This window comes from Bombus vancouverensis, chromosome 5, assembly GCF_051014615.1.
Source record: "Bombus vancouverensis nearcticus chromosome 5, iyBomVanc1_principal, whole genome shotgun sequence".
NCBI lineage: Eukaryota > Metazoa > Arthropoda > Insecta > Hymenoptera > Apidae > Bombus > Bombus vancouverensis.
Genome location: NC_134915.1, coordinates 4567595 through 4639683, shown reverse-complemented (window position 1 = coordinate 4639683; position 72089 = coordinate 4567595). Strand labels below are relative to the sequence as shown.

The 72089-nt window shown below is 37.3% G+C and overlaps 3 protein-coding genes and 1 pseudogene across 3 annotated transcripts; all 4 read right to left on the bottom strand.

Moving 5' to 3' along the window:
• Positions 1–34583: 34583 nt before the first annotated feature.
• On the bottom strand, positions 34584–35283 carry LOC117159885 (uncharacterized). The gene is made up of 3 exons (XM_033340072.2): positions 35254–35283; positions 35040–35176; positions 34584–34734 (listed from the first exon to the last, which is right to left on the bottom strand). The coding sequence occupies exons 1-3, from the start codon at positions 35281–35283 to the stop codon at positions 34584–34586; spliced, it is 318 nt and encodes a 105-aa protein (XP_033195963.2).
• A 3742-nt stretch (positions 35284–39025) lies between these two features.
• On the bottom strand, positions 39026–46825 carry LOC117159884 (uncharacterized). The gene is made up of 9 exons (XM_076618705.1): positions 46679–46825; positions 46012–46128; positions 45834–45951; positions 45021–45285; positions 44838–44957; positions 39856–39946; positions 39651–39784; positions 39138–39270; positions 39026–39073 (listed from the first exon to the last, which is right to left on the bottom strand). The coding sequence occupies exons 1-9, from the start codon at positions 46823–46825 to the stop codon at positions 39026–39028; spliced, it is 1173 nt and encodes a 390-aa protein (XP_076474820.1).
• A 9686-nt stretch (positions 46826–56511) lies between these two features.
• LOC117159914 (5S ribosomal RNA) lies at positions 56512–56630 on the bottom strand (annotated as a pseudogene).
• A 929-nt stretch (positions 56631–57559) lies between these two features.
• Positions 57560–66436, bottom strand: LOC117159875 (phospholipase B1, membrane-associated-like). The gene is made up of 7 exons (XM_033340055.2): positions 66036–66436; positions 64612–64701; positions 63025–63236; positions 62721–62897; positions 62343–62641; positions 61183–61361; positions 57560–61102 (listed from the first exon to the last, which is right to left on the bottom strand). The coding sequence occupies exons 1-7, from the start codon at positions 66163–66165 to the stop codon at positions 60936–60938; spliced, it is 1254 nt and encodes a 417-aa protein (XP_033195946.1). The 5' UTR covers positions 66166–66436; the 3' UTR covers positions 57560–60935.
• Positions 66437–72089: the final 5653 nt, after the last annotated feature.

Sequence of the window (72089 nt, the reverse complement as noted above, 5' to 3'; positions counted from 1 at the left end):
AGGCGTTGAGAATGGCCCTCTGAAAAACGGATGGTGCATTTTTCAATCCGAAAGGCATAGTTACGTACTCGTATTGCCCGTCGGGTGTAACGAACGCCGTATATTCCGTCGAATTGGGATGAATGGGGATTTGGTGGAACCTGCTGGCCATGTCTAGGCTAATGAAGTATCTCGCCTTCTGCAATCTCGCGATTTGATCCGCGATAAGGGGTAGGGAATACCGGTCCGCGACCGTATTTTTGTTCAATGCTCGAAAGTCTACACACAGTCTATCCGAACCGTCCTTTTTCTTCACGAGTAGTATAGGGCTCGCGAACGGTGAGTTACTAGGCCTTACAATCTTCGCTTTGATTAACTCGTCTATTCTCTCACGCACTATCCTCCGCTCTTCTTCGCTAAGTCTGTAAGGACTTCTTTGTTCGGTGACATTAGGATCGATTAACCGTATTTCTAACTGCCCCGTGCTTACGCGGGCACGTGGGAAGCCCGTAATGAATGAATCTTTGAATTTCTCGAGAACAGAAATTAATCGACTTTTATCGTTACCGAACACGTCAGTATCGGCCGCGTTAATATCGATCTCGTCTTCGGGGGTTTTACTACAGGTGTTGACCACCTTTGTTCTACAAATATCGACGCTATTTCGTGTAATGTATACGTCGAAACCCTGGCTTAAAATCTCGCGACCAACCATGATATCGTAATTCAGATAAGTATCGGCAAGAACATGGAAGGTTATCTCCAATGTAAGACCGTTTATGCATACCGTGGACAAGATCTGGGACGTACTCTTAACACGGGTGTTTCCTATTCCTCGCATTACTACTAGCTCAGTCGTCCTCTTACCGGAGAATTTCGAGGCAGCCGACTCTCTAATTAATGAGCACTCGGCTCCGGAATCGAAGTAAAATGGGAACGACTCACCCAGATGACTTAGGGTACCAGCTGGGGACTCCACCGCGCAGCAGTTGACTACACGTTCATTCTTGGTACTGGCCTTTTTGTCCCGTCGTAGCGGGCAGTCAGGTGCGATATGGCCCTCCGCCTGACACTTAAAGCAAACCACCTGAGGCGATGCGTCCGGTCGCCTTCCTCCCTGGCGTTGTGTACTCCTCTGCTGTTGCTCACGCTTCCTCGTCCTACAATCCGCGAGCTTATGTCCTGGTTTGCCACAGTGAAGGCATCTCGGAAGGCGGGCCGACGAGTGGCGTCGCTTTGCTTCAGGCTCCGCCGATGGATTATTTGGCGAAGGTACTGGCCTCTTCTTCGCGTGAGAGAAGATTCTCATTTCCCTCTGGAATTGCTCGAGGGTCCGAATATCGTCCCCGAATGCTATTCTTTCGAAACGCTGGTCGTACCAGATCAGTCGCAGAAGGATAACGGCGTTGATCAGCTCGACATCGGATAGACCTCCCCACTTCGCCGACAGAAGGGAGTGGAGGCGATTTCCGAAAGTCCCAGCGGTTTCGTCCTCCAGTGGTGATTCGTCGAGCACCCTGATTAGCGCCGAGGTTGCCGTCTCCGTGCCTCCGTAGCGAGCAAGAAAAAGTTCCCTAAACTTTGTCCAAGTAAGACCGTTGACCGGGACATGCGTAAGCCACTCTGCCGCGGTACCCTCTAAAGCACGACTTATAGCAATATATAACTCGTAGTCTCGTAGGGACACTTTGTCCATAACCGCACTAACAGCCGCGCACCACGAAGCTGGGCTGGTGCCCGCGTTCCCGGGGTTGAAACGTGGTAGCGCTACACTCATCGTCTCCGTACTCGGCCTTTGCGTCAGTGTCCGAATTAGCTCTTCCATGGCGTTGATCCGCCCTTGCATCTCTTGAATCCGTGCGGATCCCACTTCTGATGTCGGAGAAGCAGGGGGGATAGGGTTGTCGGTGTTTGAGGAGTCTTCATTGAAGGTAGCCATCGTTGCGGTGTAACGAAGATACGATTTATTGACACAGGTATGAATAACACAGGTTTGACAATCTATCACGGCGGTGAGACGTTCGCGACACTAGTGACAGTGATCTCAGGTTCCATAACGAATCCGCGGTCAACGGGATGACAGATAGGCGTTCTCGCTGAATCTAAGTCTGACTCGTAAACGATAATTGCTGAGCGTAAAGACGTTACTCTTTAGTCGACGGGAGCGCGTCAAAGAATGCGCGTCCCGTCCCGATGATTCCACAGAGGAAAACTATACTGGGGTGTGTCTAAGGACACGAGATCATCGGATTCGTCGAGGAAAGCCTTCGTTTAGGAAGTAAGGGAAATTGACGTTGCTGCTAATTGGTCAATCTCCATATCGGTGGTTAGAAAAAGATGCTAGCCGCCCTCGAGGGAAAGTTGCTAGTGGGAGACGCCGTTCGTTAAAAAATATGTCTCCCCTATCTTCCCGTAGCTGTTCCCGTAGACAAAGACTGTTTGTCTGTTTGAAGGACTTTAGTTAACTAAACCTTAAGATTTATTACGGGCCCTCGGGCTAGCCGAACATGTACTGCGGAGACGCATCGACATCTGGCAATCATCTTACTCGAAGAATAGGGTCTGCGTGTGGCGAGCCACGGGACAGAAACCGTTGGAATGTTTACTGTCGCGTGTCGCCACGAATATCTCTTTTAAGGAGAGCTATAGAATTATTCCATATGTTTGTTGGGCAAAGCGTTCATCCCTTGACCGCGGCTACGTTGGGCGACAGACTGTCGCCTCGAGCCAAAGCTCACCGTCACTAATCTTGAACAATTACGATCGGATTGAATAACTACAATAGTTTAGTTACAGTTATAGTAGACTTTAGATTGCAATGTTGCGGGGCTATCCGAAGGTTCCGGTGTCCTTTCATCTCCGACATATATATATATGTCGGGTTTACATTAGAATTAGGGTTAGGGGCGTGAAACGAATCTTCGTTTGGATTACACGTCGTCGTTATGCAATAGAAAAGACATTGGCTAGTACAAATACGATTATCACAGAACCGGACAAGTAATCGTGGTAATTAGATACCCGAGAAACTAATGACAATGATCCTAGGTTCAATAACGAATCCGCGGTCGACGGGATGACAGATAAACGTGCTCACAAAATCCAAGTCGGATACGTAATAGTCACTGGTCGTAAAGGGGTACTCCTCTCATCGATGAGATCGCGAGAGAGAATGACTTTCCCGTCCCGATGATGCCACAGAGGAAAACTATATTGGGGTGTGTCTAAGGATACGAGATCATCGGATTCGTCGAGAAAAGCCTTCGTTCAGAAAGTAAGGGAAATTGGCGTTGCCGCTAATTGGTCAATCTCCATACCGGTGGTTAGAGAAAGATGCTAGCCGCCCTCGAGGGAAAGTTGCTAGTGGGAGACGCCGCTCGTTAAAAAATAGGTCTCCCCTATTTTCCCGTAGTTGGGAAAAGACCGTTTGTCTGTTTGAAGGACTTTAGTTGACTAAATCTTAAGATTTATAACGGGCCCTCGAGCTAGCCGAACATGTACTACGGAGACGCATCGACATCTGGCAATCATCTTACTCGAAGAATAGGGTCTGCGTGTAGCGAGCCACGGGACAGAAACCGTTCGAATGTTTACTGTCGCGTGTCGCCACGAATATTTCTTTTAAGGAGAGCTGTAGGATTACTCCATACCTTTGTTAGACAAAGCGTTCGTCCCTTGGCCGCGGCTATGTTGGGCGACAGACTGTCGCCTCGAGCCCAAGCTCATTATCACAACTCTCGAACAATTACAATCGGATTGAATAACTACAATTGTTTAATTACAGCTATAGTAGACTCTAGGTTACAATGTTGCGGGATTAATCATAATTCCAAAGACTCCGGTGTTCTTTCATCTCTGACATATATATTGAACATAAAAACAAAAATTCATCTAAAAAAAATAATAAGGAACCCACGATTATCAAACAACGAACCAACGAAATTAAAGCAGCTACACCAAATCAAAATCGAAGCAAGGAGCTCCAGGACAAAGTTCGCTGAACTCACGCATACACCAATAACGCACAACAGGGGAAATTCCCTTTCTGCCAGAAGCATGGTGACGAAGATGTGCCTCCAAAACCTCTCCGGGAATTTCATTTGCAAAACGGACTTTTACACAACGATCGGTATCAACGACTTCAACCAGAGGGGGTTCCCACTCCAATACGACGGTCTCTGCATCGAAGAAACTCTCATCGACAGTAACAAGATTGTCAAAGCTCAATTCCGACGGGAAATCTACGGCCTCGGCATCAATGTCGAATAGTTCCTCCGACCACTCTGGTACTTGTGGTTCATCACAGCGCCGCATGCGTTTGGTGGGTCTCCTCGAGTCGCCCATGGGTTCTTCGGAATCCCTCTTTCTTTTGCGCTGAAACAACACAATATAGTTTAAATAGAACGAAACAGGACGAATCACGCGGACTAAAAACAAGACAAAATACGCACCAGAGAAGTCTGCATAGGAACCTCTGATGGAAATGCCTCCACAAACATTGTTCAAACGTCGATCACCGAAGCCTAGGGAAACAACAAAAAAGGGAAAAGGATCAAAATCACGAAAACAACCATAATATGCAAATATCCATCTAAACCAAACTTACGCAAAATAACTCGAAGGAGGAGGTCCTTGTTGTGGGAGAGCAGCGGATTGCACGTGTTGCCCGAGCAAACATCGAAATGATAATGATACTGCGGTAGCCAGCCCTTGCACGCGCCGAAGAAACACAGATAATTCCCACGGTACAAACGTGGATGTTTCTTGCGAAAAGACTAGATCAGCATGGAATGCTTCAAGCCTCCTAGACGCTAGCTCAGCAGAAACACAGGACCGTTGGGAACTAAGTCGAAATATGGAATTTACATTCTCTCACGTACGATTTCAAGAAACCCAAACTGCAACATCCCGATTCCCACGGAAGCGTACCCCCAGTGGACCACCACCCCGTGGGGGATGGCATTATAAATAAGCGTAGCAACATAGAGCAGCGCTCATTATTACGTTCGTTATTGCGCTCATTATTACGCTCATTCTTACGTTTAGAAATTTTGTGTAGCATTTTGCGTTTCGGCGGGCTTTAGTTGTTCAGGCAAGAAAAGAGAGTCGCGACTAAGTTAAAAAATTTATCTTTGAAGTCCTCATTTCATGGCTTAGACAAAAGACAGCATATTGCGGTATTAGTCCGGATAGTAAATTGTAAATTCTGTTCAGCGTGTATCGAAATAGATAAATAAAGTAAAAGTTGATAATAAACTATATTCGAGTTCAAGTAATAAACCCAACAAAAAACACCGACGACCACCGGAGCAGCTGAAGTAATGGCGCCAGACAGCACCTACTCCTCAAGGTATGAAAATTAATTTTAAAAAATTTCCTTCTTCTCTGACAATTTCGTTCCCCTCGAGAATCGAATTAGAACTTCCTATCATCGATCTCGTTTTATTTCCGTGAACAGTTTTGAAGACAGAATCATTGTTTTAAACTTCAAACAAAGGGGTTGTCCGCTGTGTTGGCTTGTGCAAACGGTGTTTACAGCTACTGAAACACCCACTGATCTTCGCATTCCTCCTCCCATTGTTGGCAAAATATTGCCCGTCTTTGGGCAAGGCTTGCGAAATTACACGAACCCCACATAGAGAGGATCGTTAGAATCATCCTCGATTATTAACCTCGGAAGGCAAGAAAATCGTGGCAATAGAATCCATCGTAGCAAATGAACTGAGCTTTGGTTCTAACGACAAACTACTATAGCGAAATTAAAAGAGAAGAAGAAGGCAAACGTAAAAATAAATTTATATCAAACAGTGAAAAATTTCACATTCTTATCCAATCCATCAACGCGAAAATTCTTGCTCTACCTCCTCTAACACTAATATATACATATACATATATATATATATATATATATATATATACATATATATATATATATATATATATATATATATATATATATATATATATATATGTATATATATGTCGGAGCGGACATTAGAATTAGGGTTAGGGGCGTGAAACGAATCTTCGTTTGGGTTACACGTTGTCGTTATGCAATAGAGAAGACATTGACTAGTGCAAATACGATTGTTATAGAGCCGGACAAGTAACCGTGGTAGTTAGGCACTCGAGGAACTAATGACAATGATCCTAGGTTCAATAACGAATCCGCGGTCGACGGGATGATAGATGAACGTACTCACAAAATCTAAGTCGGATGCGTGATATTCACTGGTCGTAAAGGGTTACTCCTTTCATCAATGAGATCGCGAACGAGAATACCTTTCCCGTCCCGATGATGCCACAGAGGAAAACTATAATGGGGTGTGTCTAAGGATACGAGATCATCGGATTCGTCGAGAAAAGCCTTCGTTCAGAAAGTAAGGGAAATTGACGTTGTTGCTAATTGGTCAATCTCCATATCGGTGGTTAGAAAAAGATGCTAGCCGCCCTCGAGGGAAAGTTGCTAGTGGGAGACCGCGCTCGTTGAAAAATATGTCTCCCCTATCTTCCCGTAGTTGGGACAAAGACTGTTTGTCTGTTTGAAGGACTTTAGTTAACTAAACCTTAAGATTTATAACGGGCCCTCGGGCTAGCCGAACATGTACTGCGGAGACGCATCGACATCTGGCAATCATCTTACTCGAAGAATAGGGTCTGCGTGTGGCGAGCCACGGGACAGAAACCGTTGGAATGTTTACTGTCGCGTGTCGCCACGAATATTTCCTTTAAGGAGAGCTATAGAATTACTCCATACCTTTGCTAGGCAAAGCGTTCATCCCGTGACCGCGGCTACGTTCGGCGACTGACTGTCGCCTCGAGCCCAAGCTCATTATCACAACTCTCGAACAATTACAATCGGATTGAATAACTACAATTGTTCAATTACAGACTCCGGTGTTCTTTCATCTCCGACATATATATATATGTGTGTTTATATATATATATGTCGGAGATGAAATGAAAACCGGAGCCTTCCCTATGCAATTTTGAGGAAGCCTTTTAATGCTTTAGCCTAGATTTTATCATAACTGTAATTAAGTAATTGTTATCTGTAATTGTTTGACATTTGTGAAAAGCGAAAGTGGGTTCGAGGTGACAACTGGTCGCTGAACGTAGCCACGGTCACGGGATAAACGTTTTGCCTGACGAAGGTGTGGATCGGTTGTATTGTTCTCCCTAGAAATCACATAGAATTGTACTTTAGAGATGTCGATATAATGGGACACACGTTGTATTAGGAATCAATCTCCAGACAGAAACTGCCTAGCAACGGCGTTTGGATCTTTCTCGATGTTTCCAAAGAGTATACAACAAACTTTTGACAGAAATTGCCTAGCAACAACGATTGGAACCTTCTCGATGTCTCCAGCGAGCATATAACAAACAAATGCAGTCGCATAGCGAAAAAGATTTTCATCAGATGCATTCGTGTGATCGCCTTGGAAAGTGATACATCGAGTAATTTTTTTTCGAGTGATTCAGCAAACGTATTTTTTGTGTTATAAAATTGTTTAAAGTTTTCCCGTTGACCGTGGATTCGTTTGAACCCCGGATCATTGTTTATAGCGTAAATTAAATTCAATATTTGTAAATTTATCAATCGTTAATTTTCATTATTCGTTAAATTAGTAAATCGTAAGATATATTATTCGTTTCTTTTATTGTTCGATAAAACTTATTATTCTTTAATCTAATTAATAATTTAATTTATCATTTGTTAATCAATCATATCATTTACAAAATTCATTATTCATAATATTTGTAAAACCTTGTTTATTCGTGTAAATATATTCTCTGTTTTGTAAAACAATGGCTAATTCAAATGAAGAAACATTACGTGATTCAAATCTTAATAATAACCCGACATACATATATATATATGTCGGATCACGATTCGAATTTTGGGCGCGCGACGACTCTTCGTGTGGACTAGCCATCGTTTCACAAAGCCGAGATTTTATTTACACGTATATACAGGTCTATCACTAAGCTTAACAAATAGTAAGTACAACTAATAATAAGTCTAACAAAAACTAAGCCTAATGAATAATACGATCTACGAATAATTAAATTAAATAATACTATTAGCAATGTTTGAGTTCAAACGAATCCACGGTCACCGGGATAACTCCTTACTAAGCGAAACTAACTTAGACGCAAATGCGATCGTCGAAAATGCTCGATGCATCACTCTCCAAGGCAATCGCAAGAATGCCAGCCTCGTGGAGATTTTTTCTCCCTGTACGATTGCATTTTGTTTTCTATACCCGTTTGGAAGCATCGAGAAGGTTCCAAACGCCGTTGCTAGGCACACTCGTTGGAAGCATCGAGAAAGTTCCAAACGCCGTTGCTAGGCAGTTTCTGCCTGGAGTTTTGATTACTAATGCAATGTATGTCCCATTGCATCGGCACCTCCGAGGCAACATCACACGTGGCTAGGCCTGCTCTCGAGGCCGCATGCCGCCACAACCACATTTCTCGGAAAACACATACAACCACTCCAGACCTCCGTTAGATAAAACATCCATCCCGTGACCGTGGCTACGTTCAGCGACCGATTGTCACCTCGAACCCAATCTCGCTTATTACAAATCTTAAGCAATTACAACTATAATAAAATCTAGGCTAAGGTACTAGAGGATGTTCCCAAAATTTCCAAGGAAAGGCTTCGGCTTTCCTTTCATCTCCGACATATATATATATATATATACGTAACAATCTAAGCAATTCGACATTCAAATAAAAATCCGTTCAACGCGGACAGATATTTATTGTACCCAGCTTTAATCCTCTCCCGTGCCAGTACTCCTGCGCATAGCAGGTTAGCCGAAAAGTGGAATTAATTTGCCAGTTGCATTAAACATTCGTTAACGCTACCCATTAAACGTAAACTATTGCATAAGCACTTACGAAGTAACAAAAACCCCGACAGATAAGGTACAAAGATTTGTTTTCCTACAGCCAGGAAGGTGCTTACAGAGGCACTTCCAGACTGGGAATTCAATCTAATAGTTACCGAAAATACACGACAGACGAAGGTACAAAGATTTGTCTTCCTACAGCCAAGAACGTGCTACAGATGCACTTACAGACTGGGAATTCAATCTAGTTACCAAAGACACTATAGACGAACAATACCCATCACATACTAATACTCTTAACTTGGAGAGAAACAGTAATAATAGTAATAATGAAAAAAAATTTTTTTGAAATAGTCCTTAGATTATTTCTGGTGGCAGCAACTACCATATTAATCAGAAATCTAAATCAATATTTCATACACAATAATATCATTTCAATATCTTCTCCCATGATGGAAGCCTATCCGTGTCAAGCTAACTTGGACGTTAGGAGAAACCATTACTCCTAGTGCCACCACTCCCTGGATCATCGTTTCAACTTCACGGAGGCCCCAATGCCTCCCAGGTATGATGACCCTTTTATGTCATCGTGTATGTGAGAGGGAGTCCATCACGGTTCCTCCAAACCTTCCAACTTGGGAGGACCGCTTCACCTGCTCGATGCCCACTTTCTTTCTCGACCAGCCGGAACTGCCACCGGTCCCACGCCTCTGCTTCCGCCACCCTCCGAACGTCTCGAGCCGTCTGTTCGGCAGCATCGTTCCCCGAGCCAGTGCTTTTATGCGCTTAATAGATATAAAACTGCACAATTATCTGTGCCTCTTGAGAATATCGTATTCCTCATAACTTCTAACGTAATGACAAATAGGACAATTGCAGTACTAGCTGGAAAATTAGAGTTCCGGAAATTAAGGAATTTCCTTCAAGAAAATCCTTTAAGGATTAAAGGAATTAAATACCTACCTGAAACTATCCGATCCGGCGCTTCTTTGTCTTATAAATAACGGTCGGCTAAGTAAGATCGGCTTCTGATGTTTAAGGCACTGTTTATTGCTATGTAAAAAGTCATTCTCTCGCGCCCAAATAACAGCCATTTCCTAAAGGATGACCTACTATCCTCCTCTAAGCTAAACAACACATTCATCAGTATTCAATGTAATCTCGGAATGTTGTGTCCGAGTGCACCGTGCAGTTAATCGAACCATCCACATTTCGAAAATATAATTCGATATCATTTTGTTCGGAGGAATCTCAAAAATCCAGCGAAAACAATCTTATTACAATGAAATAAAAAATATAAAAAGTTTATTTTTCTTATTTCAACAACTTATCAATTGCGTTATGGCCGAAACAGATTATGAGGAACAGTGGAAACTATTTTAAGCGATCACTTCTATAGAGAGGTTGGGATAGTTCACATTCATTTGAGGTTTAAGGGCATTCGTGTTTGCATTGTGTTTACATTCTCACTGGAATTCAGTTTTTTTGGCATTTAATGATAGGATCGAAACTTCCCCCTTCAAAGTTTGATGGCTCTAAAAAGGACCGATTATTTCATTCGATTGTCAAAACAGATAAGGACCGATAACTTACGACTAATCCATATTTTGCAAGAAATAATTATAAATATTGTTGAATATACCATCCTTGAATTTGAATACATTTATTAATTTTTTTATCGTATTTTTAGAGGCGCTCACTAACATCTCTTCATTTACCTTTTACACTCCTTCGATGTTCCTCTTCAGGCTTGTCGATAGTCCGCGGTTTTGTTTTAGACACATCTCGCGCTTTAACATCTCTGATGGCATCAAAACTGCATGCCACAGTCCTCTTGACATGATTTTATTTTCAAAAAATTCCAGCATCTTCCTCATCGACCACGCTGTATGCGCTGGTATTTCTGTTGTATCCAGCAAGACTTTTTGTGCTCTCCAAGCAACGAAATTAATTACTAGATAATGTTTTGGGAAACTCCTGGCATTGCGGTATTTCTAAGGAAACTTTTCTAAGGAAAACCGTTGTATGTCTTCGCTATATTGTGCACCATACACATATCTTAACTGAATATAATGACTTGCCTCAAATTTTTCGAGAATTGAATGTGGCCATGTTCGATAATTCTGAGAGTTAAGATGCCCGTGTAAACGAAATCACGTCTAAACTGGTTCTTTTCCTCTAAATACTTGAGATTCATTGACAATGCCACTCTTTTGTTCTATGGTTCGGCTCTTGAAACTAATGTAATAACTTGTGGAACAATATGGGTGCATGTATTGCAGCTTCTGCGATGTCCTCAGTTCCTCCTGCAATATCTTCAGAACTTCTTCTACTCGTTCTTGTGAGTACAATTCCAGTTTTCCTAAATCTTCATATGGTTCTAAAAATCGTATTTTTACTCAATTGAGTTATTGTTACAATGCTCAGTAACAATGAAAATAACGCGAATGCGGTAGAAGTAGAAAGTAAAAGTTATGTAGTGGCTAAACGCCGAAAAATCGCAACGAAAGTTTTGTGTGCTTGCTGCTTGAACAAGTAGATCAGAATACATCAAAGTGTCTCAGGAGGAAAAATAGATTCTCATAGAGGAATCAAGTTCACCATTTGCAGCACCAGTGACACTGGCTTTTAAAAAAGAATCGAATCAGAGAGGTAGACTGTATATCGATTTCCGGGAGATAAACAAAATTGTAGTTCCGGAACCACAACCATTCCCAAGAATAGAAGACATCATAGTCAAAGCGGAAAATTGCCATTTCTTCTCAACATTTGACATAAATTTAGCATTCTGGTCAATTCCAATAAAAAAAGAGGACCGAGAGAAGACAGCCTTCATAACACAAAACGGACACTGGCAATGGAAATGTTTACCGTTTGGACTGAAAATCTCTCCCGCTATTTTTTAGTGCTTGCAAATATTCTTAGAAGAAATGGACTAACAGGATTCTGCATAAATTATATAGACGACATCCTAGTATTTTTCCGAAACATTCAATCAACACACCAGACACATAGAACAGTTGATGAAGGTTATGGAAAAGACAGGTTTCCGATTAAAACTGGCCAAATGTAAGCTAGCAGAAAAGTCAGTAACATATCTGGGTCACATCATCGAAGAAAACGGTGCGAGACCAGGGAGAGATAACCTCAAAGCGATACGAGAATTTAAACGCCCAAGAAACAATAAAAACGTGTGACAACTATTGGGAAAAATTAATTTTTATTAGAAATTTATAGAAGACGCGTGCAAACTCTTGGAACCACTCCACAATTTATTAAGGAAAAATGTAGAATTTATTTGGAACGAAGAATGTGAAAAATCATTTCAAAAGATTAAAGAATACCTCTGTTCAAGCCCAATCCTTTCAATATACGATCAGAAGAAAGAAATATTTATTTATATGGATGCAAATGGAAACGGTTTACGAGCTGTCTTAAAGCAACCTCGAGAAAACGGAATGTTACATCCGGTTGCGTACTTTTCGAGAAAATTGAGACCAACAGAGGCAAAGAAGAAAGCAATCCACCTCGAATATCTGGCTATTAAAGAGGCGATTCAGTACTGGCAATAGTGGTTAATCGGTAGATATTTCACTGTTCTTTCAGACCATAAGCCGTTAGAATCAATGAGAATCAAAAGCAGAGACCCGATGAAACTTTAGGAGACCTAATGCACTACCTATCGCAGTATGATTTCAAGATCATCTACTCGCCGGGACAGGACAACGTAGAAGCAAATGCACTATTCAGGAATCCCGTCTTAGAAAGTTTTGAAAATGAAGAAGACGTTCTGAGAGTGGTGAATATTATTACAAAGAAGGACATAATTCAAGATCAGAAAGAAAACGAAAAAATATTAAAAATACAAAAAACCTCACAAAAAAATCAGAGATATTTTTCAAAAATATTAAAGGACGTCAACGTATATTCGTCTCACGAAAATTTGGAGAACACATCACAAAAACGGTTCATGAATTCTTCGGTCACGTTGGAAGGAACCATATACTAAAGAAAATCCGACCTTTTTACTACTTCAAAAATATGGATCAGATAGTCGACAAATTCTGCAAACAATGCGAAATCTGCATCAAGAATAAAAGCAGAACGAGAAGACCGATTGGATTTATGTCGAAACTAGGACCAGCTAAAAAACCGTTTGAAATAATGTCATTCGAGACGGTCGGAGGTTTTTCTAATAACAACTCACTGAAGAAATTTATGCATATTCTTATTGACCATTTTTCAAGGGCTTTTTTGTGTCTACATCAAAAACACAACGCTCAGACGATATCATAGAAGTTATAGATTCGACGGGAGAAACCGATTCTATAAGAATGATTCTCGCAGACAAATATCCAGTACTGACATCCAAAGAAATCCAAGAATACGCAAGGAAAAAGAACATCAAACTAATTTTCATTTCGACAGACTGTCCATCCTCGAACGGATTAAACGAAAGGGTAAACCAAACACTAATAAACAGAATCAGATGCAAAATTAATGCAAACAAAAAAAAGAAAAACTGGACAAAAATCGCAAAGAAAGTGTGGAAGAATACAATAACACCAGACAGTGTCACAGGATTTGCTCCGAATTACTTACTGCACGGAAAAAGAATTGAGATCGCTCCTAAAGGAACAATTGAAAATAAGATAGACTTAGAAAGAGACAGAGAAGAAGCATTTAAAAACTCAATGAGAAACTTCGAAATTAACAAACAGAAATACGATAAAAAAAAGAGAGCATGAATTTAAAATTGGCGATTTGATCTTCACTCACAGTGGGAACAAATTAAATAGAAATAAATTGGAGGAAATCCGGAAAGGGCCTTTCAAAATTCTAAAAAGGATCTCAAATTCTATGTACGAAGTGGATAACGATAATCGTAGACCTGGAGGAAATTTCTTCCACGCGTGTAAACTAATTCTTTATGAAAAGGACAATTAGCGATGCAATTGTCAACACGAGGAGGTGAGGTGTAAACTCCCTAAGAGTTCAAACGCGGATAAACAAAGGGACTTTCTCTGTTTAACGGAAAGTGTGGCCTTATTTGTTGTTACGGACAACCGATTTGCCGAACAGTCATTTCACAGACGGGCGGTTAGAGAAGAAGAAGGATTTTGAGCGTTATAAATAGACACGATCATAAGAGAGAAATTATTATTTAGAGTATTGAAGATTGACAGAGGAAAAGTGGTAGTTTAGGACGTGGAAAATCGATTCTCGGTTTTCAGGTAGATCTTGTACAAAGCTTTGTTATTTATTATTATTTATTGTTATTAATTATCATTCATTGTTATTTACCTCTGTATTTTATTTAAGTATTGTTACAATAAACTCGATTTTTAGATTTTCAGAATCGATCCCTGAATTATCCTAGAATTGAACATTATATATGTCGGGTTATTATTAGAATTTAAGGCGCGTAACGATTCTTCGTTTGAATTAGCCATCGTTTTACGAAACAGAGATTACATTTACGCGAATATACAAGATTTTACAAAATATTATGAATAATGAGTTTAATGAATGATAAGATTAACAAACGATAAGTTTAACTAATGATTAGATTAAAGAATAATAAGTTTAACGAATAATAAGGGAAACGAATAATATGTCTTACGAATAATAAATTTAACGAATAATGAGATTAACGATTAATAGGTTTTACGAATAATAAATGTAATTAACGCTATTAACAATGTTCCTGGGTTCAAACGAATGCACGGTCAACGGGATAACTCTTTACTATGCGTAGAATAATTTTAAACACAAAAAAATACGATTGCTGAGACACTCGGTATATTGCTCGATGTGTAACTTTCCAAGGCGATCGTACGAATAACAGACTGATGAAAATTTTCCACTCTTTACAATTGCGTTCGTTTATTGTATACGCGTTAGAAGCATCGAAAAAGCTCCAATCCCCGTTGCTAGGCAGTTTCTGCCTGGAATTTGATTCCTAATACAACGTGTGTCCCATTATATCGACATCTCCAAAGTACAATTCTATGTGATTTCTAGGGAGAACAATACAACCGATCCACACCTTCGTCAGGCAAAATGTTTATCCCGTGACCGTGGCTACGTTCGGCGACCAGTTGTCACCTCGAACCCACTTTCGCTATCACAAATATCAAACAATTACAAATGACAACAATTGCTTAATTACAGCTATGATAATATCTAGGCTAAAGCATTAGAAGACTTTCCCAAAATTGCAAAGGGAAGGCTCCGGTTTTCCTTTCATCTCCGACATATATATATGACAGAAGGCAGAAACAACCACGTCCGGGTTTTTTTTTACACAATGCCGTTAAACAACGAACCTTAAATTCCCAATTGAAGCACCTTGCCTTGAACAAATTGAGCCTCGTCTGCTTATTGAGAACGTTAGTTTCGCCACGATGGTTTTTAGACCAGCTATTACGACCGTGATTATGGTTTCGAAAAACCGACAGAACGCATATGCGTGTTATTGCCTTGTGGCGGCACTTAACAGCAAATACCACCACTCGACACTAACTAGAGTCGGATGACGGCAGCGCAGTGGTTAGCGCCTTAGGTTACGAACGTTCGGGGCCCGGGCTCAAATCCCGGCGACCAGAGTCCGATTTTTCTTCCACGCATCTAAATTAGAAGAAAAATAGCAGTACCCCATCAGTGACATCTTACAGCCAGCATCTACAATCATTACGGACAACACATACGCCTCAGCCTTACCAGTCTCTCAAAGAAGAAAAAGAGAAGGTACAAGCTCCTTCAATGACGTGTCTAAGTGCCCGTTACGTATTTGTCCAGATCGGTGCACGGACACAAAGTTTTTAATATTTAGCGTAATTTGTAATGTATTTGAAATATTCTCTGTGCCACGTCTCGCGCCCCGCACGATCCGTAGCGCGAAAGTAAAATTGGTAATTTCTTTCAAATCAAGGTAATTTAAAACGTTTATTTGAAACCGTGTTTACAGTATTTGAAGTGAAAGGCAGTTAAAGCCGCTAAAAGCTATATCTTGCGATAAATTTATCAAACTATGCTTTTATAATTACCTAATTATGTTATCATAACGATATTAAGATAGTTTAAAACTGTAAACAAAGTCAGCAGTTTCAACAAACGTTGGAATCTTCCCAAACATTTTCAAAAGAAAGACCCCGACGTTTTTTCATCTCCGACGGATATAAATAAATGTAGCGACTCAGAAAAGTCAGTAATAATAATTACCATTCGTCTATCGAATAATTAATTACCGTTCGCCAACCAAATAATTACCATTTTCTATCGAAGAGTTAGTTATCATTTTGTCAACCGAAGAATTTTATATTTGCCAGTCTGTCAGTCAATTGCTGAGTAACATTTGAATAAATCATAACATATTTGTTACGTCAGTTCGCTGTGGAGTGCCGAAGCGTGCAGACGTGTCTCTAGTGCCCAGTGTAGTCCGAAAACAACACGTGTCGCCCAACCGTCGAAAGTGAACACAGCCAAGTGTTTCCTACCCTTTAGGGAGAAGAAAATTCCACGCACCTAACCCCAACCCGAATGCTAGCCTCATAGCCTCACGACTAGTTATTCATTTCGAATTAACTAGCTCGATGATGGCCCAGCAATCGCGACCAGGCTCTCCGGAGCAGACTCGCAACTACCCCGCGCTACCTCCCCCGTGGCAGAAGTGTAGCAGAACTCTCCGCACCAACGAAGCTAATATTACAAAGAAACGGAAAATAGAAACAGCAAAACTATACACAATCGACACCCGGAACGAACAATCAACGATACAAATAAACACCCACAACAGGTTCGCCGTACTGCAATCCACTAACGACGCCATGGAAATCGCAGACCCGCCGCCAAACCAACAATCACAGAGAATCCCCCCTCCCCCACCAATATTTGTGGATGACGTCATCGACATACAGACAATGATCAAGTCCTTAGAGAGAGATATCTTCAAGGAGGACTACAACTTAAAGATAAATAACAATAAAGTAAAAATACTGCCGAGAAACCCAGATGTTACGCCCTGCGGCTTGCCATAGATCATATTCTTAACTGTCGGTCGCGGCACTATAATGTCGCGGACGGATCGTCGCGGCTGCCCGACAAACAAACATTGTAGTGGCAAGCGCATGGTTCATTAAGCAGAGCGACCTCCAGAAACGTCGATTCGTGGCCGTTATTTTATCTGGCGTAAACGAACGTGGCGTGATCCGAACGTAGTGGGGGTTGCCTTCCAGAAAAAACTAACAAATCGAAGGGCGGGCAGAACGTTTCGAGAAGCCAAACAGTCAATACATATCTTATATCGCGCATTACGTAGTTACATTTCTTTTGTTGTTCCATTTATATCTTTCTAATTAATAAGTTGTTGAAATAAACGTTAATTTATTAGTGTTAACACAGTGCTATATTCATTAAACCACCTCTGTTATCCTAAACGAAACAGGGGAACGACTATTTCGCGGCGTCGATTAACATGATCGTAGCGAGAATTTACAACTCTCGTTGACGTGCTATCTCGCGATCACGTCTCTCCGCGAACGGTCGTAACACCAGAAGCTTACAGAAAACTCACCAAGATACTTAGGACCCTGAACGCCAACTTCCACACCTACCAACTCAAACAGGAAAGGCCTTTCCGGGTGGTCCTACGAAACATCCAGCACTCAGCAGACATAGACGAACTCAAATACGAACTCTCAAAATCGCCCACGAAGTCATCAACGTAAGTAATATAAGGCATAGAGTCTCGAAAGACCCGTTATCCTTATTTTTCATAGATATAAAACAAAAGCCCAACAATAAGGAAATCTACAATATCAGTCGCCTAATGAACGCGATAGTAAAATTCGAACCACCGCTTGTGAAAAAAGAAATAGTGCAATGCAAAAGGTGCCAAAGGTACGGTCATACGCAGAAATACTGCAACCATACTTTCCGCTGCGTTAAATGTGCAGGCACTCACTCCACTGACCAGTGCGCCAAATCACCGGAAACCCCAGCGAAATGCATCCACTGTCAAGTTGACCATCCTGCCAACTACAAAGGCAGCTCAGCCAATAAAACTCTATACACAAACAGGTACCCTAAACTCAGAGCAAAAGAGGTAACCAACCAAACACCCAGCCCGCCGAAATTCACGACTACCCCAATCCCCTCAACCAACCAAACACCCAGTCCTACCAAATTCATTACCACCTCAACCTCCTATGGCCAAGCAGTACAAGGCATCCAAAATAACCCGAATAGCCAAAGGGATCTTCCCCAAAATAGTGTCCCCAACCCACCTAACACAGACAACTTCTCTAGGCTTGAAAAACTAATAGAGAAACAATCAGAGCAAATAAATAATTTGCTATCGCTACTAACACTCATCATGGATAAATTAATACGCCCCGACGCAAAATAAAACCAAGGCGCATAGCTCTTTGGAACGCCAACGGACTAGCGCAACACAAACTTGAACTAGAACTCTTCCTAAAACACCAGCAAATCGACGTAATGCTCGTATCGGAAACCCACTTCACCGACAAAAACTACCTGAAAACAAATGGTTACAAATTCTACCATACCCAACACCCCAGCGGAAAGACCCACGGTGGCATCGGAATAATCATCAAGGCAAGTATTAAGCACTACGAACTTCCATCATTCCAGAAAGACTACCTCCAAGCAACAAACGTAGCAATAGAAGACTGTCATGGCACAATCACCACTTCAGCAGTATACTGCCCTCCCAGACACGCCATCGCCAAAGAAGACTTTGATAACTTCCTGGACACCCTGGGCAATAGATTCATAGCTGGAGGAGACTATAACGCCAAGCACATCCAATGGGGCAGCAGACTGGTTACAGTAAGAGGCAAAAACCTCTTAAACAGCCTAATAAACAACAACCTCAACTACCTCACCACATACGAACCCACATACTGGCCCACTGACACTAACAAAATACCCGACCTTTTCGACTTCTTCGTAACTAAAAATATCTCATCAAGACACGTCCAGATCAACTCCTCGGCTGATCTCTCCTCCGATCATTCCCCCGTGATAGCAACAGTCAGTTCAACATTCATCGAGAATACACCTAATGGCTCCATTCACAACCAACACACCAACTGGCAGCTCTTTAGAGAAGTCTTTACACACTCAACTTCAGCCTTAACTCCACTAAAAACTAAGGAAGAAATCGAAGCAGCCACGGAATACTTAAACACGAGCATAATAAACGCAATCCGCCTCTCCACACCGACAAAGACGTCTATCAGCAAACAAGAATATCCCCAATACATACTAAAAAAAATAGCAGAAAAACGTAGACTAAGGAGAGTATGGCAGACCCATAGAACACTGGATGACAAACGCAAACTAAATAACGCAACTAGAAAGCTATCCAAAACCATAAAAAATTATAAAGACGACTGTTTCCAAAAATACCTCGCCAGCTTATCCCCCACAGCCGACTCCAACTACTCACTGTGGAAGGCCTCCAGGAAACTCACACGCCCCCCACAAATAATCCCACCTATCCGCCGTCCGCAAGGTGGATGGGCGCGAAGCCCTATAGAAAAAGCCGACCTGTTTGCTAAATACTTGTCTAAAGTATTCAAACTCCATTCCCCCAAAGCTGCCGCGGACGTTACTGAATACTTGCACACCCCCTTCTAAATGTCCCCTCTTATCGAACCCTTCACTTCTGCAGAGACTATAGAAACAATCAGTCGCCTAAACCCCAACAAAGCAGCAGGGCACGACCTAATGGGCAATAAAGCAATCAAGGAACTTCCCATAAAAGGGATTGCACTCATCACATCGATTTTTAACGCTATCCTTCGCCTTGAACACTTTCCTAAGGCCTGGAAAATTTCATTGATTACCCTCATCCCTAAACCCGGTAAACCGATATACGAAACCAGCTCCTATCGCCCAATCAGTCTTTTACCTACCCTGTCTAAACTATTCGAGAAGATGCTCACGAATCGACTCCTTCCACTCCTAGAGGACTTGAAAACACTCCCAGATCACCAATTCGGCTTCCGAAAACAACATTCAACAATAGAGCAAATCCACCGCATAACTCATACGATCAGCCAAACACTCGAAAAGAAAAAATATTGCTCAGCGGTTTTCCTAGACATCCAACAGGCATTCGACAAAGTATGGCATGAAGGGCTACTATACAAGCTTAAAAAGATCCTACCTCACCCCTTCTACTCCATCCTAAAATCCTACCTAACCAATAGACAATTCATGATTAAATACTTAGACGCTATAACCGCAACATTCCCAATAGAATCCGGCATACCCCAAGGTAGTGTCCTCGGACCCCTACTGTACTCCATCTACGCTGCCGACCTACCTATATCAAACGAGATAACAATAGCGACATTTGCAGACGACACAGCGCTATTAGCTACCCACGCAGACCCGGTAATAGCCTCATCCACTCTCCAGCAAAGTCTCGACTCCATGGAAAAGTGGTTTCATAAATGGGGCTTTAAAATTAACGAAAAGAAATCCTCACATGTAACCTTGTTAAGGAAATTCGAGGATTTGGGAATACAAATTATTGACTATATTTCACGCACTACAGTTATACATCTATATTACACTCTGAAGAACGTCTTGCACTCACGCTTGTCGCCAACCGACTATCCTAGATTCTTCTAACATCTGGCAACAGTCTTTTGTCTCCACTAAGACCTTGACGCCCTCTGACCCTTACACACATACTCTCATGTACAGTGTAAATGAATCACTTCCCTAACACGCCTCCTTACATTTATACTGTACACTTAATTTTATTTACATACTTGTCGAATTAACAAAATATTTAACATTTATCGCTTTATTTATATTTCTCTTATTTTACATTCATCCATGACCTAAACATTTCAAATTTCTCTCTACACAGTATATAGGCACAGCTCTATATTGTTCTTCTTAAAACCTAATCTCGTCACATACTTATCAAAATACTCATACCAGTCCCTCGGACTTTCTTTTAACCCATAAAGCGCTTTCGATAATTTACAAACTCTATTCGTTCCGTCCGCATATCCCTTTGGTTGATTTACATATACCTCCGAGGTTACTTCACCATTTAAAAAGGCAGTTTCTACATCCATTTGCTCAATTATTAATCCATTTTGACAACAATATGATAGCAATATCTTAAAGGTCTGATTACTCGCCACTGGAGAATATATGTCATCGGCTACGTTTCTTTGTTGAAATCCCCTTACCACTAATCTAGCCTTATACCTGTCCTCTGATTTTTTCGTGTAAACCCATTTTACATCTAATACTTCTTTGCCTTTTACCCTTTCTACCAATTTCCAAATTTTATTCTTATAGAGACATTCTATTTCCTTATCCATGGCCTGTTTCCAAACTTCATTATTTTCGCAACAAATCGCCTCCTCAAATGTACAAGGGATATCTACTTTACAATAATTTGCATGAATCTCGCAAATATTTTCCTTTTCTGGATACCTTACTGGAGTTTTCTTAATACGTGTAGATCTCCTAGGAGTGTTTGAGCTTTCAATACTACTATTATTTTCATCTTTCCTACCTTCTAACTCTTCCTTATCCATACCATCCAATGAATAGTTATCTTCGCTATCATTTCTATCTGCCTCTAATGAATTTTCCTCAAAACCGATACATTTAGTGTCTGTCTCTATGACCTCTACATGTCTAGCTATTGTTATTTTCCCACCTAATAAGACTCTGTATCCTACTTCACTATATCCTAATAGAATTCCCATATCTGCCTTCTTGTCCCATTTGGAAACTCTTTTTTGTTCTGGCCTTCTTACAAAAACTTTACTTCCATATAGATGTAGATTTTTAACACTTGGTTTTCTCCCGAAGAATATTTCAAAAGGTGTCTTCCTCTCTATAGTATTCGCTAATATTCGATTTTTCAAGTATACCGCTGTACAAACTATTTCCGGCCAGTACCTTTTATGTACTTTCGCTTCCGCTAACAAGCAACGCGCCATGTTCATCACTGTTCTATTATACCTTTCCGCTGTCCCGTTTAATTCATGTACGTATGTTGGGCAATTATTTATTCTTATACCTTTATCCCTAGCAAATTTATAAATTCGATTATTTAAATATTCTTTACCATTATCGCATCTTAATATTTTTAACCTCTTGCCCGTTAAATTTTCGGCTTCATTTACGAACTGTACGAAAGAATCAAAGACCTCATCTTTTGATTTTATACAATAGATCCTAGCTATTTTACTATAATCATCGATAAATGAAATGAAATATTTTTCTCCATTGAATCCGGTAGTCTTAAAGGGACCACATACGTCCGTATGAATAATTTCCATTATTTCCCTAGCCTTAGTTCGATTATTTTTGAAAGGTAAGTTATGCATTTTGCTTTCTATACACACCCTACATTTCAAAAGTTCCTTTTCAAATTCATTCGGTATGCCAGTCACTAGCTGCTCTTTACCCAAAATCTCTAAATATTTAAAATTTACGTGTCCTAGCATCCTATGCCATCTTTCCTTTTTACTCATACCACTACGTTCGGCGCTGTTTACTAAGTGCTTCTTCCCTTTCAATATACTTTTTATTCTATATGTCCCATTCTCTTTGAACGCTACAGCTGTAAGTTTATTATCCTCATCTATTACTTTCGCAATATTTCCTTTGGAAATAACCGTATTCTTATTGTCTGTTAGTTTACCTAAACTAATCAAATTTGCGGACATTTCTTTCGCGTAAAATACTTTCCTCATATTTATTTTATTTTGTTTTCCGAATGCTTCAAAATAACTTATAACATTCCCAACTTTTGTCGCTTTTATCGGTCTATTATCGCCTAAATATATATTTACCGGTTCTTTTAGGTCGATAGATTTATCGAAATAATTTATATTATTAATTATGTGATCGGTACAACCGCTATCTAATAGCCACACTATTTCGTTCTTACTTATTTCATTCGTCTCATGCTGTTTGCTGCGTGCGCCGTTGCTATCCATATGCCTGCTCTTGAGTTTCCATGCTCGCCCGTGCCGGTTGTTGATTGACGATGAAAGTTTCCACGTCCTCTGCTCGTATTGCCTTTGTTCCCTCTTCCTCTGTTTCGACCACGTGTTGGCCCATGCCAATAGCCGTTACTGCTTCCCGCTTGGACGCCATTTTGACACTCTCTCGCAAAGTGTCCTAATCTTCCACATCTGAAGCATCCTTCCTTTTTTGCAGAAAAGGCGTTGGTTTGCCTTTCTCCTCGATTGGATTTATTTTTCTTCTCTGCTATCTCTATTTTATTTTTCACATACGCTACCGTTTGATTCTCTTCTTTCAATGCGTCTATTATGTCCGCTATGTAGCTGTATTCTTCGGGTAACGTATTCAGCATGTAATTCAGCTTTTCCCTCTCACTTACTTGTGCGCCCGCACTTTTTAATTCATTGATTAATTTTTCGAAATCGTTAAAGAATGATGCTGAATCACTGTAGTTCTCCAGTCTTATGTTTTCCAATCTCCTTCTGCATACGATCTGCAGTGCCGTCGATTCTTTCAAGTACATTTCATCGAACCTTTTTATTATATCATACGCCGTTTTTCCTTCCCTAACATACTCCAATTGTCTGTTCGATATTGCACTATAAATTATATTTATCGCCTTCAAATCCTTTTTGTCCCAGTCTTCATCGTCTCTTTCGTTCTTCATTCTAGTTGTAACAACCTCGCATTCCTTATATTTGAGAAACATCGTGATTCTTTGCTTCCACATTCCATAATCCTCACCATCGAATATAGGTATCATGATTTCCGATCTCTCCATTTTAATTGATTCTTCTTTTTTTTCTTTTCTTACTCAAGCGTTCCTACGTGCTCGAAGTATATTTTTTTCCTCTGAAAGTTTTTTTTTCTTTACTGAAAACTCACTCGCAAGATCGTAACCACGCACTAAATATCTTGCAAAACTAGTAACCACGCTCTGCTACCATGTTAAGGAAATTCGAGGATTTGGGAATACAAATTATTGACTATATTTCACACACTACAGTTATACATCTATATTACACACTGAAGAACGTCTTGCACGCACGCTTGTCGCCAACCGACTATCCTAGATTCTTCTAACATCTGGCAACAGTCTTTTGTCTCCACTAAGACCTTGACGCCCTCTGACCCTTACACACACACTCTCATGTACAGTGTAAATGTACCACTTACCTAACAAACCTTCACGCTCCGAAAACAAACCTGCCCCCAGGTCACCATTAACAACACAATAATTCCTAGCAAGGACTCAGTCAGATACCTGGGCATGACCCTGGACAGGAGGCTAACTTGGAAAAATCACATCACAGACAAAACAAAGCAACTCAAGGACAAACTCAAGAAATTCTATTGGCTCACTGGCCGACGCTCCAATCTAAGCACACAGAACAAAATTAGCCTCTACAAGACTGCAATAAAACCTGTCTGGACCTACGGAATCCAACTATGGGGAACAGCAAGTAACTCCAACATTGAAATACTTCAACGCTTCCAATCGAAAACGCTAAGATCCTTAATTGATGCACCTTGGTATGTAACCAAGGAGACAATACACCGCGACCTCAAGATACCTACAGTCAAAGAGGAAATAGCAAAATATAGCGACAGATATAGCAAAAGAGTCAACAAACACCGAAATCTCCTAATCACTGGACTACTTGATACGACGGACCAGATTCGCAGGCTGAAGAGGCACTACCCGCTAGACCTAAACGCTTGATTCATTTAGTTATCCAAACTAAGCATATGCACTTACTTATAATACTTATAATACTTATAAATTATACCTATCTATAATAAGTATTAACTTATTGTAAATAAACAGCCATGTCACTGCGCCACGCCGGAAAAATTACTGAAAATTCTCAACGCGAGAATTGATTGTAATTTCAACAAATAAATAAAAAAAAAAATATTTGTTACATCGCGTAACACCCTACCTAGCCCAGGCCACACACCGGGGGCAAGATGGCAACTAGATGTCTTCGGATACTCACTGCGTACCCTCAATAGTCTCAAGTACCTTCCATAAATCTCAGGAATTTCCTAGTCGAGGTCCTTCAAACCAAACAAACGTCTGTTTCCGAAGCATTTCTAAAGGCCATTGTCTACTACAGCTTGACAAGGGAAAGTTAGTTTTTCTCACGTATGATGCAACTTTCCTCCCACTAACCACTTTCTCTCGAGGGCGATTAAGACCCTTCGTTTAACCAATTAACAACGAAGCCTATTTCCCTCGCTCTCTTAGCCAAAATCGTCACCGACAAATCCGATGGTCCCGTACGCTAGACACACCCATCCTTAGCTTTCCTCCGCCACAGCATCGTCTCCGAACAGTACTGATTTTACATCCTTCGAACGGTCAACATCCTTCAACCGGGTATACACACCCGTAGATCAGTCACTCACTCGTCTCGTACATACGCACCAGCGTAACTGTCTTCGTTATAAGTTGTTAGAATAAACGGTGAAATATAACTTACTAGACTGTGTCATATTCATTTAACCACCTCTGTTATCTTAACCGAAACAGAGGAACGACTAATTCGCGGCGTCGATTAACCGAATCGTAGCGAGAATTCACGCCTCTCGCTGACGCGTTTTCCTCGCGACCGCGTCTCTCCGCGAACGGTCGTAACAATATTGTTAATTTACTTTCGAACAACTTTAATCCTCTCCCGTGCCAGTATTCCCGCACATAGCAGGTTAGCCGAAAGTAGAACTTATTGCCAGTTGCATTAAACGTCAGTTAACGCTACCGAACGCGGCAACTGAATAGAACGTGACACTCGAAAATTTTCAATTCATTTCTTTTCTATTTATCGTCCAATAGATCATCAAACAATAAATCAGCATATTTTTTTAGCTACTTGTCACAATATCGTAAAAGCATATAACATAAAATATTACAATAAAAAATCTGTTAATGTAAAATACTGTTTCTTAACAACAATTACAAGATAAACCAAAGAATAATGCACTTTTAATTTGCAAGAATATTGAGATATCACAAATTTAAGTTATCAAACTAAGATACCGAAAACAGTGTTTTTACAGAAGTACAACCTTCCCTATGGAATGAACTAGATCGTAGAATTGGTAAAAAGCAATAGTAAAGACTTACGAAAAATGATACATTCGTCTCAATAGAGAAATAAAATACAGCACCGATTACTAGCAAAAATAATCTTTATAATAATAATCTTATTATATCTTAATAATAATCTTAATAATATCTTAATCTTAATAATTATCTTAATCTTAATAATAATCTTTAAGAACATGTTATTGAACAAAAAGATTATCGAACAAAATATTAAACTGTTACAAAAATATTGCCATTTTAGTTTTGTTAACGTCAATGTAAGAAGTATTAATACTTTGGACTGCTCAGGATTCACTTTTCTGCAACATTTCTTTTAGTATTTAAATGCCATTTATCTCTTAATAAAAGGTGCCTGATGAAATGTACATGTTAATTGAATTTTTTATATTTCTTAAAATGTTGTACAGGCAGACATAAGCACTACATACGTAATGAAAATACCCACTTTCACTATTCATAGGAGATTGAAAAAGAACGTATTTGTCGTGGGGGCACCCAAATAGTGAGGGAAATTCCATAATTCGTCATGTCTATTTGCTAACAATTCTTGCGTTTTCGGTATCTGCGAAATGAGAAGTAATTTCAATTTTCTAGGAGTAATTCCCCAGTAGAAATTTGAAATTATTTAAACCCTAGGGTATTTCAAAGTTTTTTTCATTATGTAATATCTAATTGTAACAACAATATTTCGGGTTTTGGTCGAAAGTTAATCGAAAAATAATCGGAAACTTTTAGATTTCATGCTAATTGAAATTAATATTTTTCGCATTCAAATTAGGGGTACAACTAAAAACGATGCAGAATTTTCAAAAAAAGCGGTGGTTATACTTTAAGAGGAAGTTTCGCTTGCAATATCTCAAGCGTAACAAAAAATCCTCAAGAACAAGAACCTATTCAGTGTGCAATACAAAACGTAATTATGAGTATATCTTCAATGCGGGTAGAGGTTTCTATAATCAGATACGTTTTCCTTCTGTACAGACAAAGACTCAACCCTATGCAGTCTTCGTCTATCAAACAAAGATCTGCACAACCATCACCTGCTTTTTTTTGCTACTTCCACCTCTAAAATGATTTCTGTTAAAGCGGGAGATGATTTAAATCATAGAAAATTTAACATAAGTAAAAGATAAGTGTTAACATTCGTTCAGTTGGTTAATTATAAAACTTTAAATTAGAAACTGTTGTACTTCCACACAGACTGTATGGAACTACTTTGTTTTTGCAAAGATGTGTATTTTTCTCCCACATATGTTCAACCTAGTAAACTATGTTTTAGCAAAATTCGTGTCATTTCATAAGTATTGCACTCAATCCATCCACTACAAGATCTACAGACACAGTCACCCATACAACTTACGTCTATGTGCTTTGGAATCCTGCAATGGCAGTTTGAGAGTTTGCTTGGAAGCCTTAAATAAAAATTGATAGTTGGTATACGAATCTCCATTCGCCAAGAAATCGAAAGTTATTGCCATTCATTCCTGAACAGTCATGACCTTTGTGAAAAAGATCAAACTCGAATTGTCTGCCCTGATCTGTTATGATCCTCAATGACATTCCGAACCATATAAGTCAATCCTCATAAAAGACTCGGATTATGGTACCTGCTTTCTGATCACAAAAGGGTATTGCCACGGGTCAACGCGCGGGATGGTCGACGTAAATCTTGTTGGTGGTCGTGAGGAGAAGACGAGAGCCGTCGATACGTTCCCAAGACCTTTAGAACGTTGGCATGGCGGGCAAATCTGAGCCCATCTTTTTCAACCTGCTATCATCGATTGTCAGACGTAACGTTGAGTCATGAGTTTGGCTGTCGCCTTGATCGCTCGATGTATTGCGTTTGGTAAGATGTCGAAAGCACGTCGGCAGAAGAATTTCTCTGAGAAAGCAATACACCTATTTCCTGGTTCCAGCCTACTTTTGCACATATCTCTTCGCCTTCTTCTTGTGAATTAATCAACACTCCAAAGTCCAACGCCGCATCGATTTCGCCGATCCTTGATAGCGCATTAGCCACAACGATGTTCTTTTCTGATATGTGTCGGATATTAATGCTGAGCTCATTAATAAAGTTTAAATGTCAGATTTATTTGGCGATGAATTTTTCCGGCTTTTGTTGAAAACAGTTTCTCCGACTATGCGCCGAAAGTGTATGATTGCAATATAGATGGCAAGCAATTCTCTGTCGTAGATTGCGAATTTCTGTGTTGCTGTGGATCATTTTTTTGAGAAAAGAGCCAAAGGATTTTCCAATCGTTGCAGTCTCGCGAGCGCGAACAAGGCTCCATGTCTCTTCGGGGGCGGGAAGGAGGTAATCATCGGGCACCTCCTGACGGACCACAACAATTTTATATTGAAATGTAGAAATGATTCAAGAGAGTTGGTATCTGCATTCACTACCTGCATTGGACGACACGATGTTTTAGCAACATACTATTGTGACAATGTTTCGGCGATGACGTTTGCTAGTTCAGTCGCTGTATCGAGATTTGCGTCCTTCTGTGTGGATTACCTGGATGTTAGTCAGCAACTTATATAGTCATAAGGTTCACACTAATCCTTCAAAAAATTGCGACCCAGTGAGACGACGCAGGTGCCAAAGAAACTGCGAGTATCTCTGGTCGCTAAGTTTTACTTGTTCTAGAAAAGCGACGTGTCTCCTATTCTTGTGACACGCCAGTGGATCAGTTCCGTTTTTAATTTCTCGAGTAGTCCCGTCGGTAGTGGGTTCTTAATAATGGTTTTCCCTCCGTTGCGTGTTGGGCGCACAGAGCACTCATGACGTATTTGGTGCTTGCCGTAGTTATTCCAAAGACGTCTAACGGTATTCCACTGATGTTCACCTGCACAAAACCACAAAACCACAAAACCACAAAACCACAAAACCCTGGTACGATAACGCGATCGAATGCTATTCACGTTGATCATCAAGTTATTATACCGAATACTAAATTGCACTCAAAAAAACAAATTTGGTTTTAACACGAGTCACGTCGGGGTCACCAGATGATTCTACTGTGCACTTGATTTTCTATAAAACAAGGTTTTCAATTGTAAGTCAAACTATAGATAAGACTAGTTATTTAGAACGGGTGTTTGTGCGGGTGCGTTGTGTGTTTGGATAATTTCCTCAGCGGCGGTGAGATATTTATTGCCTCTGCGCCGAGAAACAGCCTTTTTACGGTTTTGCGTGGAGAATGATAAATAGGGAAAGGTAGAAGAAGGATAGAGAAGGAAGAGTACGGAGGAAAAAGTGGAAATTGAGAAAGTTTATAGGTGGGTCCGTCAGTTCCGTCAGGGTTATCAAATATGTAATATTGATAATATCCAGGGCGGGTGAATCCTAAGAATAAAATTGGAGAAAGAATATGTTTAGGAATGTACAAGAAAGAGAATATTTCAGGATACTATGGCCAAATTTCAGAAGCAACAGTGTCATTATGGACATTTACATGGAGCACCTCGAAGAATATATCTTAGAAGAATATATCTATGTATATGATATGATGATATGACCCCATGGCACTAAAAATCTATCCAATTTTCTTGTCCTCCTCAACTCATTCCACACAAATATATATGTCGGGTTTACATTAGAATTAGGGTTAGGGGCGTGAAACGAATCTTCGTTTGGGTTACACGTTGTCGTTATGCAATGGAGAAGACATTGACTAGTGCAAATACGATTATTATAGAACCGGACAAGTAACCGCGGTAGTTAGGTGCTCGAGAAACTAATGACAATGATCCTAGGTTCAATAACGAATCCGCGGTCGACGGGATGATAGATGAACGTACTCACAAAATCTAAGTCGGACGCGTAATATTCACTGGTCGTAAAGAGTTACTCCTTTCATCAATGAGATCGCGAGAAAGAATGCCTTTCCCGTCCCGATGATGCCACAGAGGAAAACTATAATGGGGTGTGTCTAAGGACACGAGATCATCGGATTCGTCGAGAAAAGCCTTCGTTCAGAAAGTAAGGGAAATTGGCGTTGCTGCTAATTGGTCAATCTCCATATTGGTGGTTAGAAAAGGATGTTAGCCGCCCTCGAGGGAAAGTTGCTAGTGGGAGACGCCACTAGTTGAAAAATATGTCTCCCCTATCTTTCCGTAGTTGGGACAAAGACTGTTTGTCTGTTTGAAGGACTTTAGTTAACTAAACCTTAAGATTTATAACGGGCTCTCGGGCTAGCCGAACATGTCCTGCGGAGACGCATCGACATCTGGCAATCATCTTACTCGAAGAATAGGGTCTGCACGTGGCGAGCCACGGGACAGAAACCGTTGGAATGTTTATTGTCTCGTGTCGCCCCGAATATTTCTTTTAAGGAGAGCTATAGAATTACTCCATACCTTGTTAGGCAAAACGTTCATCCCGTAACCGCGGCTACGTTCGGCGACTGACTGTCGCCTCGAGCCCAAGCTCATTATCACGACTCTCGAACAATTACAATCGGGTTGAATAACTACAATTGTTCAATTACAGCTATAGTAGGCTCTAGGTTACAATGTTGCGGGATTATCCAAAATTCCAAAGGCTCCGGTGTTCTTTCATCTCCGACATATATTTCACTATGAAGATAAAAGCCAACCTCCAACTATGGCGACGGAAACTCATTCTCTCGTGAGGTCTCATTAGCGAGTTACATAGCGTCTTTACGCTTGGTGAATATTTTATGTTTTAAGAAAGAGCTAGTTTAGTAATACTTGTATCGTAGACAAGTAAATCGAGTCCAACTTAGACTTTGGAAGAAAGTACATTTGTTATCCCGTTGACCGCGAATTCGTTTTCGACCCTAGGACCATTGTCATTGTTGTCTAATCACCGCAGTTACTTGTCAATTCTGGAATATCTACACTTGTACTAATAATTATATTTATACTAGTCAATGTCTTCTCTATTGCATAACGACAATGTGTAATCCAAATGAAGATTCATTTCACGCCCCTAACCCTAATCATAATGTAAACCCGACATACATAAACATGATGTACATTGATACATGTTCTAGATGTATATATGTACTTAACTTAGATTCTAAATGACATACAGTGAGTCGTGAAAATCTACATGTAGCTATTTAACTTTGTGTATCCGACTTATCAAAGAAAGTAGAACCGCGCTTTGCAAAATTATTTATACATCTTTACATATCAATACAATTATCTGTACATACTGTTGCGAGCATGTGGTAACCACACTGTGGAATTCGAGCATTTGGCAGCCACAGTAAGCAATATCAGAGCCAATGCGAAACGTGACGGAATAGAAAGAGAACGATCGGTCGTCGGTGACATCCATTAAATATACGAGGACAGTGAGACATCTCTGATCCATGGTAGTGAGAGGTCGTGCTTATCAAATAGTTTTACTAGTCCAAATAGTTTTAATAGTCTTACAAATAGCTTAGCTTGCATTATCAAATAGTTGTGTAAACGATAAGTAATTACACATATAAGTTTTCTAATCCTTAACGCTCCGACTTTTAATTGTGAATATCGACCGGCAACTCCAACTTATTCTCATCATACTTCGACTTGCAAGTTTTTAAGTTTCAGATTTTAAATGCTACAATGACGTATAAATAATAATATTAAAGTCATTCAAAACAATCTTTATTCATCTCAGAAGTAATATAATTTTGATTACAATATTTATATTAATTATAATTGAGTAATGTGTGAAATTTTTTAAAACATTCATTGGGATGCAAATCGGGGTTGCGTTCACAGATCTCACAGTAGAAAAGTGTTTGTTGTTTTACCGCATTACTTCTTTTTGGTGAACAAACAAAATATTTTTTCTTTTTCCTTTTCGGCAACTGATTTATTATATGGAGTTTCGCGCCGAAACGTTGTTCCTTATCTGTTCCGGAAAACCTGCCATACACATTGTTATTCCGAAAGTTACTTACGAGCTGACTTACGAACAGAAGCGAACACCTTAAATGCGAAGCCAATATGAGTTCCAACTCGAGATATGGCGCAGTCGACATCAGGAATGAACTCTCTCGGGAGAGAGAGAGAGTCTCAAAACACTCAGGAAAGCTACTGAACGGATTTTGATAGAACTACCCGTGTTATATAATTTAGCGTCCAAGAAAAAAAAACAGGCTAGATTTCATCTCGATTCATTTTGTATTTTATCCATAAAAATTATCTACTTAAAGTTAAAGTTCCATATATTAGTAGCTCACGTGAACGAAGTCGCGGACAAAAGCTAGAATTTAATAAGTGAAACTGATCAAACACTGTTCTTTAATTATGTTTATAAAAATATAAACTCGCATAAGTATCGGCAGTTTAAAAATTACATTAGATAAACTGAAATGTAAATAATACTCGCGTGGTCACATCAATGATTCTTTTCATTTGTTTGTTTAATCCTGGATACTGTTTTGTCAATAATCTTCATGTCCACCACTGTTCAAACTGCAGTAGTCGAGTAGGCCAAATTCAATTGTATAGCTTCATAACATCAATAATAGTAGTAGTTTTATTATCGTTTTAATATAAATTAATTGCACTCGCTTTCACCGAAAATTTCCGGTTTGATTAATTTGTATGGAAAATGAAATCGTTTTGTATCGGGTGATAGAGGCGGTAATGATATTCCTTTTTCTCTTATACTATCCATGCCATTGCCAATGTGAGAAAGGTTTCAAGAACAGTTTATTGTAATTTAATTTCACATAGACTGTTATGTCAAAGAAAATAATTTATTAGGTTTTCCGAAAAGTTTCTTTCGTTTCATAAGATTATAATAGATGAACAATAATTTCTGTTTTATATTATTTTATTGAATTAGGTATGATCTATTTCGTTATATTTCTATTATTATGTTCGTGCATAATTCAATAAATTAATATAAAACAAAAAACACTGTGCGTCTATTTTTTCCTTATAAAACGAAAGAAAATTTTCAAACAACCTAATATATGCGATGAATAGGTAAGTCGGTCTGGTAAGTGCTGTAGTATAGTAAGATATAGTATGACACGGTTTGTATTTCAGCAGCGATCAATCAATTTGTATTCGTTGCATTCTGTGTTTAGTCAAAGTGCTTGTACAGAAAAACCATAAACCTTCCTATGATATTTCATTGCAAATGATGACAGATATCAGTTCTAAATTCAATTCAAACTCCAATGATGTGCTAAGTTTTGTATTAGTGCGGTTCTCAGCTGTAAGGGTTAAAAATTTGTTTTGAGTGTAGTTTAGTGATCCCCATAAATTGGCATACTTGATAAGGAATTTATATATACGACATTTACATAAATATTATTGTACATCTAAAACATTGTACCAGTATTCAAAATTATTCATTGGCACTTTTCAAATCGCAGACAAGATTCTGTTTGCAACTGATGTGAGGTGATTAAAATTTGAGAACTTAAGGGGGTATACTAGTCTACAAATTTGAAAAAATCGAAAAATTTTTTTCATATTTCCAAAACTTAGATATTCAAGAATATGCCCTTAAAAGGAGTTTTCAAAATTTTAATTATTTTATGAGTTACAGCCATTTTTGTGACGCGGTATCTGCTCCGATCCGACCGGAACACATTTGTCCATTGACAGTAGACGGTAGACGTTGTCCGAGTAAACTTGTCTCAAAACTTTAAACGCGTTTTTCTCAAAACTACATTTTTCGAGTTGGCGTGCACAGTATCTCAAGTTCTAATGAACTGATTTATTTGAAATTTGGTGTGAATGTTCTTTATACATTTTTCTATCGCCTTAACCAGGGTCAGATCAAAATTTTTAATTTTACTATTTTTAAAAAATTCGGAATTGCCAAAAAAACATGTCAAAAAGGAAAATTTTTTTCAAACGGCCGCCATTTTATGAAAAAATATTTTTTTTTTTTTTTGCTTTTCCAAGGATCACGCTATAGCCGCATCTAATTAAGAATGCGTTCGGCTTTATTGCTTCAGATAACCAGAAGAATTGAAATCATGCACGTCAGGACACCCTTTTTTTTGGACCCCTCACTTTGCCAGTTCATAACTTTGTGAATTTTAAGATTTTTCAGTTAATTTTTTATGTAATCTTAAAGTATCAATAAACAAATGATAAAAAATGGATAGTAAAAATATTTTTTGTTTCGTTTGTACAGAGCTTCAAAAACCGCCCGAAGTTCATGTCTCTAGACTAGAATACCCCCTTAAACTCAGACGTGGTACAAATTCCCGTTGTTTAGACATTCTGAAATTTCATATCATTTCCTCACCAAGTGTTATACTGTAGGGGTGTAAAATAAAAAGAATTCGGTGGTTGAAAAGCATAGAACATCCTGATTAAATGCGTATCTCATCCGTAAAACTTTATTCATTCTGGAATTTGATTCCATCGCCTTTGTCGGATACGTTACATACTTCACGTGGTTTTTAGTACGGTGAAATATGAAAAAGATGTTTTTAGAATCTGAAAAATACGATGTCGTGTACATTGATTTAAAAAAGATATTCTTCAAATACTTCCACATTATTGGGTTGGCAACTAAGCGATTGCGGATTCTGTCATTAGGTGGTATTAACAAAATTCGTAATCACTTAGTTGCCAACTCAATAATTGTGGATTCAAGAAGAGATACTTGCCTCTGAGAAGTTTTTCAAATTGAACACTAACAGCCCTCCAACTGATAGATTAGGAGCACTTGAGCAACTTCTTAGTACTAATACAAGCAACAGTTTCGTTCTCGTATTAGTATTATACCAGAACGTATTATATCTGTGAACAAAGTTAATTCAGTAAAAAAAGTCGTTCATTTAGGATAATGATAATGAAGGATTTAATTCAGTTCATAATTTTAGTATCAACAACACAACAGAAATAAAGGAATCCTGCAGGTTTGATAGATCGACGTATTATTCGTATAACACTGTAACAAAAATGATTTCCAGACAATTTTATAATTGACATTCTCATAACCTCGCGAATTAGAAAAAAATGTACAGACATGTGTAATGGGTTTTGCAACTATAAGAAAGTACTTAGAACAACGTATATTCTATTCATATTTACAGATTACATACATCGATTCGGCAAATTCATCGTTTGCATTCAGTACGAATTGTCCTTGTAATAAAAAAAAAAATATATGTACCAGTTGAGCCAAGAGAAATACAATATCCTTAATAAGTTGTCCAGAGATATTCGCTTGCGATGCAACCTGTTTTGAAGAACAGTAATTACGAATAATTACGAATTGATGTCGAACAGTGTGATTTTTTAAATTTAAAAGTTCACCTTTACTAATGTGACGCTAAGAGTTATCATTCCCAAGGCAACGGTGATGAAAAGATAAGCGGAATGACTGCTTTGAATAGTTCTGAGGTAACTGCTTTGAGGTCATTAAAACCGGACCAGTAGATCGTCGTCGATAAAAAATTCAATAATATACATGTAAGTCACATGCAAGTACACAAATTAAATTCTCTCAAAAGTATTGAGATTATACTGGATATTGTTTGAGAATTTTCAAGAATACGTGTTAGGCAATTGTTGTGCTATAGCGCGGTAAATGTTCAATTAATGAAATAAAATCATTGATACTATTTATCAGCAATTAAACGAATACGTCACATTATGGCGTTTGAATTATATATTTTAATAAAACAAATAAATCTTTTTATTCTTTTATATATACATGTTATACACCTCAACTATCTTCTCAAAATTCCACAGCTGTTGTCAGAGATCTCGTTCCTTTTTATTTTCCGCAGAATTCCCGTTTCTCTCGGTCGTTTAATATTTATATTTATTATTTATTTATTCGTGGCTGAGCACTTCTGGGAATTGAGCTAAATCTATCTTTTCTTTTCTAACCTTCTGACAATATCTGCTACGGTGCCCTTTTTTCAATTAAGCACATTAACAATTTTCTCGCGATGAGATACGACAGGTTCAGTCCGGAGATCAAACGAAGTATTCTTGTCTTCACGCAAAGTCGGTATACCAATTGACTACACAGTAACAAACTTGATGAAACCCGTTTATAAAGAAACACTATGTTTCGAGTCAAACGCTTTCAAGAAAATTGCGAAAGAAAATTGCGATGTGTCTGAACGTTTTTGTCGCGCTTAAATTGAATACGATCTCTCTTAATTTCTAATATTGTTTAATTATATTATGTTAACTAAAAAACTTCATCCAGATTTCAAAGTATTAGCTTATCCCAAAAGTTTTTTTCGTTTTATAAGAAAATAATAGATGCACAACATTTTTTGTTTTATATTATTTTATTGAATTATGTTTCTATTGTTTCAATAGAACAAAATGATCGTACATAATTCAATAATATAATATAAAACAAAAAGACATCTGTTATATCCTTATAAAACGAAAGAAACTTCTAGAATAACCTAATACAATAAATGATCTATCAATAAGAACATTTGCAAATTTATTAACAGAGATATAACACGTCAGAATCAAATGTGCGTTAATGTGCGAATATTTTGGGAATTCACTGTACATAATGCATTAAAAAAATTTAGAATTTTGCGAAAAATTCGGGGAACGTCACAATGCTTGTGTGTGATTACTAATGCAGTGCGTTTATTAGCATAGTAGGTACATAAATATGCATCAATAAACCAAAGTTTCTATAGAGTACTTTGATTATAAATTAATATTTACGTACCTGTGTAACAAGAGATAACACACTAATGATATATATAATTATTCGTGTGAACAGTTTCGAAACTTTACTCTGATCAGACCAAATTCCAGCGATCATACTGCATGTCTTCACTACTTTCAGATACTTTTTTTCTATCGTCGTTTTGTTCATAGTAAAATGAAAAATGGCATCGATATTAAACAACTGTATGTACGACCGACAAGTGAAGAATGGCAGTAAAGTTTGTTAAATGATTGAAGTTGACGTGTATACTCCTACTTCCTTTCAGCCATAAAAATTTATCGGAATGACGCTCGTAAATAATGCGTACTTGCTGCTATCGTGACCCTCGTAAAACGGAATGACGATTTAGTTATTCATTCCTCCCTGTTAAGTCTGTGCCTCTAATGTATACCTTAACAACCTTTCACAAAAAAAGAAAAAAACATTTCGAAGTATTATTCTCGAAGCTATTTTGTCTGAAAGGTCAATTACGATTAATAAAAATCGACTTAAAAAGAATAGATACTATAGTATGGATATACCGTGAACCAATTTGAATAATTAAAAGCATGGGAAAGCTTTTTGGCCATGAGACGTAAAAGGATAAAGTATAACTGAATATCAGAGTGAACTGCAGATTTTGAACTCGTTATCTTTATCATCCAGCCACGAATATCCAACATACGTTTTGTCTTCCATCCGTCTTCTCTCCGCAAAAAAGTACCGCGAGCTTCGTACTTAAAGCTGTTCTACTCCCCACATTCCAGGTTACACATTCCAGGTTAATACTTTGCAACGAGATTAATGTGTGTATGAATATTCAACCTCTTGTCATGATTAATACTAATATTTTTCTTAGTGTTAGTGGTGCTACCGTATTACTTTAAAAAATGCCGAAACTAATTGGTCACATAAGCTAAATCATGCATAATTTCTGTATGTATTCTACGTATTATGCGAAACATTTTAGAATTTCATTAACATTGTAAAGGGACATATTGGTAACATCTGAAACTAATTTAAAAAAATATATGTATGGAGTTACAAAGAGTTTACTGCAAACAAATATTTAATATGACATTAATATGCAGCCTGAGATATATATGTCGGGTTTACCTTAGAATTAGGGTTAGGGGCGTGAAACGAATCTCCCTTTGGATTACACATTGTCGTCATGCGATAGAGAAGACATTGACTAGCGCAAATATGATTATCATAGTACTGGGCAAGTAACCGTGGTAATTAGATACTCGAGAAACTAATGACAATGATCCTAGGTTCAATAAGGAATCCGCGGTCGGCGGGATGATAGGTGAACGTGCTCACAAAATCTAAGTCGGACGCGTAATATTCACTGATCGTAAGGTGTTACTCTATTCGTTGATGGAACCGCAAGAAAGAATGACTTTCCGTCCCGACGATGCCACAGAGGAAAACTATGATGGGGTGTGTCTAAGGACACGAGATCATTGGATTCGTCGGGAATAGCCTTCGTTCGGAAAGTAAGGGAAATTGACGTTGCTGCTAATTGGTCAATCTCCATATCGGTAGTTAGAAAAAGACGCTAACCGCACTTGAGGAAAAGTTGCTAGTGGGAGACGTCGTTCGTTGAAAAAAATAGATCTCCCCTATCTTCCCGTAGTTGGGGCAAAGACTGTGTGTTTGAAGGACTAGCTCAGGCTAGCTGAACATGTACTGCGGAGACGCATCGACATCTGGTAATCATCTTACTCGAAGAATAAGGTCTGCGTGTGGCGAGCCACGGGACAGAAACCGTTGGAATATTTACTGTCGCGTGCCGCCACAAATATTTCCTTTAAGGAGAGCTATAGAATTACTCCATACCTTTGTTAGACAAAGCGTTCAACCCGTGACCGCGGCTACGTTTGGCGACTGGCTGTCGCCTCGAGCCCAAGCTCATTATCACAACTCTCGAACAATTACAATCGGATTAAATAACTACAATTGTTTAATTACAGCTATAGTAGACTCTAGATTACAATGTTGCGGGATTATCCAAAATTCCAAAGGCTCCGGTGTTCTTTCATCTCCGACATATATATATCTTTATATAGACTTAAAATTTTAGGAATGTAATCGTGATTGTTAAGATTCGTAACAGCGTGAATGAAATTTCAAAATGTTGTGTGTGGTACACATAATATATTCACAAAAGTATCCACAAGTGTCCAGATATTTTTGTATGTTTCTGTACGTAGAAACAAAATTATTATTTTCTAATTGATTATTTCCATAATACTCGTATGTATATCGTGTATCGAGATTATATAAGAACAGTTTTATTAAGTTATTCTACAATATCGTAGTGATATTGATAAAACGATCGCTCTCAATAATGCGTCTACTGTGAATCACTGGATATCAATCCGTTTTTCATGTCGATCTCAACACTGTATAATATGAAACACATAGTTTTATCACCTGAAATTTACCAATATTGTTACAGCGGATGTAATTATTGAAGATAACATTATTGATACATTACTTCTGAAAAGCTTTGCATGTTCAATTGTATTAAACCGCCGGCAGTTAAATAGCATGGAGTTAGACTTCGCCGCAACGCTAATATGTATAATGCTTGCGTTTTTGTACTCATCTTGTACCATGATGCCTCGTATCTACGAATTTCATTATAATCTATAAATTAATATTATATTAATAAATGTTAAATATAAACATTTCAATCGTACAAACAACCATTCGAATGAAGCGAAAATAAAATAGTAGATGTTTCTTGTTTACACCACTCAATAGCAAGCATGATTATTTTATATTTATTTTAATTGGGAAAGAACAATTATAGAGGACAATTATAGAGGACAATTTGAAAAATCATAAATGAATAAAAGAACTAGCAAATTACATAACATGCTTTACACTGTATAGAAATACATGCATATTCATAATTTGTTACTCTTTTACGTTATTAATAAGCCAAGCAAGTGGTTGATAAGATTACAAGTAATGAGAATGTTGTTATAATATATGTTATACTTACATTGCATCGTAAATCTCATCGGACGAATTTATAACAAACTGACCCTGCATCGTTAGGTAGAACAGATGCAAGAATTGAATAATCAGAAAGCTGGTAAACTTATAAAAATCCATACATATTTCCATCGCAGCGATCTAATTTCAAACAATGATAGTCCATTGACGAATCATATTCAACGATACAAAGTCGATTAAAAGAAGCTCACCTGTACCATCGTAATACTAACGCACAAGACTATTATGCCCATACACATAAAGAGATATGTAACGTGTGCGCTCTCAATTTTTTCCAGAAACCTGCTTTACAAGTAAAATCAAAGAAAATATTTCTTGATTACAACAGAAGTATTTCAGAAAAATACATAATTAGAAATGAAAACGTAATACCGAAGTAGGGCCAAAAAATGTCAGTCGCTTAAAAAGTTATGAGAAGATTAATTTTTGTTTCAATGGGAGATAATTATTACCAAACATTCAAAAGATTTATTAAAAACTGAAATCATAAAGGATATCTATCTAATTCAATGTTGACGATGGTTGAAAGTAATTGAATATCAAAAGTAACCAAAAACAATTTCCGTCTCCCATAATGATTAACATTAACAGAAAATAATCAAATCATTTATCATGGTTATTCGCACCCAAAGTCATTAAAATTAAAATATGAATTCTTATATCATATTTTTTTCAATTTACGTTATAAGTCCAGAGACCAAAAATATATCCTTAAGATTTGTGAGAAAAAGGTTATTGACAAAAAATAAATAAAATCGTTGAAATAACAGGCAGCGATCACTAAATCTTGAATAAATTAAAAAAAAAATACACGATAAAAAAATAATTTTTAAGCATTACGAATAACCGTTATAAATAATCAATGTTTTTTTTGTTTTAGCGACAATCATTATTTATGAGAGAATTCTTTTTTGGTTCCTGATGATCATCATGGATAAAAGAATTTCATTTTGATTCACGATGACCATTATACTACTAAAAGTGGTCGAATGCTGTCTTGCATGAACCGCACACATTTTCCACATAAATTACTGATCACTACATATTACAATATTGACATACATACACGTGAAACAAAAACTGAAGAAAAATTGCATTTATCGCGTTGAGTAGCACTTTTAAGTTTTCGTTTTCGTTGTTGAAATCGTACTATCTTTGCAAGGCAGTTTACCCATTTTTAAACACATCTAGTGAAGAGCCTGTTTGTGTTTTCAATAGGCATACCCAACAATGCTTCTAAAAGATACCTCATATATCTGACTGTCCCTATCTAATTTCGGGAAAATGATACGAAGAAAACGAAAGCTTTGGCGAAGAATATCATAAATTTTTTTCTGAATGAACTCTTCACTACTACCTTGTTACGTAACATATTTTAACGATTTTAGAAATTTGATAGGAGGATAAAACACTTCTGGAAGGACAGAATCATTTCGAAAACCAAAGAAAAATATGGGAATTGTACAAACATAAAGTTGCACTTAATTGTAAATTTAGTATAGGTTTAAGTTATTCTAATGTAAATTTCTTTGGGTCTTTTCATTTTTAGTTCTTTGAACTTTTTTATTCTCTTCATTTTTGTATTTTTTGTTATTTTTTAAATCCTTTTTATTTAGTTCCAATACGAGTAATTTAGATGTGTAATGTGTACAGTGCGTGTTGTATCTATCGTGCTTATTGTGTATTTTGTTTGGAAGAAAACAGAGACTATATTAAGTTATGTTTACTGTAATATAAACCTTTTGCTATTTTCGTTACGATTTTTCTGTTAACAGGGAACACATTCGCAGTGGGTGTGTGATACTTCTCTGGACATCCGCGAACGGGATGATCGCGATGCGTGTGTTCAATTTGTATAAATATTAATTATTTATGAAAGGAAAGGATTGGAAGAAACTACTCGAAAATTTCATGAGATAGATTTCGATATGTTGTTATAGATGTTAATGAGTAGGCAGGTATTGCAAAACATCACGAAGAATGGTTTAAGTTTCAAATGTCATAATCCTCTCTACACCGACAAAGACGTCTATCAGCAAACATGAATATCCCCATTACATATTAAAAAAATAGCAGAAAAACGTAGACTAAGAAGAGTATGACAGACCCATAGAACACTGGAGGACAAACGCAAACTAAACAACGCAACTAGAAAGCTATCCAAAACCATAAAAAACTATAAAAACGACTGCTTCCATAAATATCTCGCCAGTTTGTCCCCCACAGCTGACTCCAACTACTCACTATGGAAGGCCTCCAGGAAACTCACGCTCCCCCCACAAATAATCCCTCCAATCCGCTGTCCGCAAGGTGGATGGGCGCGTAGCCCTATAGAAAAAGCCAACCTGTTTGCTAAATACTTGTCTAAAGTATTCAAACCCCATTCCTCCCTTCACTTCTGCAGAGATTATAGAATCAATCAGTCGCCTAAATCCCAAGAAAGCAGCAGGGCACGACCTAATAGGCAATAAAGCAATCAAGGAACTTCCCATAAAAGGGATTGCACTCATCACATCGATTTTTAACGCTATCCTTCGCCTTGAACACTTTCCTAAGGCCTGGAAAATCTCACTGATTACACTCATCCCTAAACCCGGTAAACCGATATACGAAACCAGCTCCTATCGCCCAATCAGTCTTTTACCTACCCTGTCTAAACTATTCGAGAAGATGCTCACGAATCGACTCCTTCCACTCCTAGAGGACTTGAAAACACTCCCAGATCACCAATTCGGCTTCCGAAAACAACATTCAACAATAGAGCAAATCCACCGCATAACTCATACGATCAGCCAAACACTCGAAAAGAAAAAATATTGCTCAGCGGTTTTCCTAGACATCCAACAGGCATTCGACAAAGTATGGCATGAAGGGCTACTATACAAGCTTAAAAAGATCCTACCTCACCCCTTCTACTCCATCCTAAAATCCTACCTAACCGATAGACAATTCATGGTTAAATGCCTAGACACACTAGGCAATATTCCCAACATTCCCAATAGAATCCAGCATACCCCAAGGTAGTGTCCTCGGACCCCTACTGTACTCCATCTACACTGCCGACTTACCTATATCAAACGAGATAACAATAGCAACATTTGCAGACGACACAGCGCTATTAGCTACCCACGCAGACCCGGTAATAGCCTCATCCACTCTCCAGCGAAGTCTCGACTCCATGGAAAAGTGGTTTCACAAATGGGGCTTCAAAGTCAACGAAAAAAAATCCTCACATGTAACCTTCACGCTCCGAAAACAAACCTGCCCCCAGGTCATCATTAACAATACAATAATTTCTAGCAAGGACTCAGTCAGATACCTGGGCATGACCCTGGACAGGAGGCTAACTTGGAAAAATCACATCACAGACAAAACAAAGCAACTCAAGGACAAACTCAAGAAATTCTATTGGCTCACTGGCCGACGCTCCAACCTAAGCACACAGAACAAAATTAGCCTCTACAAGACCGCAATAAAACCTGTCTGGACCTACGGAATCCAACTATGGGGAACAGCAAGTAACTCCAACATTGAAATACTTCAACGCTTCCAATCGAAAACGCTAAGATCCTTAATTGATGCACCTTGGTATGTAACCAAGGAGACAATACACCGCGACCTCAAGATACCCACAGTCAAAGAGGAAATAGCAAAATATAGCGACAAATATAACAAAAGAGTCAACAAACACCGAAACCCCCTAATCACTGGATTACTTGATACGACGGACCAGATTCGCAGGCTGAAGAGGCACTACCCGCTAGACCTAAACGCTAGATTCAATTAGTTATCTAAATTAAGTAATATTTACTTATTTACAATACTTACTTATAAATTATGCTTATCTATAATAAGTATTAACTTATTATAAATAATCAGCCATGTCACTGCGCCAGAAAAATTACTGAAAATTCTCAACGCGAAAATTGATTGTAATTTTAATAAATAAATAAATAATAATAATAAAAAAAAACAGTAACCATTATTCATGGCAGAATTTTTTGTTGGTCATGGATAATCATTATGGATGATAGAACTTCTTTTACCAATAATCCTTATCGAATCGTTATCGACGAAATTCATTTTTGGCTACTTTCGGCCATTGTTCGTTTCCATTAACATTACTGATACACCACAGGTGATCGAGAATTGTATTTATCCCCTTAGGTACGGCTGAATTTAGCGCTGAGCTGTTTTTTGTACGACAGAATTTGACGCGAATTACACGTAAATGATACAACACTCCAATGTGTGACAGATAATACTGTTCCCTAGCACATCGGAACGAAGTTTTTGATAACTAAATTATAATTCTTCTTAAAGATATGATGCATATACTTTAACTTTAATAATTTACTTTAATAATTAATAATATAATTGAGTTTGATATATTTTAAAGCACGGTACCACATAGACCCACGTCACAGTTTTCACACTCATAGCGCGATAGTGTTTTTCAAATTGCTCTTCGTTTTCTACTTTGAATCGACATTTTGAGGTTGAAAATTCTAAACAATTAAACAATTATAATATATATTAATAAATAATTATAAAATATAATTAATATAATTATATTTATATTAAAGAGAAGCAACAATTGATACCTGACACTTGCGTAAAGATTATATATTCTGTTTGTATATTGTTAACACTGTTATAAAACGTTGTGAGGGCAAGAGAAGTGTGAGGCAAGACTAATGAAAGAGATCATTTACTTCAAACGATGAGCGAATGAGCCAGTAGGATGAGCTAATATAGTGGCGCATCGTAATATAATGGCATCCGCGAAAGCCACTATAGTGGCGCATCGTACCTAAGAGGTTAAAGCTCTTCTATCCAAATGTTAATAAAAATTAACGATAGTCGCAAGTAATTAAAAAAAAAATTCCGTCACCGATAATGGATATCAGCACACAAAAAAGAATTCTCTCATCTATAATGGTAGTCGCTAAGTAAGAAAAATTTCGTTAGTCGATAATGTTTATCGGTAACCAAAAAAGAATTCTTCCGCGTATAATAGTTATCGGCAACCATATTTATGTTGATCATATATTGCGGGTATTCGTAAACAAAACCAGATAAACTTATCTACTAATTCTTATATTGCAATCTTTAGTCTTTTGTTTATAACTGTCCCTGGTTATAACAGTTAGAAACGCTGGCTAATACTGACATTATTGCCCGTTGGTGTCCCTGTATAGAGAAGCGTACTCTGTCATATGTCTCCTTCGCCTTCTTTTCAGAAATCTTCGTATTGAAAGAAAAGTCATTGATAGCATTCTTGAAGCGATATCTAGAAACAGTACAATTTATTCGATAACATTTAAAATATGCAGGAAATTTTCGATTTGCTTACCCAGCCACAGTCAACAGTCCGCAAGCATGCTGCACGAGGACCATGTAACAAGTGTCACAACTGACGAATACGATTAGCACCACATATATAGCGAGGCCCAGATATATTTGAATGTAGTAATAATATTTGAGGTCATCCTCGACAAAATAGTATGCTGGTATAGTGTATAACATGGGTGGCGATGTATTGTGTGGTTTTATCATGTGTACCAGACGCATTGTCCATGGCAGTTGTACGAAAAGGAATGCGCATATACACGCGTTTACTGAAAACAAATGATTACTATCTTAATTCACTACGGATATTTATGCAAATACATAAATATTGTTGCAAACGTATGTAGAAGGATAGGACATAAAAAAAGATTTGTGTTACTCATGAAATTGCAGAGCATTGAGTGCTGTTCTTTGGACATATTCTATTTTTCTACATATTACGTGCATTTCATGCATTTTAGCAGCTCTGAGTTTCCCATTAATACATAAATATTCGTATTCTATTAATTAAATTACAAAATATAAAATAATGAACAGTGTAGACAGTCGGCATCCATTTTTATATTATTCCTGTCAAGTATTTTATCTTCTAATAAATATATCACGAAACGACAGCGGGTTGTTATTCATTACGTATTTTTACATCGAAAATGCAACAGTTTTCAATATTAACCCTTCAAATTTTCTTATGCATTTATTGAATAATCGCGGCATTTTACTTATCTATATGAGTGTTAGCCAGATCAATCCGTTGTATAATAATGAGATTGTCGACTAAAGTTGCGATTGACCTTTGCAAGTACATATTTTAACTTACCAAAGTAGAACATGGCAAGAATGCTTCCTCTATTAGCGTATGTCGTCATAATGGAAAATTCTTGTTTCAATCGATCGATTGCCCAGTCCTCGGACATATCATTCAAAAGGGACTTGAGCTATAATATTTATAAGATTAGTATGCAAACTGAAAGAAAGGTAAGAAAGTACTTTCTTACCTTTTCAGCGTTCAGAACATAGTTACCATGTTTTATGATCATAAGAATTGTCGCACCTATTAAGGACGACTGCTCTATCACGACTTCCAAAGTACCTATATGTACGACTCTTGCTACCTTGGATTAAAGTTAATGGTCTATTCTTAATTATTTTTACCTCTATCTTTGGCCCTTAAGAGTTATTATCAAGGTAATCGCGATGATGCTATTTACATCTTTTTATTTTAGAAATCAATCGTTTAAACTTCAAACAAATGCAACTTTTTTTATTATCCTTCATTATTTTGTTAAAAGTAACAACGTTCTTTTCTTTTCCGAGTGATGTCAAAAAGAAAAGTTCGCTTGGTGTGAAATTTTATAGCATAATAATTATAGCATCTAATTAGTGGGTTAATCGTGTCTTCCTAAAATTATCTACGATATCCGAGAATTTTTTTATACGATCCTACAGGACCCCTTCTTTTTTGTTTCATACAACTCTTTTAAAATCGAGAGTTACGTTTTGAAATGAAAATCATTAGGACTATCTATGGATTTTATTTGTATTTCATACCAGCTATAACAGAGGAGCAATGGAAAGTGATTTGCGTTACTATCATAGAACGTTTTGTTACCAATATGATGTTGTAATATTGGTGAATTGTTATATAAATTGATAGATATGTACCTGTACAACGACAAACGATCCCATGGTAATATGCACCATGGCCCACAAAATAAATTTTACTTTATTTTGATCTGGCCAAATCCCGCCCAGTTTCGCAAATATTTTCGTTATTTTCAAGAATCGCGTCTCTAATGTAGCTCTGTTCATGCTAAAAGCTTGATCTCAATCAACTCAACGCTCGACAACTCCGGAGATCATTACTAACACACTGTAAATGGAACCTTATAATGTATATGAAAAATGTATAAACGATAAAGTTCTCCCATTCTTAAATTACAGTTAATCATACGTCACTAATGCAACGTATATCCTCCATGCACTTTATAAATATTTAATCACTACATTTGGAGAAAGAACCAGCAACTGTTCTCATCAGCTGTCTCGTCATTCTTATATTATGTATGTATGTCACAGATGTTAGGAACGAGCGATATTTAGGTATACAATTGTATATCGACAACATGGAGTTTTAGGTATACCGTGAAAAGCAACATAATGTAATGTAGTAGGTTGCAACAGACCAACGAAGACAGTGAAATTCTGAGTGTCTAGTTGTTTTCACAAACTTCATAATCGTAATTTTATTCCGTGTTGAAACTTCGTTAAGTAATAAGTAAATTCGATAATAAGTACACGAATAACAATTATTGTATACACTTCATCGGTGCAATGCATAATAAATTGATGTTTAATAATAAATAATCAATATATCACCATGATTTACAACGAATTTCATATAACATATATTTCAATTAGCTAACACGCAGATTAATATTATAATAACGTGCTTTATATTAATATGAGTCTCATACTAACATAACTTGTTTTATTTCACTCTAATTTCGTGGAAATTGCCGTGTAATAAGAAATTACTTTGATGATCCTAAAATAAAAACACCGCTCATATAAACATACGTTTGAAGTGTTTAAAATCAGTTTGATAACAGATTGTTCTATCACTTCTCGGAAAAATTGGAAATTCAATATTATAAGGTGTGTTAATAGAGAGGCACTTAGACAACTACTCAACACTAATTTAATGCTCGAATTTTAGCTGGTGAAGTGTGCCATAGCGATTTGTTTCTGCAAAGAACAATCTATATTAAATAAGAAGAATTGAAGACGAGGATTGGAAACTGGTTCAGACAGTCAAATATTTTCAATGTACTGAAGGAATTCACAGCCGCGATACGAAGATATTAATTCCTTGAGAGAAAATGAATTCGTAACGTACCTAAAAATTTCATTATATTTAACATATTCAAGACAGGTGTATTTGGATGATTATTTCCAATGCTCAAGTAGTTTCTGCGTTTATAATTAGTACTCGGGTGTATATGCATTTATAGAATATTTACAGGTGCAAAAGTTTGCGCGCGTAATAAGAAAAAAATGTCTAAAACATCCATACTATTTGTTTTATTTATATTATTGATATTTGTGATATCTCAATTTATTTAAAATAAGTCTCTATTTTTAAGTGTGTTTCACATTTTTAGTCGCTTTGATAAAAATACAAATTTGCAATAAACATCGGAGGTCTATTTATAATTTCTCTGTATTAATATATTAACAGTCAATACCATGAAAGATCCAATTTTTTTTATTTTAGAACCAATTACTATTTTATATTTTAGGATTAAATGATTTATATAGTATGAGAATAAGTTCTTATTAGTATTCATTGTTTATTTGCATGGAGTCATAAATGCCTTCTAATTCGATTCTTACAAACTGGCTTCGGCCAGTAAGATTCCTGAAGAAGAAAGTAAGAGTTAGATCTGTTAATCTCTTTCGAAATTCTCCTTCTTTTATAACGACACTGCATAAAGCTTGCGCTAGCAGCATTCTATTATATAATAGTATATCCGTACGTAGATGTAGGTAAACACAAATCACTAATAACAGACATACTTTTTACGTCTAAGTAAAGATTTATTGAAATTGGAATATTCGTGGTTCTTTAGACTTCGATCATATTTTTAATCCTCTCCGCACTTAACAGCCGAGATGTCGACTCAGACGAATATTGCCACAAATATCTCGAGTTGATATTCCTTCTTTTCATATGTAATACAATTTTAACACATGTAATGACAATTTATTTTCATGAAATGGTATTTAAAAACATATTTCCGAGGAGTGATGTAGACAGTATAGATATAGTAAGGTAAGTATAGATATAGTAAGAGGACTGATATAGACATGTTTAACATTTTTCCAAAAAAAAGAATTATCTTCCAAAAATTAAAGCTTATAGGAAATGATTAAATAACTCTTTTATGCAGAACAAGGTACGCTTTACGATGAAATACAAGAAAAATGTAAAGACATCTTTATTTAAAAAAAAAATGTATTAATTTTAATAAATGTCTTTAAAATGTATATTCTTTAAAATATTTCTAGATGCTACATAAAAAAGTTACAAAATTCTACAAGAGTTAATAGTGTCAGATGGAGAAATCAACTTTTTTCCCTTTTTTTTTTTTATACGGGAGGAAATCTTCATATACAGCCCCGACATTTACCGACTTTACCGACTAAAACCCCACGGTGGTCCGCCTGGTCAACAGGGGTGTCCCGGGACCTCTTTCGAATTACTGCTGGAGCACTACTGCGTCTTCTCCTATCTGAGGGAGTCGTTCCTAGGTTAGTTCGGGCATTGGGAGGGGCCACCTCTCACCGCTAACCGTTGGATCATCGTTCAAGTCTGAGAAAATCCCAGATCCTCCTCGGCGTGTCGGACCCTATGACCACCTAGGGCGGCGGAGGGCCGCCCTTTGGCGCGGAACCCTATAAGAGTGGGATGTTCTCACCCTCTCCCATTCTGTTCGATCCTTTACGAGCATTACTCCTTCGCAATAGGAGCGGACTGTGTAGAACTCTTGTTGTCCCCTCAGCATCGATTTCACAACTGACGAGGATGGAAAAATGAACTAGAGTATTCGCAAAACATCGAAACGAGTCGTATTATATATTGAACATACGATCGAAATCCAAAGGACCACGAATGTGTCATCTACTAATCATCGTGAAGGTTTAAAATCTATAATATATTGAAATTATTTTACTACAGTGATTGTGACTGTTCGAAATTACCATTTTGTAAATAATCACTTTCAACCTTCAAATTAATATTTTTCATGTAAGTTACACTTATAAACATATCGTATCGACGATAAGCCGCTTATAATGTAAAATTGAATTCTCAAATTGAAGGTTCAAAAGATCTTGTCATAAAAAACTTAAATACATAGAAAAGAATAGAGTTTCATTTAACGTTAACAATGGAAAAAAATGTACAAAATTAGAAATTATTACAAAATTAGAAACAGTTCTGCCCGAGCAGCCGAGCTAAACGGACGTGTAAAACAGTGCTTCAGAGAAAGTGCGGCAAGTGGGGAAAAGAAAGTTACGAACGACAACATTCATAGCCAAATGGTGGAAATCCGTGTCTTCTACTAAGAAGACTATTATTAAATCTAAAATGCAAAATCACATCCCACCGATAAAAATAATTAGTAAAGATGAAACATACTACATAAACAAAGCAACAAACATATCAAAACCAAACCAATCACTAAACGAAGAACAGGAGTGGTCAATTACAAACGAAATTGGAATCGAACCAATACAAAACAATGAAGAGAATAAAACCAATAACGAACTAACCCAGCAGGATGAAAGCTGGAAGGTGGCAAGTTACAACAAAAAACGAACAATAACACCAAACACAAAAGTTAAGGGGAGGGGGGAAGGTTTTAAAATTTTTTTCGAATTTTTTATTTTTTTTTTTAATTGAATGCATAATATTTTAAGAATATTGTGTCAAAATTTCAAGTCGATTGGAGCAAAATTGACGAAGTTACGAGTATTTTTATACATGTCGGATTTTATTACCTACCCGAGTCGAGCGTGCTATTGTTACCTGGCAGACGTTTTTCTCTCTATATAATACCTAATTTTACCCCCCAGATCTATTTATAAAAATTTCGACGTAAGTACAAACCTCCTTATACCTGTACTGCATATTTTGTCAGTGTAGAGTATAAAATTTAGTGTAGGAGTATTCTATCGAGCAGACGTATAGGTGCGTTCCTATTTTCGCATCATTTTGGCTCCGTTTTCATTAAGTTTTGTGTTAAATTATTACTAAAATTCCTAAAAAAATTACAAGATCTGATAGACAATCAACTGGTTCGAGATTATATCGACCTAGAAAAATTATACCTCCGCATAAACGTACAAACGAAGGCATTTCAACAAGTAGCGCGTCAGCTAAAAAAATAAAAGTGACCGTTGAAGATCAAGTTACGAAGGATCTTGAAAAACATTATAGGATAATTGATTTTTTATTAGTCTTTTCAACAATTGCTACGCTAGTGAAGTGTGTGAAATGTGATGGAAAAGTAAATTTTCATTCAACTAAGAAAGAAGGCCTTGGATTTAACATCAAAGTGTCGTGCGAATGCTCTAAACAGATTACAAATGTTCCGTTTAGTGCAAGAATAAACTCTGGTACTTTCGATGTTAATTATCGGTTTGTTTTCGTGATGAGGATATTAGGTCTTGGATTAGTTGGCTGTGAAAAGTTCTGCAGTTTGATGAATTTGTCTAGTAGGTTTTTATCAAAACCGGCGTACAATGATTACGTGAAAGAAATGTGCTCGACTGCGAGAGAAGTAGCGAATCGATTTTTTTAATCTGCTATAAAAGAAGAAAAAGCAGCAACAGCCGAAGAGCTATCATGGATGATAGCAACATCCTTTATGGACCTGGCATTGATGATTCAGTGTGAGGTAAGCCGATAAAATTCGCTTATGAACGTTTTATATCAGATTTTTTAATGTTCAAAACATTAAAGCGTTTTCCCCACAACTCACGTTTTCAAAGTCGATGTCCCTCATAACTTCAAAACTACTACACCGATACTTTTGAAATTTTGAACACTATTTCTGTACGTAATTTACGAGGTAACGCTGCAGAGTTTTTTCACATTTGTTAATTATTTTTATTTTACGATAACAAATTAGCCGCAAATTTTCGCACAAAATCGCGTTTTTCCCTTCAAAGTGTTCCAAAAAAGTAAAAAATTGAAATTTCGAAAAACCCTCGCAGCGTTACCTGGGGAAAACTATTACCTAACGAATGAACTTTAACTTTTTGATTTCAGATGATCCAGCACCAAGTTATGAGAGGCACCGCAATTATACTTTTTTCCGAGACACGTCCGAATAATTGCTACCATTGCCGTATTTTTTAATATCTCTCCGTGAAAATTTTATACAATATTCTTCGAATGTCATATTTTAATGTAATATTGGTTTTAAAAAAGAGATTTTAACTGTGTCTTCACAAAACATTCACAAAAACATGCCTTTTTTTTGTACGAACTAACTTTATCCCCCCCCCCTTAAGAAAGCTATAGAAGCAGAAAAACAACAATGGCTACAAAAAATTACACTCCGAAACTCCTTCAGCGCACTGCCAGAAGAGAAAGAAACAGACCCGGCCGGGAAACCCACATCGCTAAACCACCACCAATTTACATTGAAGCCCAAATAATAGACCCCCTCATTGAACTACTTAACAACACGGGAGGAAAAGAAAATTACAGTATAAAACAATTAAAACAAGACCAGGTAAAAGTACAAACGAACACCCGAGAAATTTTCAGAAAAGTGACAAAAGCACTAAAAGAAAAAGACGCCGGATATTACACTTACCAGCTGAAAACTGATAAAAGTTACAAAGCAGTAATCAGAGGATTACATCCAAAAACAAATACAAATAACATATGCGAGGAACTAGCTAAAATCGGGCATCATGTAAGAGCTGTGGCGGATAGGTATCAATACGACGCCGACAGGTCGAGGCATCAACGCGGCGCAACACCTCCCGGGCAATCCATAGGTACCAACCGCCAACACTAGAGGGCTACGATGACAACGAGTCTGTCTAACTCGCTAGCGGTCGAATATACGGACGATTGATACAAATACCGCACCTAGCGAGACTCGCTCTACGTCTAAGGCAGGGACTACCGGGCATAGCCTTACTGACGAGTCCACCGGTAGTCCCGGGACGAAACGCAACCTCTCTTTTCATCCGCCACATTGGTGACCACCGACGACGAACACGCCAAGCAGGTGACCGGATACGAGACGACGACCAGGCCAGGAAGTGATGTAGCCATTGCAATAGTTCATGGGCATCACCTCCAGCAGCACGTCAGAGAAAGAGACAACCATCTCGTCCCCACGACGATCAGCCTTCCATCATCGACGACGAGCCATTCCCTCTAACTTGTATCGCACTATATAGCTTTGGGGTCACGCTATAGCGCTAGGGGGGGGGGCTGTGTGGCGGATCGGTATCAACAGGACGCCGACAGGTCGAGGCATCAACGCGGCGAAACACCTCCCGGGCGATCCGCTGGTACCAACCGCCAACACTAGAGGGCTACGACGACAACGAGTCTGTCTAACTCGCTAGCGGTCGAATATACGAGCGATTGATACAAATACCGCACCTAGCGAGACTTCCTCTACGTCTAAGGCAGGGACTACCGGGGATAGCCTTACTGACGAGTCCGCCGGTAGTTCCGGGACGAAACGCAAACTCTGTTTTCATTTAGTTCGAATCACACTCCCTACATCTCTATTGTAGTACTGCGAAAAAATCGCCGACATACACACAATGTCGACGATAAAGCGCAAATGACGACAAGCCGAAAAGGTCAGAAAACTTCAATAGGCCTAACGGCCATCGAGATACCATATATTTTCGGCACCCCAGTCGTTGGTCGTCAGTTAGCTGCCGAAGAATCAATAGTCAAGAGTCGTTAATCGAAAGTCGAGAATTGTCGTAGTCATATCACATTACTGCAGTAAGTTCACGTTAAATAATCATCGTTTTCTGTTTAATCCACTGTAATAAATCCATGTGTTAATAAATTATAGTATAGTATAATAAACTATCGTATAGTATAGAAATCACTAAGTCCTAACTTCTAATATTTCTGATAAAGAAATCCTAGGATACATTCATCCGCGCATTTTCTGTCTCTATTCTGAGATAAAACCTCAACAGAATTGATAGCGTAATTGATTTAAATTAGTAGTAGAAGTATTATTTAATTTATTAATTAGCATTACTGTATTAATATTAATTTATTAATAAATAGCAGAATTATTTTAAATTAATGGTATATTGTTATCGATTGTTAGAATTTAATCTTGGAATTAGGATTAATATTCTGTGGAAGACACAATGTTTATGTTGAAATAATACAATGTGATATTTATTAAACAATTATTTCGAGAGTTATAAATGTGCGTTCTGGAATGTAGACAGTTGGCTAGTTATTCACAGACTGGCTTAGTGACCCATGGCCCTTGAAAAGGTTTAGAGCCCCACTCTCTATGCAGTAATGAGTGTGACCTGTGTGGGTGTCTGTGTGGCGTCACATGTGGCACAAAACCTTCTAGTAGCTTCTCGACGTGCCCATCTAGAATGTTCCATCCATATCCTCACGCTTCTTCCGGCGTCCTTTTGAAAAAGCATGCACGTGCTAACTGCCGTGGTGCATCTCACGAACGCACGCTGGTGGGGATGGCGCTGGGCAACGAATGGAAGAATCTGTACGATCAAACACTCTATCCGCATGCGACTGATATCGTTGTATTCCAACAGTTATAAATTAATAGTTTCAGTTTTATAAATTAATGGCTTAGATGACACAAATTAGTAGCTTAATTGTTATAAACTAATGTCTTAAATATCATAAATTAACAATTAACACTGTTACAGGAGTTGAAGCAAAGACGAACTCGCGTATGAGCGAGTGTTCTTTATACATACTATGTATACCCGGTGATAAAATTCTTACAAGGTTCCGGAAAGTTCGTCATAAGGTAAAGATCTTCAATGATGTCATGAAAAGTGACTTTTCCATTATAACACAATCATATACCATAATTTTTAAATTTTTATTGTAAATTATCGCCTTCAATAATTTATTATAATAATTACTTCTATATCTTTTATATTTTTTCAAGTCAGAACTAAATTTACACTTTCGTAATACTAATATTTTACTGTATTACAACTGCATTAATTTATATTAAGTGCCAATTTATGAAAAAAATAATTGTACTATAATACTCAAATATAAAGTTGACCAGTAGTCACCCATTCCAAAAGGAGAAGAATTTAAATAATATTTCAACTTATAATAACATACTTTTAGAATTCTTTTTTACAGAATTTTTAATTTTTGCAACCCATTATAATAATTTATAACTATTCTTAACTTAATTCCAAGTAAAGTTGTTCAACAATCAATTATTAAATATATAAATCAAATATATTTTAACACACATAACTATATTTTACTTTCTAATATAAGATTATGTTGAAGCATTGTTTTAGTTCAATTATGAATTTTATTACTTACGTTATTTCATTTAATAACGCCTGTGTAATTTGTATTTGTATGTAGTATGTGTGGAATATGTAGAATTGCGTTTGTTTGAACCTGTCGTGCGACAAATATTTATTGTCCTTGCTATGTATATACTATTTCTCGTTCACATAATAGTATTTCACGTTCACATAAATGAATACAATGAACTTTCTTTAGTCAAACACTAATTAAAATTTTGCCGACATTAACGGAGTGCGTTCAAACAGTCGACATAATTTTAAGAGTATCCCCACTTTTTGACATAATTACCATCCCATTACAAACCTATAAAAACTCGTCTGGGCTGGTTGCGTTTAAATTATGTTCGGATTTTCCAATTTCCACGTATTTTTACCAGGGTTATGACAGCAGTTTGTGCGTCTACACATCCTAAAAACCATATCTTACTCACTATAATCTGTTAAATCATTTAAAAACCCAAAAATCGACATCAAACGCAGAAAAATGCTATGGGACTGATTGCGTCAAGGTTACGTTAAGGTTCGATATTTCGATTTTATTACGCCATTGCCAATAGTTTCCGCCAAGCAATGGGTCAATCTAGGCTAAAGGAGCAGCTCGAATGATTGCAGCGAACCAATTGCTGGCCCTTTTGCCAAATTGAACCTCTGTGCAAAGATTCGGGCTCGCAACCCTTATCAGAATAATGCCAATCGCCATCGGAATGTCGCAAACTGTCGTTGGAATTGGGCAAAAAAACACGCACGTTACGCCTAAGTGATCATTTCGGTCTCACTTATCGCACACGGATAAAAAGAAGACAGATGTACTTGTTAACTAGTCGAAATTCTAAACTCAGCGTAGAAAACAAATTAAAAATTTACAAAACGATAACAAAACCAATTTGGACGTACAGAATACCACTATGGGGGACAGCAGCAATGAGACACATAAATAAACTAGAGTCGCTACAATCAAAAATACTCAGAACAATAGTTAACGCCCCATGGTATGTCAGAAACGAAGATATACGCAAAGATCTAAAAATACCAACTGTCAAAGAAGAAATCGGCAAATACGCAAAAAGATACACGGAAAGATTGGCAACACATCGAAACCAGCTAGCTGCTGAAACGAGCAAAACCCATATAAAAAGAAGACTAAGAAGGAAACATCCCACTGACCTCGTTAAAAAAATAAAATAGACAAACTGGAAGATGGTATATCTCGTTTGGGGCTAGCCATCCACATGTTATTTAGTAATTACCATTGTCACACCGCGCCTCGTCGCCGGAGCCGCCGTGCCAGGCAGCCCGGTTCCCCCATCGGACTGCTTGGCTGCCCCGAGGCGCTGAGCCGCCAAGCGCCCAGCCCGAGCCCCATGGGGAGGGGGGGCAGCGCGCTTCGCCAACGCCACACGGAGTCCCAGGCGATCCACCCATCCAAGTACTATCCGTGTCCGGCGCTGCTTAACTTTCGTGATCTGACGGAAACGAGTGCACTCAGCGCGGCCAGGGCGTTGGCAGTCAATTAGCAATCTAAGCCTTCGACATCTCGCGCAATTGTGACATCAATCACTTCTCAACCTACATCAGAAATAAAACATCGACCCCCGACTTTCGAACGCCAAGGCTGCGACGCACCTTAGTCTCCATCAGAGATAAGATCTCAACCACCGACTTTCGGACGCCAAGGCTGCAACGCATCTTAGTCCCCATCTGAGATAAAATCTCGAACCCCGATTTTCGGACGCCAAGGCTGCGACGCATCTTAGTCCTCATCAGAGATAGGATATCGACCCCCGACTTTCGGACTCCTTTGGAACCCACACCAAACCCCTCAACATCCTCAAACCAAAACGTATATAAACCGAGACTCCACCCAGCTCGGGCAGTTTTTGTTCTAGTTGCTGTTCTTGTACAACACCCCTTTTTTGGTTCAGCGTTATTCTATTATTCTAAGTGTCAAAATTATAATGAAGTTCGATAAAAGAAAATTAATAGTTGGGTTACGACTCAGCTTTCTTTTCTCTTACAATCCAAGTATCAATTTTACGTGACAAAATCATCGTCCGCACTCGTAGCGTATATCGAATCATATCTACCCGAGCTTGAACTTGTAACCGCGCACGGCGAACCGAATTTAATAACCGCGAGTCTTGCGCCAAGTGTACTCATCGAATATTACTGTTAATAAATATTTGTTGTTGAATACATCTGAGTATTCCTTCCGCACCTATCACGACATTCCACCTCACCGGCAAATGTGGTTACAATAACAATACAATCTTTTTCATTTACAATATTATCTTTGATAATAAAAAAATAGAAAAAATGGCTTTGTATTTGGTAATTACTGTGGAAGTTTGTATTTCTCTGAAACTGAATAATTTTGACTTGGCTGAATAAAATATACATAATGTTTAACAAATGAAAAGTTCAATTCTTCTGAAATATATTTCATAATTAATTTTTTATTATATTATAATGGTAACAAAGATGAAAAAACAAGTGATCAAGAACGAAAGAATAGAAAATAAAGAACAGATAAATAATTAGAAATCACATTGCTCAGGATTTTGGATTCTTCAGTTTGCAGTACGGACGGCACATCTATTTTTTAGGAAGTTGGAATTTCCCACACTACATAAGGTTTACAATTCGGACTGCGTCGAGAGAATAATTCGCATCCTAAGCACTCGACGGGTCCTCTCAACACACGTGGTATAATCCTTGATATGACCATCATGCTTTCCTTGGATTTTGTTGCGCCATGCTGATGTTGATTGAGATATTCTTTATCCCATATGCTCCACCAGTGTTGTCTCGGTGGTTTTATTTTTTGCCACGCGGACAATCGTCCTGTTTTTAATGTTGTAAGATTGCACTCTGGAGTACTTGTTAATGAGTCACGTTTTAGGAAATGACGTGTCAACGGACTGAGGTCATTGGGATCCGAGAATAATGGGATCAATGGTCTGAACTTCAAACTCGCCTCAATTTCTATCACGTTAGTGGATAATTCTTGGTATGCGAATAATGTGTTTCCTACCATGAGAATCACGATGTGTTTGAGTAACTTAGCGGTAGCTTCCTATAGTCCATCTAAGAGTGGTGCGCGAGGTAGGATGAAGTGTCAATTTATGCGATTGTCTAACAAATAGTTTCATGATTGTACACTTGCCTGCCAGTTGAATCGCGTATGGTATGTACTATGTAGGGTGTTCTGCGCGCGTGTTCTTCTGTATAAAGAATTCTCGTCGAAGAGCGTTCCTCTATGTTGAGTGCCTTGAGTATTGTATTGCAGATCGCTTTGCGTGATTGACTATTTCCTACCGTTTCGCTCATGATGATCCAGCTTACTTCTGTGTTATGTAATTGAATTTCCTCGTCCGCTAGGTTAATTTTTCCTACGCGAACCAAGTCCCAAAACAGATGATCTCCAAAGAGACCATCGACATCAGACAGACATCGATCAAATGTTGGATCACGTGCTATTTTTAAATTGTCGCGATTAACATTTTCTAGCGAAACTAGTGACGACTGCCGTATTATTTATTTAGTTTATTTAAAGATGTTTATCACAATTTTAAATACATTTAGTATTCACAATAAACGGTGAATTTTTGTAGTGATGTTTTAGGCAAAAGTACCGATACGCAACGGTACGACGTAGCCATGCTATAATATGTGTCGGCGCTTTACATTTTTCGTGTTTAATATAATTTTTGGGTTTGAGCCGTTGGGGGGGCGGAGCTTCTATGTGATTTTGTTTTTATTTGTTTTTTCTGTCCTGAAAACTTGGTCGCAAAACAGGACGCTAATGACTGCCGTATAATTACTGGCGCGTGACTAGATTTTCGCCCGAATCATTTGATTGATCTGCGATGTCATTTGATTGGAACCGCGTAATAGTACGGCAATTCTTTGCGTATTTAAACCGTGACGCTTTTACATTTTTTAGGTCGGAAATGTGTCTCGGAGCAGGAATTTCGTAAGTCTATACACGGTTGTGCGTCTCCGTTCCGATCGGTGATGTTTATGGGAGAAGTCGACAAAATAACATTTGAAGATATATGGGACGAATGACATATTAGATGTGTTTGAGCTGGCTGTGATGAATTAACCGTATTCAAATGCGGAAAAGAATGGTGCCGTTTATGGCATTGCGTGCAGCTGCTTGCTTGACATTCATAAACGGAATGAGTCCTACACAGACAATTGAGGCAAAGATTTTTTTATCTCACAATGTTTATTCCCTCCGGTACAAACATTGCCACTAATTCGTAACACGTGAAGACTATTACAAAAACTACACATAATTCGCGTCTGGTCGATGAATGATTGACGTGGAGTTCGATTGAATTCGCAGAATTCACGTATGCGGATATTATGACTGACCATCGTCTATATCGTCCAATCTGCTTTGGACTTTTTTAAATGCGGCAAATTCTGGTTTTAATACTTCCAAATAAACCCGAATGATTGTTGCTGACGCTCCTTCACTATAGGTATCAAGTACCGCTTGAAACGATTCTAATTCTATCTTGAACGCTACGGGTTGCAGTTTTAAAATTTTAATGCGTTCTTCTTGATTAGGAGCCATGATAGACTCGCGTGAATTATGGCTTCGATAATTTAAGTAAGAATATGAGGGAGATTTATAAAGGTGACTCAAAAAACAAGTGTGCGACTTACGTTTCGGTGTGAGATCAGTTTGTTTCTTAATAAATTTCTTAGTAAGCTTCTTAGTAAATAAGCTTGTGTTTAGTAGGTTTGTTTGAACTATTTAGCATAAACGGGAGAATATGAATTGTAAATAACAGAGTTTAAACGTAGGCGTGTGTGTGATAAATCTGTTGTCTCTTGAAGCGCCTGGTGCTTATACTCTAACTCTTAACGCTCCGACTTTTAATTGTGAATATCGACCGGCAACTCCAACTTATTCACATCATACTTTCTCCTTTCCTTTCCTGAGAAATCTTGTAAAGTATATAAGCATTTATTACGCTTGTTTCTAATTCCCAAAAGAACAATTTCCGCCACCACTTCAACGATTTTCTCAGGAAACAATGTGTTGATGCTTTGTCTACAGTGCTTGAGAGGCACATTTGGAGCGTTAAGGGCTAACTGTCAGTCTAGGGGGTGTGTTTTAGTCAACATTTCCTATGAAGTGGGAACGCGTTTCTGCCCAATCCTGTAACTGTCGAATTGTCGTGAGCATTGCGTAACGTCCAGTTGATGCCATCATCCTTGGTCTATTGTCGAGTTTCATCTGGTATCGAGGTTTATGTCACGAGATTTGCTGTTGAGAGGATCCGTCAAGTGCTTAGGATGTCAATTATTCTCTCGACGCGGTCCGAATTGTAAACCTTACAATAGATAGTGTGGAAAAGTCCAACTTCCCAAAAAATAGCAAATGTGCCGTCCGTACTGTAAACTGAGGACCATCCAAAATCCCAAACACACATTGAGTATCTCGGAAATAATATTAAAATCATCCTTCGTTTGAAATTTAAAAATTCATCGACGTTTACACTCTTTTTTCTGCGTATATCAAAGCATATATTGTGTATATCAAAGTGTTTAAAAAATAAAAAATTAGAACGCTAATGAAAATTAATATGACATATAAAGTAGTAAGTGCAGCTGTGAAATAAATAAAGTTCATGATGAGATCACATGCAATAACAGAGATATCTAGAAAAATAGCTTTGTTAATAATTATAAATAAATATTTACTATATTAGAAAAATTTAAATGCGGACTAAAATGGCACTTTGTGTCTACTATACCAAATTTCAATGGTTACTATTTCTATTGTATAATATCAAACTAGAGGCGTGTCTTTAATGTAGGAAAAATTATGTGAATTTTCGCGTGTCATCAAAAACGGTCTTTCCGAGGTGGGGCACAAGAATCTTTCGTATAGTGGAGTCCAAGTGGAAGACTTGTTACCAACTGGTTCTAGCAAATTGTTCCATAGATTATTTGCCACTTGAGATACATGAAACAATTTTTATTCGATTACTTATATAAAGGTTGTTGAATTATATAATTTCATCCATTATACTTACATAGTGCATTAGATTTTTGACTTAGGTGAAAACAATCAGCTGAGAGATATGACAAATCAGCAAATCCATCCTTGGCAATTGGTACCTTTGCGTGTTTCAGAGTTGGTAAGCTCACTACAGTGAAGTCATTTCTATGAAATTCTAAATAATTAACCACTTCTTCTTCTAATTGTTGCCACCTAAAATATGGGACAAAATGGTATCTGCATGTCCTTCATACGCATCTTAGAATCGACATCTTACTTAAACCTAATCTACATAAAACCTATCACAGGAATATAGCAATGTTATGGTTAAGTTATCTAAGATGTTGAGATACAACATCTTAGTTTTGTACTTTGCACAGAACAATCAAACTTGTTATACATATATTATCAAACATCATATATTATAACATAGCCTTTTATGTATAATTTAGGGCTAGGAAGAGAATATATCAAAAATGAGAAAATGATTCGAGTAATCGCAAGACTATAGGACACGGTTATTTGAGTCAGCGAATAAGTATAAGAAGTAAGAAAGTAAACAACAAAATAACTTGTAGAAATAACATACACACGCTATCGTATTATGATAATTACAACTGCGAATATTATCATTAAAAAAATTTTCTTTTGATGAATAGAAGTTCATCTAAGTACACGATATAATTCACTGTTTGTCATGTCGCTAATAACGAGTCAAGTAGCCTATTTGCAAATGTAGGATTTAAGGAGTTTAATAACCTAAATTAAAAAAGGGCTTCTGAATTTTGCGAATTGCAAATCAGATTTACCTTGCATTAAATATCAAATATCCTTCTGACTCGAGTAACCCTACCTTATCGTAATATCGTACGCATAAAGATAATGTAATGGATGGTAATTAATATAATTTGCATTAAAATTAAACACTTTAAATTAAAGTAAAAAATTAAAGTTAAAATGAAAAATAAGTCTACAACTAGAGGTAACTAATTGTTGAGGATCATTTTAAAATAAGTCAATCTCTATAATGTTATAACCACTTTTAGCAATAAAATTGTTTACAAACATATAACAAAAATATAAAATATAAATATAATATATAATATAAAATAAATATTGCAAATATAACATAATAAAATCTTGACAAATATAAGATATTTAAAAAACTTTGAAAGTTGCCTGAATTATACAAACCTCTTTATTATTTCATAATACTCCTCTCTTCGATCTCTGAATTGCAAAGCGAATAAACATGAGCATTCAATGGTAGTCATTATATAGCATTTCAAAGAGTTTCTTCCTTCACGCGTAGCAACGAGTTCCTTTAAGTGAGGTATTACCTGAATAGCGACGAAAGTTCTGGGTATATTGTCTCTTAATATCCTAAGGGTATTAATTAGATCAGTTTTGTGGTTATCCAAAACAGACCATGGAGAAGGCAGTGCACATATATCGGCACAAAAATCATTGTGTCCAATGAACAAGAAAATCAACTATAAAACATAGAAACAAAGGTTTTATTACTTAATCAATGAAATTGATATTTATAATTATTCTATCTAAAACACGAACCTTCCAATGTTTCTTCATATTTATCCTCGGGTCATTTCTTATTTTATTGATTAGATGTTTGGCCATAAATGGCATATCTCTGGACATTGCGCCAGTTTCAGCTACGTCTAACTGCGAAGCTGGTTGAGTAGTCAGAGAATCTCCAAGTGCGTAGCCTATTAATTTGGGATTGAATTCCTATATATAGGAAGAGCCGGCTATGAAAGCAATACTCTCTTTTATGATTAATATAAATTATAAAAAGATAGTAAGTATATTAATGATTGTATAATTTATGTATGTGATCAATTTTTGAGTAACATACTTTGAAAATATTGGGAAGCGTCAAATATGTACGCCAAGTTCCTTGACCACCAATACTCGCTGATGCACCTCTATTCTCAATGGGTAGCTCCAATAAATTAGTTGCAAAAATTCCAGCTCCGGCTGTTAAAGAATCGCCCATCGCGGCAATAACATCTATGTCCCCTGGTCTCAGATGATGAACTGAGTCGGGAACTTTGGGAGATCTACCATCTAAAAGGATTAGTGTAAAAAGATTAAAATACTAAGTTATTATAATTATATTGTATATTCTCGTAGGAAGACACAAAATAATAATGGAAATATTATTTATTTATGCGCTTGTTTTGCTAAATCCAAGTAATGTGTGTTCTATTATAATATCATATTATTATGTAAAGTGAATATTACAAAACATATACATAAAATATAAAATTTAGACTAAAAAATCACAGAACATATGCTGAATATAAAAATACTACATATTATCACCTTACACGTATATCGTAATAGGATACACATTACTTGGATTTAGCAAAATCCTGAAATAAGTGCAGAAATTAATAATATCTCCATTACTATTGTGTATCTTCTCCTACATCTAATCGATATTACATATATCTCAATCCATTCTATTAGAAACATGGAAATAGAGATTAAAGGACCTTCTAATATTTTTCAAATATAAGTCAAGTGTCCCACGTGCTTAGCAACATAATTGCTGATTAGTACCGCAATCCAACGCAGAGCGCGCACAAGTCAGATAGGTGTATATAGACCTACATAACGTTATGTCTACCCTACGCTTGGCGACTCTGCTCCCGAATAATACAAGTTAAATGTTCACATACCATTCTTTAAATCGCTTCACGCTTGCCGTATGTGAAGAAGAATCGTGTTCTTGTATTTGTTAAGTACTCAAAGCGGGGCCACATATTGAATAGTATGCAAACAGAGAACTGTCCCATTCGAAAATAACTGGTTTGATTCACTTCTCTGCTGAATAACTACTGTTATTTTTGCGATTCTTAACAAGCAGTGCCAAGCTAATAAGCAAGTTCTATACAAGTTGCCGACAACAGTGAACGTAGAAAAGGACAGCAAACGAAGAAGGAAGACTCATAAGCTGAATCAGCATAACCAAATTCTATAAGAGTATCGTTTTTGGCCTCATTTTATTAAAAAAAAAATCTTGCCAATATATGAATGAAATTTTTATTGACGAAAAATAAAAAATATGGAAGTTTTGTCGTTGCATTAGTGTTGTTTCACTGATACGAAGGCGATACAGATCTTGAAAAAGAAGCTGCTATCGCATCATATTATTCACGTCACTGGTTCAAGGGCAAACCACCCCAATGCAAAGTGGTGGGGACAAATCATGGACAGTTATTGAACAGATCTGGCAATTTGTATCAGCAAACGGAAATAAACGCTCCAGGCATATTAAAATTTCTAGATGTTTAATACAAATTTCACAAACATTTAATTTAAATTTAATTTAAATTAAACAGTGATTTTAGAAAAGTGAATAAGAAGAAATAATATTTAAACATGATTTTGTCTTTTTTTTTTTGGTAATAATAATAGATAAAAACTGTTTAACTACCTGTAATGTTACAAGGAAATGGAACGTCTGTTGGAACTTGCTTTTGAAATTTTCTTTGATTTCGTGCTGATCGTCCCTCATTTCTTACACCTAGAAAATATGTTTGATTACGTCAAGCGACTCACTCATTACAATTTGGGCGAATGTCCATTCTGTGATTTCACATACGCAAACATAGAATCAAAACTATTTTCTATTAATGCAAAAACGACGAAAAGTAACTTTCAGTTCGTTACCGATATAATTCTGTCTGAAAACTAGGAACCTATTTTCATGTTTGAGCATTTCAAAACAAAATTTTGATTAGTAAAATTTTACAAAGTGATTTAAGTAGCACAATATATGTATAAAAGGCAATTATATTGATAGAAAAGTTAAAATTATTTCTACAATGTTTATATTGATAGAAAATAGATCTTTAATGAAAAATATTTTCGCTGTGTTGTTCGTTTATCATCTAAAATAACAAATAGAATATTTATCAAGTCAAAGCATAAGTAAAATCACACTTAAACGTCCATAATTAATGAATCTCCAACATCGACTTATTAGAAGGATCAAACGTAAAAATGTTACTTTACATATTTGTCATATTTTTCGTATAGGTTTGTCTATACAACTACTTTCGGGTTTTATCATCTTCTTACATAATAGAACAATTTAGCAACTAGTAATATTAATACATTAAAGTGTTCCACTTATTGTTAGTGTTACATATACATTTTTACAACTTCTGTACCACTTTTACTACTTTATAGCTTTTAAAGTATTTCTTATTTCGTTCCGACGATTCATATCGTACATTTTCTGTTGGATGTCATTACGTACGAAGTGTCAACACACATGAAATATCATGTTCGAAAATGACATATTTTTATTGTTCATAAATTTATATTAAACGTATATTTCTAAAAGATATGGAAACATGAAATGCGCAAACTAGCTCCAAATTCATGTTTCGCACATGCGAAGGAAAAATTGAAGGGACATCATAAATGTTAAATAAATACAAATGGGTAATTAATATAGTATTTTAAAGTATGTTGCATAGAGTATAAAATTTTGTAATCTTGATAACGGGACTTATTACACATACAGATTATATCTCTATAATCAATATCGTAAACTGACCAAAAAATAATTAAAATAATCGAATATTAATCGATGAATCTTCAAAAAGCAACTTGCTCCTAAAAACATTGCAAACTCTCTACACATTGTAAATCTAACAAGAATTACATACACTTTTCCTAAATATCACAGAACGAAACAAGCGCCATCACATTTTCACAAATATTTCTTTTTTTCTGCAACTTTTTAAAAACACATTAACTGGGAATTATACATCATCCCTTTATATTATATATATTTATATATACAAAAAGAATATTGTTGTAAACTAATCACATTAAATAAACACATACCGATATTTTCGAAAAACCAATTACGAATTTGACGATAGAAGTATAAGTTTATCGGTGTGTCTAAAGCCGTCTTCTGAGACGCGGTCAGCACGCACAATTGTAACAAAAGATACAAACAAAACTTGTTCATCGCACGTTTTATTGAGCCAATTGACGCGGCGGTAAGGATTTCGCGAACACTCGTGTTTTGTAATTTTTATAACTTTATAACAATACCGAATGGATTCGAGATGGTATCCTTCTTTTCCCTCTCAAAGTTTGCGACGATCTGAGACAGGTGTACGACACAAAAGCTTGTGCTGGCTGCTGCGTACGCGTATCATTCGAAACCTTGATCGTACTGTAAGTAGCTGGTTCTGACTTTTGATGATGAGATTCAATGATCGCTACGAAGGTTGTCTTATCTGTGATGCGATTGGGGGGAAATGAAGATAATTGTGATGTTGTTAACGTAAACAAAATTGGATTTAGGAAAGATTTGGCAACCTACCTTATCCCCTTGCCAATCAAGCATGAGACGAGTCGATGAAATATTAACGATCCCTTTAAAAAGGACGATTAACTATGCGTGTCTCCATTCAAAGGATTCTGTTTTTTAATTTTAAGCATAAAATAGTAAAATTACTATTTTACTTTACTGAGATAAATTACACATACATTTTTAATGATATACCGTTTTTGATGAAAAAATCGAAATTGTCACAGTATATAATTCCATTAAATCGTCTTAAGTGTTAGTACTATTAACGTATTACTAAGTGAAAATTAGTTACTAAATGTATTAATTTCATAATATTTAAATCGAAATGTACGAAAATCTCGTAAATTCAATAATTTAGTACATGTACATGTCAGAAAAACTAAAATTTGATCTACAAATCTCTAAAAATAAATTATTATTATATATAATTGCATAAAATAATGTCACAAAATTTGAATAAAAATAAAATGTAACTTTCCAACTATAGTAATATTATAGCGTATTACTGACAATTAGTATTCTACAATAGAATAGTATAGTATAGTGTTCTACTTTAATTCTACAGTAATTAACTTGAAACTTATGTTATATAAATTTGGTAATTCTGTAATTCTTTAATTTCTTTACATAATATTGTCTATTGAACGAAAATAAATCTAAAATGCTGATAAAAGGGCAATGGATAAAAAATGTCAACACCAACATTTTACAACTTAAAAGTAATACATATGTATATACACGTAGGAAGCATAGCTTTTGAACTTAGGAACCATACTTGTGCCTGCTATAGATTCAATGAATCATTGTTCTGACTCGAAATTACACCACAGAACATTTGTAATTGCGACGTTGGTAAATGATATCACGATGTCTGCCCGATCGGATCTTTTTATTCTAGATGTAGCCGACGAAATCGAGGAACGTGACAAAGAGGCTGGCGTTCCTGGAACGGTACCACGTACCACCAGGAAATTCATGATCTGCATACGAATCGAAATCGCGTAGTGTAGCGCCAGTATCCAAATTAGTTGTTCGGTTTTTCTTCAAAGTAAAGTTGGTTTTAATTAGAGATTCTCTTTCACAAACTTTACTCTTCTATTCACTTTGACATATCCCCTGATCAAAAACGATATATGCCGTAATATAACGTTTATTATATTTGATTATGCTGTTCGATGACGTTCCATATACAATCTGCGCTGCTTTTCATAAAATAGAACAGATTATTGAATGGAATTGTATTTGGACCAATTTGAAATGCTTTTTGGATATGTCGTTGTTGGCATTTATAGACTGCAAGGGAACTACAAATTACATCTCGGAATTATCAATCATCAAGCCTAATCCGTGACTTACGTATTCCGTTTGATGATAATCCGTATGATATAAAGTGATATTAATTTGGTCTTATCTTGCTGTTAATTACTAATTCATCATTAATTTGCATATTTTGATAAAACCCATACACTGTTTGTGCAAGTCGAACAAAGTATGCGGATATATATTCATGAGCGATAGTATACATACATAATACATACATGTAAGTAAGGATATAAAGTATATAAATACGTTTCTTTGTCGTCGTTATTTTCTACAAAAGAACTCTGATTTGTTTGCATTCTTTTATCCTACAATAAGACCGCATAGGCATATTTGAACTGTTAGGGAGTCAATGACTTTAACAAAGAGGTTAATAATTGATCGAAACCAAAAGTGCAATACTAAAAAATGAGGTAATGTAATAGTGATGCTTAGATTTTCAATGCTAAGTTTTCCTAAGTGCTACTTGTTGATTTTCATATTAACATACTCGCTTAAATACTCGCGAGATCTCATGCCAAGTCACGGAAACTAAACACTTGTAAAAATTATCATAAATTGTCTTGTAAATTTAACATCGTGGTACATGATGTAACGTCATGTATGTTTACTCTTCGTATTATTCGTATAGTGGACACATAGTTCGTTAATTTTCAACAAGGCGTAGTACGTCTGTGATAATTTTAAACACAAATATTTAAAACTTTCCATGATATTTCTATTATTACCGCGAAATATTCCCTGTGAAGACAATAAAAATTAAGTGGTCACTGTTATATCGTAAATCGAAATGGCATGCACGATTCTCGTACGCAATTCCTCAAATTGTCGATGCTGAATGCTACACGACAAATGCAAATATTCTTGAATAATTACATGTGCATAGTATGTATTTTAATCGAAACATTTAAAAAAAGAACTGGCGGAACAGTCGGCTTTAAACATCTGCGCATCTTTCAAACAGAATGTTCTATAACAACGACTAACGATAAGACATATTTATTTCCGGTACAGAAATAATGTATAGAATAATGATTTGGACTTGAAGAATAAGATTTAAGATGAGATTCTCGTATAGCAACAATAAAATGTAATTTTTTTATTTTAATTACTTCTTATTGTTTATTAACTTTTCAAACTGTCACGTTTAATAACTTTTTAAACTGACATGCACGCTAACTAATTGATTGATCAATTTCGGACAAGGCTCGTTTACTCTGTTACAAATTTCTCCAGGGATTGAAATTCGTATTTGATTATTTATTGTTGCTCGAACACTATTTTTTATATTTTATAAACTCTGTTATTATAAACTAAATTATATTTTTTAAACTCAATTTGTCTGCCGAAAAAAAGTTTTCTTCTAAACGCTAGAATTCTTTCATGTTCTTTTTTCAAAAATGACTTCAATCTCAGCGTCGACTACAGAACTTTAAAAATATTCCTTAAGTTTTGCATTCTAATGACTGTGACTATACTGCACGCCAATACACTTCACACCAATAATGGTTACATTGGCAGAAATTGCATTTCAAGACTATCTATTTACATTCCAAAATGGTCTAGTTTCATATAACCAGTAGTTAGTCTAAAAACAATCCATAGAAATCACTTATTTTTATTGTTGTTACACGAGAATCCACCCTTAATTGCTTCAATAACAATCTTAAGTACATTACTTTAGTATTGATTCTTCCTTCCGAAGCGATATTCTTTTATTTTATATTACCGGAAGGACAATTCATGCTCTGTTGGCCTCAGGGGTAACTCATCAATGCATAGAGCTCTTGCAACATACGAAACCTGTATTGAATTTGTCAATAACTGATGACCTTCAGGACACTTATTTTTCCCAAAACTTGTTTCAAACGCACATACTTACGTTATACATACAAGATGTGTTCAAACAGTTCGGAACATTACGTTATAAAACGCGATAAATGATACTTCAGAATGTGGACTGTGGAGAGAGGGTATTATCTAATGTATAAACGACAGACCCACTAAATACCATCAACCATATTCTACGTTTAGTTGGATTATCGCTGTTCCAGTCCCGTGAATAATTATAAACTCAACCCCACTTTTCATAATATTAAAACAAAAATTGACAAAGGTATATAGATGTAATATCGTGATGTAATATGTTTACAAAACGTGGACAATAGAGTTGTTAATCAGACAGATAAGACGATTGTGGCTTAACTTGAACTATTCATACCAAACGTACAGAACACAGCGCAATCCACACTCTCTCGGCAACGCCACTCGCAACCTCCGTCTCCGCTCAACTCGCACTCGGCTTCTCCGCTCGCACTCTGCTTCTTAACTCGCACACTGTTTCTCGACTCGCACTCTGCTTTTCGACTCACTGTTGTCGCATTCCATTGCCCTTTTCCTAGGCCCACCGCACACGTGTTCTGCAGACGCTCGTGGCCAGGGTCACGTAGGTCTTTTCCACGAAACTATGCACTTGAAAAGACCGATGACACATTGATGGGCCCGACGGCGCCCCGGCTCTCGCGACACTGTTCATAGTTCGTCCGATATTTCCCAGGCCTTTCGTCCACGATACTACATTCGGCCATCCTGCAATAACATCTGCCCTCAGATGTTGCCTTCTATCTCGCTGTCATCAGATGCGTCACTTTCGGCATTTAGGACCCAAGGTTTCATAAAATCGAGGTGTGTGCGGGTCCTTCCTTCGGTACTGCTTCGCACGCTTTCTTCTTTTCTTGTAATTTCGCAGGCTCCCTTCTAGCTTACCTATGTTTCGCTCGGTTAGGCTACAGTCAAGGCAGCTGGATACCACGTGTTCAACCTTTTCGCGTAACCCCTTGAACCAGAAGTCCTTCTTGACCATAGCTTCTGTTTTGGTAACCTCGAAATGCCCACGCTCGTGCGCTTGCCTGACTACCTGAGCCCGCATCGCCTTCGATACTACTATTAGCACATCGTCCTCACACTCCTTATACAAAATATTGTTTCTTACTACCTGCCCATCGGCCTGACTGCACGTTGCGGCGTCCAAAATCCTACGGACTTCAATGTCCTTGTTCTGTGCCCTTCTCAACCGTGCAATCAGCCCGTCTTCACTCTCCGTTACATACATAGTGCTCGGCAGGGGGTTCCTACTCGGAGCATCTACATGCTGCGTACTTTTCCCCGGCCGATGACACACCTGATACTTAATCTCGCCTAGTAACAAGGCCCATCTAGCCACACGCACACACAAATCTTTCTTTCTAACTACACCTATCGGACTCGCATACTCCGAGTCTGACGATTTGATGACACCCTCGTTTGTCCACGCTTCCATCAAATCATCTTCTTCCTTTCTTTCCGACGGCGCCAGTCTTCGCGGTCTTCGCGCTACCGGCTTGTCGCTTTCCAAAACTACTTTTTCGGTTATTCCGACGTCTCGCTTCTTCTCCGGCCTATACCCCCTAACGATATCGCGAATCGCTTCACGATAATGCGGTTCCCGTACGTGTGTCAAATCGATCTCGTCGGATTGTTCTATCGCGTTTACCCTCAGTACATCCGGCGCGTCCTTGTGACCGTCGGTCTGATCGTCGAGTCGTAAAAATGTCACCTCGCCCCGTTTGACTCGCAACTCTACCTGGTCTAAAAAGTCGGTACCTAAGAGTAGACTGTGTCTTGTCATTACCTTATTCGAGACAACATGCAGGGTGACAGTAAAGTCGTACCCGTCGACCGTCATTACCCTTGTAAACTCGCCCCAGGTACTATTGCCAACAGAACCAAAACCATCGAACCTAAGTTTGCAGTTTCCCAGAGGTGGTGATCCTAACCTCGCATACTCATCCGCTCGTATGAACGTAAGGTCACTACCTGTATCCACTAACGAGACAAACCTGCAGCCATCTATCGACACGTCCTTCAAGTACTTTCCCTTTTCGGATCTTGACACTACGCAAGTCTCTTTCGGTCGTGCCGTACACCTTGCTGCAATATGTCCAAATCCGCTGCACTTGAAACACCTAACACCTTCTCCCCTCTCCGGACACTTAACACTTAGATGATCCTCACTACCGCAAATGAAGCATCTTCTTTTCTTCATTGCATCTACAGATTGACTGGGCTTCCCGTTCTTCTGGGTTTTAGCCGGCTTCACAATCGACTTTGCTCTGCGACTCTTCTGCTCTTCGTACATCACTAACCTCTTCCTCAGCTCTTTGATTGACGTAGCGCCGTACAATACAGCCTTATTGTTCTCGTCGTCTATTATT

Bases quoted from the DNA above. Each gene is read 5' to 3' on its own strand.
- LOC117159885 (XM_033340072.2), bottom strand. From the start codon at position 35,283: ATGATAACTCTTAGCGTCACATTAGTAAAG. The intron at 35,177-35,253 runs GTGAACTTTTAA...TCTTCAAAACAG, and splicing joins TTAGCGTCACATTAGTAAAG to GTTGCATCGCAAGCGAATAT. The intron at 34,735-35,039 runs GTATGTAATCTG...CTTTGTTCACAG, and splicing joins GATGAATTTGCCGAATCGAT to ATATAATACGTTCTGGTATA.
- LOC117159884 (XM_076618705.1), bottom strand. From the start codon at position 46,825: ATGAACAGAGCTACATTAGAGACGCGATTCTTGAAAATAACGAAAATA. The intron at 45,286-45,833 runs GTAAGTTAAAAT...ATTTGTTTTCAG, and splicing joins TCTTGCCATGTTCTACTTTG to TAAACGCGTGTATATGCGCA. The intron at 39,074-39,137 runs GTAATGTATCAA...GGTAAATTTCAG, and splicing joins ACATGCAAAGCTTTTCAGAA to GTGATAAAACTATGTGTTTC.
- LOC117159875 (XM_033340055.2), bottom strand. From the start codon at position 66,165: ATGAACAAGTTTTGTTTGTATCTTTTGTTACAATTGTGCGTGCTGACC. The intron at 62,642-62,720 runs GTTCGTGTTTTA...TATGTTTTATAG, and splicing joins ATATGAAGAAACATTGGAAG to TTGATTTTCTTGTTCATTGG. The intron at 61,362-62,342 runs GTTTGTATAATT...CCCATATTTTAG, and splicing joins TATTATGAAATAATAAAGAG to GTGGCAACAATTAGAAGAAG.